Here is a 72,089-nt window from a genome sequence, read left to right as displayed (position 1 = left end):
CTGCACCCTTCATTCATACCCCTGTCAGATTTAAACCCAAGAAAGATTTAGACACTGTCCACCATACGAGTCTATAGTATAACTCATACGCTGTTTTACAGATCATAGTAAGCCACTCATACTCAGATCCAACCTAATAACTAAGTCTAAGAATAAGTTAAAGAATCAAATGGTCTGTAACCACCAATATGACTCATACCCCTGAGTCATATCCATTCCAGTAACTAAAATCTATCCCACCAACCAACACTAGTCAGCATACGACTGGACCTTACCATTTATACCCCATTATACAATTTTTACCTATGAGTCGTATTGGGTCTAAAGACCAAAATTCTAAGAAACTTTTTAAGGGTCAAAACCCAAGGTGTTTCACAATCAATAATAAGTATATTATTCCTAGAATTGATGACTTGTTCGACCAAGTTCAAGGTGTCAAGTGCTTGTTTAAGATAGACCTTAGATCCTGCTATCATCAGTTTAGAGTCAAAGAATATGACATTCTAAAGATAAACTTCTAAACTCGATATGGTTACTTTGAATTTATTGTTATGTATTTTGGACTAAAGAATGCTTCTGCAGCTTTTGTGGACTTGATGAATAGGGTGTTCAAGCAGTACTTTAACATATTTGTTATATTCTTCATAAATGACATCCTTATTTATTCTCAAAGTAAAGATTACTTTGTGGACCATTAGAAGATTATCTTCTAGACTCTCAAAGGTTTGACAACTATTCCCTAAGTTTAGAAAGTGTGATTTTTGGTTAAAATTAATAGAATTCTTTGGTCATATCATTTCTGGTGAAGGCATTTGATTTGATCCTCAAAAGATAGAAGCAGTGAAGAGATGGCCTAGACCCATCTCTCTATCAAATATCATGAGTTTCTTAGGTTTACCCAGTTAGTATAGATGGTTTGTTGAAGCATTTTCCTCTACTGATTCTCCCATGTATAGACTAACTAAAAAAAAGTCAAATTTCAGTTGTTCAATTATTGCAAAAAGAGTTTTTAGGAGTTGAAGACGAGACTTACCTCCACTCTAGTTTTTACTCTACTATAGGGTTCAAATGAGTTTGTGATTTGTTGTGATACTTCAAGAGTTGGACTTGATTATGTGTTTATAGAGTAGGGCAAGGTTATAGCATATGCCTCTAGACATCTCAAACCTCATGAGAAGAAATACCCGACTTATGATCTTGAGTTGTCAGTAGTTTTTTTACCTTAAATATTTGGAGTCACTATCTTTATAGGTTTTTATGTTGATATGTTCACTGATCATAAGACCCAGTATGTGTTTAGCCATAAATATCTAAATCTTCTTGATAGAAGGTGGCTAAAGTTATTAAAGGATTATGATATGGGTATTTTGTACTATCTAGGTAAAGCCAAAGTTGTGGATGACGCTCTTAGTAGATTGTCTATAGGGAGTATGGCTTAAATTGAGGATGGGAACAAAGAATTAGTTTATGAGGTTCACCAGCTTGCTAGATTAGGAGTTAGGTTAGTTGATTCAATCGAAGGTAATATCTTTGTTCAGAATCGTTCAGAATCTTCTTTCATAGTAGAGGTGAAATAAAATCAATATAAAGATCCAATTTTGCTTTAGTGTCTGTCTATCAGATTGTGACGAATCGAGTGATGGACCGTCACACCAGCGATGGCCCTTCAGGACAAACTATCATTATTAAGTAGTAAGACCAAAATTTGGTCATTTTTGATGGTTTTAGTGATGGTTAGTCAAGGATTGATGGTCCATCGCCCAAATCATCAATCGAACTATTCTGCACTATTATAACATTTTCAAAGGCATTTTTTGGTCTTTCCTACTCTTTTAATACTAAAACTACATCGTTTAAGTTGTCCTAAGTCTAGAATATAAGGCTAAAACTCACTAGATTCCCCATGAACTCAAAATTAAGTTACCACATAGAGAGAAAATAAAGAAATAATTTTTTTCCTCCAAGGCAAAATTAGGGTTCTTCAACTTCAAACTTCAAACCCAAAGATTTCATCAAGGTTTTCAACCTCAGGTGTGTGGCATTTCATCAATGGGATTCCTTTCTCCCAATGAGTCCCAAATTTAACTTAATTTCTTAACTTACCCTTCCACGTAATCTGTGAATTCCTTTAGTTTTCAGTTTATTATTTTGACTAAATGATGAATACATATTTTTCCCATAAATTTGAGCATATTTCCATACTCATGACAATGAAATATTATTGTATTGATAAATTCTTGATTTTGCGCTTGTTTTATGAAATTTCTTATTACGTTTAGATTGTAGTATTGCCATGATTAGTTGTAGTCTTTAGAGCTTGCAGGTTATGAACACTTGATGACCTAAGATTTCCGGCATACACTTATGGGTTCTACATCCTCTAGTTTACATGTTCTTGAATACTTTCATATTATTCATTTATTTTTAGTTTTAAAAATATTACTGTTATTAAGCATTTTCAATTATTACTGCCATTCAGTTGGAAGTAGTACATAGCACCGATCGGATGCAAGGATGAATACATGCTAAGTGTTTGATGCAAGACCTTGTTGAATGGAGTATGAGCCAATAGCATGTATCCCTATACTATCACATGTTTATGATTTCTAACTAATTGAAGAGATTCTTTAGTAATTGTGAAGGTGAATGAATGTCCATGGTCTTGATAATTCAAGAATGGTTGTGCTTTACTTTTATGTTATCAAGTGCCGGGGGTATTTATACCTGACAATTTAGCTGTAGTCTAGAGCCCGTGTTAGTTTTTATGATAATCTCATTCAAGCCACAATTCTCAGAACTCATTGAGTTATAGAACTCTGTACTCTCAAATAGATACAGAACTTAAGAAATCTCAGTAATCTCCTTAATCTCAATATCGCTAGTAATCTAGCCTCAGTTTTGTACTCAGCTCAGATCTAGTAGTATTCAAGTGTTCAGTTCAGACCTCAGTAGTAATCGAGTAATCTATTCAAAGCTCTATATCGTTCAGTCAGATAACAAGATTCAGTAATATTTTGTTAGATACGAAACCAAGTGAATTTAGCAAAACTCAGTCAGATCAGTTGAGAAACATGATTAGTATCAGATTTGGCTCAGTTTAAGTTTAGTTGAGAATTAGTTCAGAGTCTTTAAGTTGGGAGTAGGAGCTAGCACCGACCGAGTGCAGGGATAGCGGCTCCCTGTTAGAGAGGCAGAGTCGTTAGGAGCAATCCCTGAACTCTAGAACTACGTAGACAACGCAGGATGCTGGAGTCACCCGTTAGAAAAGGCTTGTCTCCTGATAGATAGGCTTGACTATTATACTACCTTAGGCATGACTTCCTATGAGGGTCACCCATTAGAAAGGCTTGACCAGAGAGGTCTTTACTCATGGTACAGTATTGACACCCTTCCAGCTGGAGTTACAAGTTGGACCCCACCAGTTCGGATTTGGGGTATGTTGGTTAATTAAGCACTCCCATAATTACAGTTTTAGTATCAATCTTCAGAAAAAAACTCAGAAATTAAGACTGTCAGATACAGTCATCTATCTCTATGAGAAAGTCAGATAGTTCCAATGATTCATGGGCCACCCTCTAGATTGGCATGGTCCCACATAAAGTTATTCAGTATCAAATTCAGTTGACTAATCTCATTATCAGATCAAGAGATCACCCGCTAGATAGGCTTGATCTCAGTCTCAGATTTAGTTGAGTAAACTCATTATCAGATCCAGAGATCATCCGCCAGATAAGGTTAATCTCAAATTTAGCTAAGCATTATTGTTATTAAATCCTGAGATCACCTGCTAGATAGGCTTAATCTTAGTCTCAGATTTAGTCGAGTAATCTCATTATCAAATCCAAAGATCACCCATCAGATAGGCTTGATCTCATTCTCAGATTTAGTGATTATTCTCATTATCAGATTCAGAGATCTTCTGCTAGATAGGTTTGATCTTAGATAGAATTTTTTCTTATCATTGATAGTATATTCCAGAATTATCTGTTAGAGTGGTTTGATCTCTGATGCAGTCAGTCGAGAGTAGAAAGCTCAGAATTCAATCATTAATATGACTAGATTCAGTTAATCAGTTTCAGTATCATTAATTTTTGAGATCACTCGCTAGATTAGACTGATTTCAACTCCAGTACAAAGTTATCAGTATCAAATGATCTAGTGTTTAGCATCTCAGGCATTAGTAGTGAGCTCAGATTTCAGTAAAGTAGTATCCGAGTTTTAGTACTTCTAGTTGCGATGTTTTCAATTATGGTTTATGCATTCATGCATATGTCCTCATTCAGTATTCTCATGATTATTCAGTTAAGTAATTGTTAACGCATAAGCCCTTGTATTTAGCCTTACCTCATCTTCATACTCGGTGTATTCCCATACTGATGCATTTGCTCTATGGTGTTTTATTTGACACCATAGGTTCAGAGGCACGAGATCTAGAGAACCCTTAGCAGCTCGATCCCAATCAGCAGTAGTAGACATAGTAGTAAGTCCTCTTTAGTTGAGGATGATCCTTATTTTTATTATTATCATATCAGACTTAGTTTAGCTCCAGTAGACGGAGTTAGTTAGGGATATGTCCCATCAAATCCCCAGTTCAAACAGTTTAAAGGCTTTTTGAACAGATGTATCAGTATTTAGTTTTTAATTTTGAGTATTTTTAGATGTTTTGAACCTTATGGCCAGTTTTCACATTTATTATCTATATTATGCAATGTTCAGGTACAGATATCAGTAGAGGGTTAGCTTGTGATCCTTCAGAATCATGAGCACCGTGTGACATTTTGATTCTAAAAAATTGGGTCGTTACATTGCATATACTAATTTGCCACTGATCTGCTTCCATGTTATTCAACCCAAGGTGTACATACTCATATGTGTCCACATCATTTATTTCTGGTTTTGATATTGCATATAAGACCCTTGTTATACCTCCTCATGTTTCTACCCTCATAGGAGGTTCTTTATTAGTGGATTGGGTATATTGATCTTGTAAAGTTACCTTTACGGGGTGTGAGAAATGGTAAGACTTTATTATCCTAGCTATGGTTCATTTTGATGTTATTTTTGTTATGGATTGGTTAGCTTCCTAGCATACTATTCTGTACTATTATGACAAAACTGTATCCATAGCTACATTGGGTATGTCGAGGTTAGCTTGGAAGCGTATGCTTAATTTGGGTTAAAAAAGAGTTATATCTTTTCGATGTGTTTTTCCGATGGTAGAGAGAGGGTTTTTGTCTTATTTGGCCTATTTTTATGATATAAGTATTACCTCACCTCCTTCTATGGATTCTATTTGGGTTGTTTGCAAGTTTATGGATGTGTTTTCTATGAATTTTCAGAGTGTGCCCAGATCATGATTTAATTTTACTATTGATGTAGAGCTGGGTACCAAGCCCATCTTCATTTCTCTCTATATGATAGCCCCAACTGAGTTAAAGGAATTGAAGGAACAATTGCAAGATTTGTTGAGTAAGGGATTTATTAGACCTAGTATATCTCCTTGGGGTGCTCCTATCTTGTTTGTGAAGAAAAGGATGGTTCATGCATACGTATATTGATTATAAGTAGTTTAACAAAGTGACAGCTAAGAACAAGTATTATCTTCCTCGCATTGATGATTTTTTTCCAACTTTAAGGTGCTTTGGTGTTTTGCAAGATTGATTTGAGATTTGGGTATTACCAGTTAAAAAGTGTAGATATATTGATTATAAGTACTTTAACAAAGTGACGGCTAAGAACAAGTATCCTCTTCCTTGCATTGATGATTTTTTTATCAGTTTTAGGGTGTTTTGGTGTTTTCCAAGATTGATTTGAGATTTGGGTATCACCAGTTAAAAATTAGAGCTTCAAATATTCCAAAGATGATTTATTGGACTTGATACGGTCATTATAAGTTCTTGATCGTGTCTTTTGGGTTAATCAATGTCATTGTAGCATTCATAGAGTTGATGAATTAAGTATTTCGACTGTATCTTGACTTCTTTGTGGCTGTATTTATAGACTAAATCTTTGTTTATTCCAAGAATAAGGTCTATCATGTCAAGCATTTAAATATTGTACTTTAGAGTTTGTATGATGAGAAGTTGTATGCTAGTTTTCCAAGTATTAGTTTTGATTAGATCTCATCTCTTTATTGGGTCATGTGGTGACCAGGGATGGTATTATGGTTGATCCAGCCAAGATAGCAATAATTTGTTATTGGGATAGACCTACTTCTCCTACCGATATGGAGTTTCATTAGTTTGGTAGGTAATTATCGATATTTTTAGGTGGTTTCTCATCTATTGCGACTCTTTTTACCAAGTTGACTCAAAAAAGTGGGATTTTAGTGGTCAGATGCTTATGAGAAGAGCTTTTATTTTGAATTTATCCAAGGAGAGTATGGATTTTGTCCTTTTTTGTGATACTTCTAGAGTTGGTTTTTGTGTAGTATTGATACAGGAGGTAAGTTGATCGCTTATGCCTCTCTTTAGTTTAATTCTTATGAGAGAAATTACCTCTCCTGATTAAAATTTGGGTGTTATGGTGTTTGTGTTAAAGTTATGGCATCATTATGGGTATGGAGTTCCTATAAGATTTTCTCAGATCATCATAGACTTTAGTACTTCTTCAACAAGTGAGATCTTAATTTAAGACAGCGGTGATGGCTTAAGTTGATTAAAGACTATGATCTCACTATTCTTTACTATCCAAGCAAGGCTTATATGGTTGTATATGCCTTGAGCTATAAGTTAGATAGTATAGAGAGTTTAGAATGTCTTTTAACCCAGGAGTGGCCTTTTGTCGTGGAGGTTCTGCTTTTGCTAACCAGATAGTTAGGTTTGATATATCAACACCTGGATATGTTTTTGCCTTTGATGATTCTAGATATTTATTGATGGAGTAGATTTGACCTTGTCGGTTTATGGTGATAGTTTAAGGGTAATTAGAGATAAGGTGTTGAGTGGTGAGGCTAAGGCAGTATCTTTTGATTCTTATGCTGTTTTGAGGATTGGTGGTTGTTTTTATGTATTGAGAGTTGGTGTATAATTGAGATTGATTTTAGAGGAGGTGCATTAATCTAAATATTCTATCCATCCAACGGTGACCAAGATGTATCATGATTTGAAGCAGCATTACTGATGGGTGGCATAAAGAAGGATATAGCAGACTTTATAGCTCATTACTTGTGTTGTCAGTAGGTAAAGGCAGAGCATCTGAGACCGAGAGATTTTCTTTAGAGATTACCCATTTCTGAATAGAAGTGGGAGTGGATCAGTGGGTCACTATGGACTTTATTAGTGGGTTGCCTCGTACTTCTTATGGTTTTGACAGTATTTGGGTCATCGTGGATTAATTGACCAAATCGGCATATTTCATACCTATTTAGATTTCCTTCAGTGCTAAGAGGTTGGCTCGTTTCTATGTTTACAAAATAGTTTGTCTTTATAGAGTACCCGTGTCTATTATTTCATATAAGGGCTTCGTGTTTTCTTCTAGCTTCTGGTGGACGTTTTAGGAGGATTTGGGTACTTTGGTTGACCTTAGCACAAGTTTCCACCCCTAGATTAATAAATCAAACTATTCAGGTTTTGGAGAATATGATCCATGCATGTATTATGGACTTCGGAGGTTAGTGGAATGATATTTGGCCTTATCGGAGTTTGCTTATAATAATAGCTACCATTTGTGTATAAAGATGGCACCTTTAGAGGCATTGTACGGTTGCCATTGTCAATATCCTATTGGTTAGTTTATGACTTTAGAGGCTAGACCTATGGTACCAATTTGCTTTGCAAGCCTTTGGATAAAGTTTAGGTAAATTAAGATAGGTTTCGCGTAACCCAAAGTAGGTAAATGAGTTATGCAGACCACAGAATTAGTGCCTTAAAGTTTGGGATTGGTGATCGAGTCTTCCTTTATGTGTCACCCATAAAGGGCGTGATAAGATTTGAAAAGAGGGGCAAGCTTAGCCCTAGGAATATTGGGCCATTTGATATTCTTCAAATAGTTGGAGAGGTTGCTTATGAGTTGGACTTACCTCCAGACTTTTTAGTCATTCATTCAGTCTTTCATGTATTTATGCTTTGGTGCAATATCCCGGATGAGTCTTACGTTCATCATCAGGACTCGATTCAGTTAGAGGAGAGGTTGACCTTTGTAGAGAAGCTAGTGTCCATTTTAGCCAGGGATGTAAACGGTTGAGTTCTAGAGATATTTCTATGGTTAAGATTCAGTGAAGACACTATCCTGTTGAGGAGTCTGCTTGGGAGGTAAAGTCTGACATGCATAGTAGTTACCCTCAACTCTTTACCAATTCAGGTATTTTCTTGCCTTTTAGTTTAAGGATGGACTAGAGTTTTAGTGTTGGATACTATAATGTACTGAATTATGAAATCTTGATTTTTATGTGTTTTGACCATTTTGCAATTTCCTAGTTGCTATATGTTGATTTTGGGGTGTGGGGCTGGTTGGCACAATTTCTAATGTAATCGAAAATAATTTGGGAAGTTTGGCGGGTTTAGAGGCCTTAAAAGCCATATAGTTGAGTTTGATCAATATTTATTGTTTTGGGTGTTGGATGGCCATTTGGATAGTTCTATTAGGTCTAGAATGACAAATTTAGGTTAGTATCGGGGTTGGTTTGGGTTCAAAGCTTTTAGTTTGTATTTCAACCCTCCATTTAAAAAACAAGATAAGTATGCATTAAAAGGCGTTTCGAGAGTTAATTAATTGAAAATGATTTAAAAATTTGACATCGTCATTGAGTTTGAAACATCAAAATTAGCCTGGTAGCATATATGATTCATCTCTTTGGGTTCCGATCAAATTTTGAGGGTTCATTCGAAGCTTAATTGGCTTGCACCAAAATTGATATTTGCTAATATGCAACCACTTAAGCGGCCAAGGTCCGCTTAAGCGGCAACCTCTATGGTGGCCCAAGACTAATTAAGAGGCAACACTCTAGAAGTTAGGCATTGCTTATGCGGTAGACACTTTAGCATCCTGGTACCGCTTTAGCAATAGCCATTTAAGTAATCATTTATATGCTTAAGTGGCAACAGCTATATATGAACCCCCCTTTTCGCAATTTTCATAATTTTTGGACTTTGAGCTTCAGGTTTGTGTGATTATTAGGGATTTCATCACCATTTAAGCTTAGGTAAGCTCTAAAACCTTAATTCCATTACTTTTCATTGATTTATATCATCAAAACACTCTTTAATCTTGGTTTAGATATGATTTTTACTAAAAAAGCTTTAAAATGATTTTTCTTTGATTTGGACCTCTTTTTTAACTCATTTTTGCATGATTTTTCAACTGTATATTCCTTTAACCTTAGGGAATATATTTCTAAATTAAAATTTTTGTTTTATCCCTTTCATTATTTAACTCATTTTTTGAACCCTTTTTAAATTTGGCTCAAATATGGGTAATATAGGTGTTACTAGCTTTTTTAGCATATAGATGTTATATTTGAATGTGGTAGATGATTTTGAGGTCATTCAAAATAGAAAAGCTCTATGTTGAAGCATTTTACGCTTTAATTTCATCGTTTCAAGGAAGTTATGACTTAACTTTCTTCAAACTGGGATGAATAGTTAATGAAAAAGTAAAGCATGCTATGGATTGGGGAAAATAGAAATGGGATATGATTTTTGAGTTATTATATATTGCATGATACCCATATGGAGACTTTTTTATGTTTATGTTGGTTGATGATATATATATATATATATATTGCATGTTTCCCGTGTGTAGACTTTATTTGACATCATTGACTTTATTTGTGCATCTGTTTTCTTATTTCTTAATGTGATGCTTGTACGGGAGCTTAAATAAATATTATAAGCCTTATTTAGCAATAATTGCCTATATCATGATAGAAATTCCAAGTTATGAATTGATGTGATTTTAATGATATCTTACATGAATGTCTATTTCAATGGTGCCCAACTAGAATTGATAGCATGAAATTATGACATATTGAGTTGATTTCTGAGCTCACTTATATATGTATTGAATTGATTGAATGACTCCATACTATTTGATTGTGAGCAATATATTCTTATTGCATACATATACATTCATTAGCTATCAATATAATTAAGGAACAATATTGATTTCTTAAAAAAAATGAGACACTTTTGAAAATGCCTACTCCAAGGAATATGCCAGTTAGGTAGATTGAGATATGAGATTGAGATTATTGAAAATTTGAGATAGTATGGGTTGTGAATCCCCCATGAATTCTATTTTGAGGGCATTGAGGCTCGATAAGTCATGCGATGACTTCCAACTATTCACACATCATTCATGGCATGGCATAGCATAAAATTTGCATCTCTTATGTTGTCTTAATATATTATTTGTCTTGTTTTCAGCTTCCATCTATACTTTCATGTATGTTTGACCTTTTTGATGTTGTATATATATTAGAACTGTCAGTGGAGACGGTGTGCATTTGGAAACTTTTTTACTTTCAGATTGGGTGCTCATAGTATTTTCTTTACTTAAATTATTTTCTACTTTACTCAGTTGGTCTATGATAACTATTAAGTACAAGTGTACCATACTCACTCTTACTGTGCCCTTTTGGTGTAGATCCAAGCACGATTACGACTCACGGAGGTTGCTCGTATGGTTGAGTTGGTGATTCTCAAGGTACTACCCGCTCTAGGATTTTTAGAGTCGACTCTAGACCTCCTCTATCTATTAGTTATCTTTATTTTCTACGTTGGAGACAAACTAAGTATTATTTAGATTTGGTTATGTGTTATATGTTCTTATACTTATGATACCAGGTTTTGGAATGGTTATTGTTTGTTCAAACTTTCGCAATTACATATAGTATGCTCTCACTTCGTTCTAGAAGTCTCTCCTTATTTTTTTTATTATTGTTTTTTATTTTTATTTATCTTTGGGTGATTGGCTTACTTATCAAGGTTAGGCCACGATAAGTGTCATCATGACCTTATTTTTTGGTTGTGACATGTATTTTCCAGAATTCAACAAGATCTTCTAATATAAAACTAGAAGCACAGAAAATAACAGAGTTACATTAATAATGTAAACCCGTCACTCTATAACATGATAGGAAGACTACATTTTATCTCTTTTACAAAGTATAAAAACTTATGTTTATTTATAGATGAGAGAATCAATCAATGTTTTGGCTAAAAATTCAGTAAAAATGAAAGAAGTAATGATAAAAAATGGTAGTACATACATGTAATTTATTTTAATAAAAGGACCTAATCATCATATTCAACGACAAAAATTAATTTTTTTTAGCTCGGTCTCAAAAGGTCCAAACCCAAAAAAAATTAGACAACTAAAAAAAGGAAATTAAACAACACAAAAGATCTACTACAAGCTAAGAAAAAATAAATCGCAAAAGTGAGGAGAGTTCTTGAATCCTAAATCTCTCATCGTCTTCCTTAATGTCAGTTAGTCATCTTCTCCATTTGCTCGGCCAGATTGTTGATGTTGTTGGTAAATATCATGATAATAAATCAATTGTCGATCCTCAATTTTCAGCTGACCAACTATGTACAAAAAAGAGGTTGAACATTTTTCACAAAAGATGTTCTAAATCTCACGAGTTTCATGAAATCGCACCCATTGAAGACTTTTTCACTCTATATCAACCCAACAAAATAACTTAAAGAGGTATTCACATTTTAATTTCTCATCTAGTATCTTCTAAAAATTGAAACGGATTTACTCATGTTCTTTATTTTCTCACAGAATAAACCTCAATAGAGGTTAATACCATTGCAAAGGTCTAATAAAGTAAAAAAGTTGCCCTTGACAATCAAATTAACTACATATCTACTTTGATACCAGCAACTTTGTTTAGATCTATGACCAACTTCAGGTATTAAACATTGCTTCAAATTCAACTTTCTATATGTGCACTTTCATATGCCATGTATCGTATATTTTGATAATTTGTGAAGCGTTGACAATTAATTTTTTTCATGTTGAGTATTACTCTTTCCTTTGATGGTATTTCTTGAATTGTGTCGTATTTTTTTTATTTTTGTACCTATAAAATTAAAAAATTCATTAGCAAAAATATTCATCAGGTTGTTTTTGTATATGTGTTGCACCTCCATCGGCCTATGTGCTCTCAATTGATTAATCATCTCAATCTCCAACACAATGCTTCAAGGTACTTCTCATATGTCATCCAATACCTTTTTTAATGTTAAAGAATTTATCTTTAGTGTGACTGGCAGAAGATTGTTTAAAATGCAGTACTCCAAACAAAATCTTATATCTTTAGCCTCTACAATTAGTATAGAATCATAAGATGCTTTTCAAGTCTTTGCATACACAAAATCTCCATTTTCATTTCTAATACAAAATACACTGGAGCTAGGATTGGATTTTCTTTAGTAGAGCCATCGTTGTTGCATTTATAATTTCTTCCCCAGGCAGTTTTTAGTAGATAACTTTATAATCAAGTCTCGTAGTATATCCCTCAAAGTAATTAATCATCATTGACCAAGAAGTAGGTATCCCTTTTAACTAAGGATACCTACTAAGTACTAATAAATGCAAATTCCTATTTATTTCTAGCATCATGAGATGAGATGACAATTTTTATCCATGCAAAATTCTATTCCTTTTTTTCATATTTTTCATATAACAAGGGCAAGCATAGCCTAAAGGCTTCAATTTATTTACACAATCAACCTCCTACCATTTAAAAATAATTCATTTGAGTTGCAAAAATGATCCTTGCAAATCAACTGAATCTGCAAAAGTCTTTCAAGTATTGTTAGCATCAGGGCATCGGATGAATAGATGTTATATAGTCTCATGACTATTTGTATCAAAACAACAACACTTAATCTCATCTGCAACTTCAATCTTGACCAGAAATTTATCACTAGAATTTTTTTTCCACGACCTCCAAAATAGAAATGATATTTTGAAATGAAACCCTTTTATCCAAATATCTCTTTTTAATTCATGGTACTTACCTTTATGTCTCATAAGCTCCCTAGAATTACTTACTGAGAATTTTTTATTATTGTTTAGAATACATCATGATCTGTCCTACACGTTTGTCTCCTCAACAACAATTATTTCATTAGTAACATGATGACAGATATCTTCAGTAAATATTATTGTAGCATTGATTCATTCCATCTTCCTTGTAACATAAGTTGTTGCATATCCTCAATGTTATACGAATTAAAATTATCAATAAGCATGTGATAATATAAATTTCCTAGTTTGGTCTAATTATCCAATCAAATGCTTGAATGACCACATCTAGGCTCCCACAAAATCTCCCGATTCACGTAGTCTCTAGAATCTATCATAAACTTTTAGATTTAAGACCTTTCTCTCCATTCTACTACTTTATTTCAATGCCTTTTATAATATTTATTTCACATGAAGTAGGTCAACAGAGATTTCTTAGTCCTAAAAATTTACCAAAACTTAGCAAAAAGAGCTTTGAAGTCATCAAAAAGTAACATAAAGCCCAGACCTCCTTATTCTTTAGGAAGATACACCTCCTCTGAAGAAATCCAATTTTTGTTCCTTCTTTCTTCATTAAAAATCATAGTAAGTTTGCAAATATTCTATGGAGATCTAAAAGCACACATTTAGGAGAAACAATGGCAGACAACAAGTAAATACGCTTACTTTGTAAAACATTATTTATGAAGACAGTCTTACCTCTAAAATATAACAACCTATCCTTACATACTTTCAGTTTATTATGAACCTTTTTTATGATCTCCATAAAATGTACGTTCTATTTTTTTGCATGCCTAAATTGGACATCCCAAATAAATAAGGAAAAATTACCTTTTTGAAAGTCAGTAATAGATTCAACTTTCTGCCTAGGTGCCTTATTGTGCATGTAAAAGAAATCTTTTCTTTATTAATCAATTATCCTGACTATTTTTCATATTCCTGAAGAGTATCCATCACCAATTGTAGATACTTCTTTTCAGCAACAACAAAACTGATAATGTCATATGTATAAGAGAGATAGTTAATATTATCACTCTATTTGGGTAATGTAAAGCCCTTGAACTCCTTGATATTGAACAAGTTATTCAGAACCTTAGATAGCACCTCTGCGGAGAGTAAATAAAGAAGGAGATAGAGGAACCCCTTGCTTAACCCCTCTAGATGAATGAAAGAAAATATGTGTTTGTCCATTAATAAGCACTGAATACCAGTTGTTATCAACCAATCTCCATATCTTGTCAATCATCAAATTATCAAAACTCATCTTTTTTAGAATCTTTATCAAGTGTTTTTAATTTATCATGTCATAGGTCTTAGCCATATCAAGCTTTATCACGGGATCAGTAAGCTTTCCTCTTTTCCTAATATCTATAATAATCTCTTAAGTCAATAGAACATTTTCAGTAATGCTCTTTTTTTTGACAAAATCAGACTGATTCTGAGAAATAATCCTAGGCAAATAACCTTCTAATCTGTCATGTAAAATTCTGAAAATTACCTTATTGACAAAGTTACTTGGACTAATTGACCTTAAGTTAGAAAAAATTTGAATCACATTCTTTTTAGGCAATAAAATCAGATGTGTGTAAGTAATTGACTTGGAAAAGTTACTCCATCAAAAAAAGCATGAACTACAACAACAATATCACCTCCTAAATATTTCATCAATGTCGATAAAATTTGCATATGAGACCATCGTGCTCATTTTCATTGTCATCATTAAGTTCAAAAATTGCCCTTTTAGTTTCTTTTTCAAAATGATAAATATTAAGAACAGTATTATCAACCTCAGAAATAGCTTCAGAAATCTAATTTATTAGAAAAAAATTACCATCTAATGAGACCCTTGTAAATTGCTCATTATAAAAGAAAATAACTTCTTCGACCAATTGATCTTCTCCTACAGTCCAACTATCATCCTTTTTCATCATTCTTATAAGTGAAAGTCTCTTCCTTCTACCATTCACCAAGCTATGATAAAACCTAGTGGTACATATATGTAATTAATGGATACATAATAATCATAAATTGGTCAAAACTAGAATAGAAATAAAGGCACATTTGTATGATATATTATGATACAATAACTCTTGGTGGATGAATAAAGACCCCTACAATCGTAGTTGTTGACATAATAATTTTTTGGCTAAAAATTATAGCAGTGAGCTAGCACTCTCTAAATAGAGATCTTGACATACATGTATGACATACATACAACATACACTTAACATTATCATTCACATTCAATTTGGTCTCTCATACAATCGGTCCGTACATATGGTTTAAAAGCACATAATATATTGAATTTAATTGATGTCTTCATGTACATGCGTATACATATAACTTCTACTTTGAAAATACACACATACACATACAATTAAAATAAAATATTTATTTTTTTGTAATTTCTATTAGGATTAGATATTACATGGACATGAATACAATATGTTTTGCTATGGTTTGAAAAGAAAATGTTGGCATTTAGGAAAAAATAAAATCTCAATATATATTGCAAAAATAAACATTTAATAGTGTTACTCATGAAATTTTTCCTAGTTTATATGCAGTTTACAGACAATTACTTAATGAAAAAAGGACACAGACTGGCTCATGTCAAAATAAACGATCATGTTTGGGTCATTAGATATGGAACGGTCAGTCGACTCAAGTAATTTCAATAAATTATTATTTCAATTTTGTGGCTACTTTTGGCCCCTTTTAATGTTGCTATTGTTGCTATTGTTTCCTCTCTCTTTTTTTTTACTCCAATATTTTTTTTGGTTAAAAATTCAGCTTTTAAAAAAAAAATTACAATTATACAGATATAATTGTTATATAGATTATGTATGTATATAGGATATATGTATAGAGACTAGATAAGATGTGTACAGAAACTGTATCATTGTTGTAAAAATATGTATCCTCCTAAAATATATTTAAAAAAAAAGTATAGTAGTTATATATAATACACTCTCAAAAATTATTGCAACCAAATGTTATAAAACGTATATAAATTGTATAATTATTGTATAGAATGTGCATAGAAACTATATAATTATTGTATCGAATGTGCATAGGAACTGTATAATTGTTGTATAGAATATTTTTTTTAATATAATCTATATAAAAATTGTAGCACTGTTGTATAAAATATGTATATGTATAGGATGTACATAGAAATTGTATCATTATTATATAAAAATATAAATATATTATTGACTTCTTAAAAAAAATCTAATCTTCAATTGTTGCTCTTTTTTGTGCTGCTTTTTAAAAAAGAAAAAGAAAAATGCAAATATGCATTGATACATACTTTCTTTTTATTGTGTTTGAAAAAACACTTTTTTTAATATTTAGTTGTTAAAAAGAGCAACAATTAAAAAGAATAGATTTAAAAAAAAATAAAGGAGCCATAAAAATAAGTTAAAAAAATACTGTAAAAAGAAATTGGAAGAAAGTAGCAGTTTAAACATAGCAATAGAAAATTTAAAAAAAAAAAGAACTAAACAAAAAATAAAAATGAAAAGGCAATAAAAGTAGCGGGAAAAAAGGAAAAGAAAAGACAAAACTACTAATTGGGCAATTGAATTCAAAAGCCATTCGGGTGTCATTTATTTGAGCCGAATGCTCATTTATGTCCTTTTACCTTACTTAATCTATGTATATTATTTGCATACACGAATCCAACAATCTAAATATATTATGTAGATGAAAACTTTCTACACATACTACTACTTTGTGATAGTATAGGCCTGCAAAATTTACTAACAAAAGCTTGGGCCAGCATGAAAATACAATATATTTTGGAACTCATATATGTCGATACTGGAGACCTTATTTAGGTATCCCAAAAAAGAAAATTAAAGTTTTTTTTCTTTTTGGTAATAATAGAGATTTATATTAGCATATGTTAAACAAGGGAATTGGTACAGAAGTGCAACCCAAGACTAGACTGAGGAACAAATCTATCGCTACTAGTTAAGATATAATTAGAGTTGTCCATAGTACTAAGCATAGACTGCCTTATATTACATGCATCATTAGATATATTACACATAAAAGAAGTTCGTCTTTGTCTGCTTTCAACTGCTTCCAAACAAACATAGGTGAAACTGCCCATTCTTTCCATCTACAGTCATCAACTAACTTATTTACCTCTTTGGCTAGTAAGTCCGCAACTGCATTCGTACTTCATGGCTCATGGATCACCATCGTGCTCCCCACCTGCAGCAGCAGAAGATCCCTACAAATACATATTAAGTTAGTATCCATTGAAGGTATATTTAGAAAAGCATTATATAGTTGTAATGAGTCAGTTGCCACAGTGATGTTAAATTGTAATTTCAGAACCAGTCGAAGAGCCAAGATGAGTGTCGTTGACTCCGTTTCAAACGCTGAAGAGATGTTGATGGAGACACTAAATCCTATCAACCAAGGTCCTTCTGTGTTTCTTAGCAAGCCCCCAGCACCACCCATTTTTTTTATGGAAGGATCCATCTATATTGAGCTTCATACCCGTCTGCGGAGGTTTCAAATTGCGTTTGGAACAACAATTTTGTCTTGACCACAATTTTCTTTGGTAGTTAAAAGGGCGGATTCAATGGCATGAGCAAAGGGAAGCTTCGTGGAGATATCCCTATTAGAGTTGTTAAAAAGATGATAGTTTCTATTAAGCCATACATGCCATAATATAAAAGGAAATAGGTTTTGCCAAGAGATGTGTTTGTTAGGTAGTATGATGTTCAGTTTTCTGAAGTTTTCCAACCAGTGAATTTTCGCAAGAGGTAACAATGTTGCAGCTTGAGTTCCCATATTGATACTATGCCAAAATTTTCTAACCAAACTATATTCTAAGAAGATATGTCTTATGGTTTCCGGGCACTGGCAAGTAGCGCAGAGAGGGTCATTAGTAATTCTTAAATGGTGAAGGTACAATTTGGTGGGTATCCTTCGATGGTAGCATAACCAAATGAAGAATTTGATCTTATTTGGGCATTTTAAGTCCCAAATCCACTTGAAATTCCCAACCGTTTAAACATTACTTTCCATACGAGAGGCTACATGTTCATACGCAGATTTCGTAGAGCATCCTCATTATAAGTGGTGGCCCAAATAAACCTATCTTTAGTGGCATTATTGGAGGGTATCAAAGTTTTTCTGATCAATAATTTGATATCCCAGGGGAGATCGTAGCTTATGCGATTGAAATTTCAGTCATTGTTATGGATTATATCTTTAACCGTGATTTATTTATCCTTTTTTGAGAGAGGTGTGTGGAGAGTCTCGTCAAGGGAGTTGCAATTAGGCACCCATCTATCTTTTCAAAACCTAATTTTTCTACCATCGCCAATCTCTCATCTCGAGTTTTCTCTACATAATTTTCACCCTACCATAATATTTCTCCAAGTGTTGCTGCTAAAAGCAGTAGGAGTACCCCATTTATCCACACTATGATTTCTATCATATTTATTACGAAGGACCTTCGACCAAAGAGATTAGTTTCCATTAAAAGTCCTCCAAGCCAGCTTAGTCAGGAGAGCAAGATTTTTTAGATTGCTACGTTGGATTCCCAACCCTCCTAGGTTTTTGGGTAGTGTCATGGTTTTCCAGTTAACTATGTGGAGCTTTTTCTTCTCCGAAGTAGTTCCCCAAATAAAGTTTCGTTGGATTTGGTCAATTTTTTTTGTGATTTCTTTAAGGAGCTTAATAAAGATCATAACATGAGTCGGGATGCTGTGAAGGCAGGATTTCGCTAGGGTAGTTCTCCCTACTAAATTAAGACAGTGTATTTTCCAACCCGATAACTTTTTATTCAAATTATCTAATATAAAGTTAAAATCTCGGTTTAAAGGCTTGCCTTCAAAGATAGGGAAGCCCAAGTATTTTCCAACATTTTGACTTTTTATGTTGAAAAAAGCAGAGGTTTTGATAATTGAGCCAGAGGAGCAGTTATTGGAGAAAATTATTTTTGATTTTAGCTTATTAATGGATTGCCCCGACTAGTTACAGAAGTTATTCAAGGTATCATCAATATAAACACAACTTTTGCTTTCCATTTTGGATACTGTATGTAGCCGACAAGGCTTATCCATAAATAACAGCATTGATTTTTGTAAAATTTACATAAATCTCTACTAGTTACCCCTAATTATATCCTATCTCAATTTTGATCAAAATTTTATAAAATTTCATTTTTTTTGTTTTTTTGATATATTCAATTATAAAGATACATCACTGGTGATATATCTAGTGAAGCAATTAATTCACGCTAATTAAGAAAAATAATAGAAATTAACTTAATTAAGAAGTAAATCACTCTTCATATCTTCAAATTAAGAATCTAATTACCATGTCAAAACAAAACAATTCTTTCTTGCTCAAACTTTTCTCAATTATGTTTACAAACACTTAAAACATAGAACATCTTTTACCATGTCTTTTTAGCATAATTTCTTAGATAATCAAATGAAGAACTAACATAAAAAGTGGATTGTTATTAATTTTAAATAGTTTTCAAATAAAAAGGAAAATTATAAATTTAGACATATGTTACACCACATTAAAATTTATTTATGTAATACTGAGTGCTTAAATAAACTCAATAAATACATAATATATATTTGATTATATATAACTAAGGGAAGTGCTAAATGACCACGATTTTTTGGCTCAAATTTGGCCACAATTGAGAAAAGATTTTCATAACTTTGTTTTAGATTTTACGATATTTTCTCAAATAAATTTCCTCCAAATCTTCTTCATAAATGTAGTAACTTTTTCCTTTTTTCTAAACTTATTGAACAACTAAAATTGATTTATACAAGAATAATTAATGAATTTAATGTACATTTATTATTTATTAAAAGAATATAAATAAATATATATTTTTAATTAATTTAAAAATAATTACTACATATTATTCAATAAATTTTCACGTAACTTAATTAAATATAATTCAAAAGACAAGAAAATATGAGTCTATAATCTCATTCAACAATGTAATCTATTTTAATTCAAAAATTAAAATAGTAATGCAGTTAATCAGTTTTGCTAAATGAATAAAAAAACAAGCAAATAAAAAATAAAAATACGAGCTTACATAAAATTACAAGAAGTAAATATCGAGACATAAAAAGATAGGAAATGGATGATATCAAGTTAATTAAAAAGCGAATTTCATCTGAATTTTGCTAAATCATATCAAAAATATAATAGAGATCCAAAATAAATTAATTACACTAGTGTAACCGCATGTGTCTTGCACATATAACATTTGTTTATTTAAAATTAAATAGTTTTATCTATTGCAGAATTTTTAATAAAGTGTAAAAATTTAAATCATTTTTCAGAGATACTTCATACTTTAATATATTAATGTAATATAAACTTATACTTTAGTATAGGCACATAAATATTTTATCACCCACAATTTCCAATGATTGATAGACCATCACGTTTGCGTTTTCCACGCAGTACCTCTTCCTTTGCTGTCAAAGGGTAAAAAAGACGCATCAATTTGAACCATATTTGTCGTACGATTATTTTTCTTTTTTTTTTCTATATTTAAAATTTTTTCTTATTTTTAAAATCAAATCTGTACAAATCATTGATTATATTCTTATTGAGTACATAAAACTTTTAAAATTTTGGTACTTCTTAAATTTTTCTTATTCTAACGCTTTTATATTTATTTCTAGATTTTTCAAATCTTCTGAAAACCAAATTTAGTTGATTTAGAATTCTTAAACTAATATCAGTTGTCATTAATTCTGATGACTTCTATATAAGGAAATGGTTTATCATAAATATATTTAATTAATTTTCAACTCTTAAATATTAGAAAAAAATAGTAAAAATACGATTTTGTCTAAATCAAAGACTTTTAATGAAGGACAAAAAATTCAAAAAATATTTATAAGACACTTCACACGTTTAATATATTATAAATATAGATTCAGGATGATATTAGAAACATCTCTAATGTTTTACTTCTTAACACAACTTGTTGGGGATACACAATATTATACTTGCTTTCCTTAATTTGATTTCTTTATAATAATTTTAATTTAATATTATTAATTTTGAAGAAAATGTATTTGATTATTTTCTGCACCACTATATGTAGTTGAATAGTAAATTTTGTAAACATCTTTTAAACAAATAAATAAAATAATTTTTATGTACTAAATTTTAAAGATAGAATATTTTTATGTCATAAATATATTATATTTTAAAGTTAAATGATGTTTACGTTTTAAAAAAAATTGAAACCAATTTTTTTTGAGATAGGATCAATGTTAGGTAATAGCAGATAAATCTTACCTATCTTTGATTTCAGTTATTCAATTTTTCAATTCTTTTAATCTTCACCTGCAACATACTTAGTGTAGTTCCACAATTATTAATACCTCAATTATTTTTTAAAAAATTATGAAAATAAAAATGAGAATTAATTACTCATCAAAAATTTTGGTTCAATTTCATAATAATTTTTTTAATAAAAGACATAAGAGGAATAAAAGTGGTATAGAAAAATTAGACATATTAATCATTAACTGTTTGAAAGTGAAATCTACTCTTATTCTTTATTAGTAAAAGAATGCTCTCGCAAAAGTATAACTTGACATGTCTCTGTCATAATAAAATTACAACAACAAGACTAACATTTTAGTTACAACATATTTACCTCAAGCAAAATAATGTAACTAAATAAGTATTTTTGTTTCAAGTTCTAAATAATTTTGCTTCAATTTCATTACTATTTGTTATTGTGAAATGATTTTTGATAAAATTTTATAGCTAATAATTACATTTTATCTTGAGTAGAAATTTGTTGTAGCAACACTAAAAACTAAAAAAGATCACATTTAAGAGCGAGATATTTTATCTATATAGTGATTGAACAATTTTTATTATAAAATCAACACCATTGATCTAAGATAATTAAATGTGTTAATCATTTAATTTGACTCGATCTTATCGAATTTTACTAGTACAGTTGAAGAATATTTCTTGTAAAATAAATATTTCGTTATTGTTACAGTCTAGAACATATTAAATTTCATAGCAATGAGTATAAATTCTGAATCATAGTCCATGAAAAAATGGTAAATAAATTTTAGCCACATCTATTTCTACGAATACTATGAAAACAAAAAATTATTGTTAAATTATTATCAAAATAATTTTATACATTTAGCTACAACGTATTTTGTTAGTATATCTATCTATAAAAAATGCAAAGTAACAAAATTCTAAGCATGCCAAAATATTTTATTATTAAAACTCTACATTCATACACTAATTTTCATATTCATTAAAAAAATCATAAAATTAAACTAGCGTGATAAAACTTCAATCGAAAAATAATCTCATATGTATACATATAAGTGAATTTTCTTAACACAAAGTTAATAAGTTTGGCCTAAATGATTGACTTGTACCAAATATATAACTTCAATCAACTCTAGACCTGCCATTGCGATAAATAATCTCATATGTATATTTACACTTTGAGTGATAAAAAAGAATTTACAAGGATCTCATATATTTACTTTAGAAATTATAAATTAATGACTAATAAATAAATTTGTATTGATTAATTTTTATTTTCTTAATTACACACTACTATATTTGACAATTATTTAATTATGTAATTGTTAACTAAAAACTTAAATAATTAAAAAAGAATACATAAATTGTCCATTCCCATATATTGAAATAGTTTTCATTGTATTGAAAAATGCTAATAAATAAAATAGTCTTAAAAATTTAAATTTAGAAAGAAAGGAGAAAAATATTTAAAAATTAACTAGTTTATAGTGTGAACATATCTTTTTATTATTGTGGCCAAATTTAGACCAAATTTCTACGGCCAAAAAGATTCTTCCTATAACTGTTATTTGATCATTGATTAATCAATGTATATTTTTAATATTTCATAAATCATTTAATCATGATAAACTAATTTGATGTAAATATCATATATAGTAAGTATTTACCGTTGGTTACTTATAAACTCTTATGTGTCGGATCTAGTCTGATTTTTCATTTACTACTTATTTTTATATCTAATAATGAAATTAAGAAAGAAAAAAATAAATATGTTTAAATCCGAAACTTGCCACGCAAGTACATAACAAATTTATATTTTTTTATTCTATTTTCTACTGGAGATTCTATTTTCCAATTAGTTACCAAAATTATAGAAAGTTTGACGTACCATAAATCTTTCATTTCCTATTTAGAAAAAGCACGTCATAAATACGTTATATCATAGATACAAAATATGTATTTGTATCAAATATAGAGAGCTAAGATATATTATGTATCTTCAGTACATAATTATATATCTCAGTGTAAATACATTATTTTATATTTTTTATATAAAAAAAAATATAAATATAAGAGATACAACATATGCATTTGTATCATACATAGAGAATTAAGATATATTATCTATCTTCAATGCATAATTATGTATTTTACATTATAATTTTTCTAAAAAAAACACAAATATAAGAGATAAAAAATAGGCATGTAAGAGATACATACTATATTATAACAATCTTATATGTGTTTCTCACTGTACTGATATGTATGCTTCTTATACATATTACACTGAAGTTATCTAATGAGAGATATATAAAGTAGATATGTAATATACACAGAGATGCAAGATGACAAAATGTATCTGATATATTGAAATATATAATACTTCAACTGAAATATTTCTTATAGATAATTAATATGTACAATACTTGTAATACTTCTTAACAGAACACGTGGAATATTTAACTGCAATACTTATAATCAATAATCATATGTATTGCAATTGAAATACTTCTTAAAAGGAAGCAATTGGAATACTTCTTAAAATAATATAATATTTTAACAAAAGACTTCAACTTTAATTCAACACAAAACAACATCCATAAAGTTTTTTGGTTAGAGATTGGCCACTACACAAGAGTAATCCTAACATCCTCTTATATGTGCACAATTTCACTTGTTTGGAATTGAAATAGAAGAAAAAACAATGAAATCATTGACATTGTTTGAAGTTGAAATAGAAGAAAAAATAATGAAATTCTTGATATTGTTTGAGATTGAAATAGAAGAAAAAATAATTAAATTCTTGACATTGTTTGAGGTTGAAATAGAAGAAAAACAATAAAACACATGTACATCACATGTACATTTATACAAGAAAAACTAACAAAAGAACTATAAAAAACGTTAAGGAAGAGGAAAAAGTGTAAACTATGGAAAAAGGGGAGATAGAGAAAGTGGGAGGATAAGGGGGGGGGGGGGGGGGAGAGAGAGAGAGAGAGTGGAAGGATAGGGAGGAAAATTTTTTCTAAAAAATACTTTGAAGGAGGAGAATATTAGATATTAATGATATTAAATTGATGAAAAAAAATATTAAGACAAATGTTTAGAGGGACAATAAATGCATCCTAATTTTTAGGACGAAAGTTATGTATTTGAAAAGTTAAAGAGAAAATATAACTAAGAAATATTTATAATTTTTAGTAAGTGAAATTTTTTTTTAATAATTTAAATATCTTAAACTATGACTTTGTGAATTTTTTCCTTGATTTTTCTCACTTGGTTGGTTTCTTAGCTTGTTAATAATTTCGTTGTATGCTTTAAGAGAGAGAATCCATAAATGGTTTTGTTCCTCATTCTTTAATTCTAGTGTCATAGAGCAGACTTATTTTCTACTTATACAATATGACGGTCACATACATATATTGCGGATAATGCATATAATAATATACGGGTAAATTTTCGGAATAAATTTAAATTGAGGTTGCTTTCAAATTTTAGCTTTAAATAAAAAAACTTTCTTCAAATAGTCTTTATCTATTAACTAATATTTTTTGGGATGAAATTACCCTTGACCAATGGAGTAAATTTCATAAATGATCCTCATAATAGATAACAACTCCATATTTATATCTTTGAACTTTTATTTTTTTTTCTCTTTTTTATTTTACTTTGATTTTTTTTTGTCAACCCTTACTTTTTTTTTTTTTTTTTTTCCTCTTTTTTTTTTTTCTTTTTTTCTTTTTCTTTGATTTTTTACTTTTTCTTTCCTCTTTTTTTTTTTTTTTCCTTTTAGTTTTTTCTCAACCCTTATTTTTTTTCCTTTATACCTCTCAACATCTACTTTTACAAGAAAAAAACTTTTTTTTATTTTTCTTTGATCTTTTATTTTTCTTTTTTTCTTTTTAAATTTTCTTGACCATTATTTTTATTTAATCTTTTTTTATCAACCTTTATTTTTTTCCATTCTCTCTCAACTTCTACATTTTCTTTGATTTTTATTTTTCTTCATTTTCTTATTTTTTCACAATTTTATTATTTTGTTCTTTTCTTCGATTTCTTCCATTCAAGTTACATCTGATAAGCAAGAGTTGATAATGTCACATTATAAAGGGAAGACTTATGACTTTCAAACAACAAGCTACGTTTCATGGGCAAGAGTTGACACTACCACATTGTAGAGGTAAGACATGACTTTCAAACAACAAGTTATGTTTCATAAGCAAGAATTGATACTAACACATTGTATTTTGATTTCTCAGATATTTTATAACTCTTACCTCAGAGGCAAGACTTAGCTCACGGACTTTCAAACAACAAACTATGCTCCATGGGTAAGAGTTAACTCTATCACGTTATGTTTTAATTTATGAGATGTTCTACAACTATTGCTTTAGAGGCAAGACTTAGCTCAAGAATTTTTAAACAACAAATTATGCCCTACAGGTAAGAGTTGACTCTATCACGTTATATTTTCATTAATAAGATATTTTACAACTATTGCCTTGAAGGCACGACTTAGCTCAAGGACTTTCAAACTACAAATTATGTCTCATAGGCAAGAGTTGACTCTACCACGTTATGTTTTCATTTATGAGATGTTCTACAACTATTTCCTTAGAGACAAGACTTAGTTCAAGGACTTTCAAACTATAAATGATGCCCCACGGGCAAGAGTAGACTCTGCCACGTTATATTTTTATTTATCGATGCTCTACAACTATTGCCTTGGAGGCAAGACTTAGCTTAAGAACTTTCAAACTACAAATTATGCCCCACAGGCAAGAGTTAACTTTACCACGTTCTGTTTTCATTTATGAGATATTCTACAACTATTGTATTAGAGACAAAATTTAGCTCAAGGACTTTCAAACTACAAATTATGCCCTACGGGCAAGAGTCGACACTACCACGTTATGTCTTTATTTATGAGATGTTCTACAACTCTTGTCTTAGAGGTAAGACTTAGCTCAAGGACTTTCAAATAATAAATTATTCCCCACAGGTAAGAGTTGACACTACCACGTTATGCCTTTATTTATGAGATGTTCTACAACTCTCGCCTTAAAGACACGATTTATCCCAAGAATTTTCTAACCAGTTACGTACATTGGGCAAGAGTCATCACTAACACATTGTGTTTTTTACTTATGAAATATTCTATAACTCTTGTCTTAGAGGTAAGACTCAGCCTAAGGACTATCAAACAATAAGTTATGCCCCACGGGTAAGAGTTGACACCACCACATTGTGTATTGATTTATTAGATGTTTTATAACTCTTCCCTTAGAGGCAAAACTTAGACCAAAGACTTTCAAGTAATAAGTTGTGCCCTATGGGCAAGAGTTGACATTACCACATTGTGTTTTAATTTATGAGATATTCTATAACTCCTGCCTTAAAGGCAAGACTTAACCCAAGGACTTTTAAATAACAAGTTATGTCCCATGGGTAAGAGTTGACACTATCACATTATATTTTGATTTATGAGATGCTCTATAACTTTTTCTTTAGAGACAAGACTTAGTCCAAGGACTTTTAAACAACAAGTTGCATTCCACGGATAAGATTTAATACTACTATATTGTGTCTTGATTTATGAGATATTTTATAAATCAAGAACTTTTAAAAAACAAGTTATGCCTCATGGGTAAGAGTTGACACTACCACATTATGTCTTGATTTGTGAGATGCTCTATAACTCTTGCATTAGAGGCTCGAATTAGTCCAAGGACTTTCAAACAACAAGTTATGCCCTATGGGCTAGAGTTGATACTACCACATCGTGTCTTGATTTATGAGATATTCTATAAATCTTGCCTTAGAGGCAATATTTAATTGACAAGTTACGCCCTATGAACAAGAGTTGACATTATCATATTGTGTCTTGATTTATGTGATGCTCTATCAGTCTTGCCTCTAAGACAAAAATTAGCCCATGAACCTCCCAAAAGAACAAGTTACGTTCAATGAACAAGTGTTGACACTCCCATGATGTTTTTTGATTTATGAGATGTTCTATAACTCTGGACTTATAAGCAAGACTTAACTTAAGGATTTTCCAACAACAAGTCATGCTCCACAAGCAAGACTTGACACTACCACATTATGTCTTGATTTATGAGTTGTTCTATAATTTTTGTCTTAGAGGCAAAACTTATCCCAAAGAACTTCCTAACAATAATTCATGCTCTTAAATTTGCTTTGCTATCAAAAAAAAAAATGCCTTTGCGGATTATCCAATTTTTTATTTATTAGAAAATATAATAGAAGTTGAGAAAAAGGAAAAAACGATAAAAAAAAAATAGAGAAATAAAAAAAAGAGATTGAGAAAAAAAGGTAAGAAAAAAATAAAGATTAAGAAAAAAGCGAAGAATTAAAAAAATTGAGAAAAATAAAAAAGAGAGGAAAAAATAAAAATAAAGTTTGAGAAAAATGAGGAAAAAAAGAAAAGAAATGATAAAAATAAAAAATAAAAGAAAAATAAAGGTTGAGACAAATGAATTAAAAAAAGAAAAAAATTAAGAAACAGATAATGTTTGAGAACAAAGAAAAAAGAGAAAAAAAATAAAGGTTGAGACAAATGAATTAAAACATAAAAATAAAATTAAAGGAAAAATAAAAAAAATAAAAAAAATATAAATAAAATAGAATTTGAAAGACAAATGAGTATGAAAAATTTTAAAATATTTGAGGTGTAGAAGGCAAAATTGTACTTTTACTATACTAAAAAGGGAAGGAAGACTAGTCTTTAAAGACTTTTCTTATTGGGGTCAAAAATCCAAAGCACCCACTATTGGGGCTATAGCATGTAATTTCTTGATAATATACTACTCTAATTGCCCTTACATAACATCTGAAGCCATATAAAATATTTCATATACGGATCCGACTCCTCTCTATTTTCACTCTCTTTATTTTTTTCAACTTTTCATTTTGATTGATGACACATGGCCTAATTAAATTGAATGGTTAAAATTTAATTTATTTCAAATTAAATCTCTAATCATGATTAATATAATAAATATATTATATCAACTAAAAATAGGTTGTTTGTTTCTTTTCTTTCTCAATATTTCCTTCAAGACTGATTATTTCTCTAAATTTTCTCCCATTCCCTCCAAAATCTATTAGTTCTAATATGACAATACCTAAAAATATACCTTTCTTATACACATTTTTAATTAGATTACTTATAATGAGGATGACTCTGAAGGATTACTTCAATTCTATTTTAAAAGTTGTAATAGACAAGACAATTTTTCCATCCTCATTATAGATTTTATTTTTCCTGTAATTTTTTCGTTACACTTTAGCTGAAATCAAGAAGCAAGTGGAAAAAAATTGACTAGTGAAAAAAAGAAATGAAGAAGTTGAAATTCGTCTTTAGGATTTATTATGTGAAATATTTTTTAGAAGATAAAAATGCTTTTATGGCATATTTTCTGTTTATTTTTTCACCTCATCGATCCCTTCTTGAAACATATGTTATATAAGTAATAAGTAATCAATTAAAAATGTGTATAAGAAAGGTATATTTTTAGGTGTTGTCAAATTAGAATTAATAAATTTTAGAGGGAATGAGAGAAAATTTAGAGAAATAATTGGTCTATGAGGAAATATTGAGAAAGAAAAAAAATAAACAACCTATTTTTAGTTGATATACTAATATATTTATTATATTAACCATGATTAGAGATTTAGTTTGAAATAAATTAAGTCTTAGCCATTATATTTAATTAGGCCATATATCATCAATCAAGATGGAAACTTGATGAAAATAGAGAGTGTGAAAAAGGAGAGGAGCCGGATCCGTTCATATACCTCTTACTTTTCATGCTACTAATATTTTGCTTTATTTTTCGGTGAAAAAGGTGACTCCAGCTATTTTTCGTTGATTATTATCATTTTTTCTTCTTGGTCCCTTTATTCTGTCTGCTTTATAGACGAATGAATAAAGCTTCAAAGAGATGGAAAACTAGTCCCACAAAAATGGAATTCTTTTTCTTTGTTTTCTTTTCCAAACGGGAAATCCTCATTTCTCATAATCAGATAGGAACAGAAAAAGGGTCCAACAAACTGTGCCGTAAAATTTAATAAACTTCAAGCACATACATGTGCACAAAACTAGTGGAGTTCGAATTTGAAATCCAAGTGTAATATTCTACAGTACTGAGCACACTTGAAGAGTGTTCTATTTAAAATCTCTCTTTATTTGATTGAAGAGGCCCAGAAATATCGTTTATGTTATCTTGGAGGCTGGAGCTAGAGGTTTAATTACATTATTCATTTAGAATTAGTTAATAAATAGTGAACCTTGCACGTCTGCGTATAGTAAACACGCGAGCAATTAGAACACGCGCTCCATTCAATTATATTTGATTTGAATTTTCACCTAAATTTCCAATAAGTATATAGAGTGTAAGGTCCAAAACAAGGTGGATTCGGATGGACAACTGCAAGAGAGGAGAAAGTAAGCAAATTGGATGCAGAGTAAAACCGCATGAATGTGATGTCGCTTTCTTATAAATCTAGAAACAAATATATAACAATTTTCAGTTTCGAGAAACAATTCCTCAAGCAAGGTAGCCAACAAGTTGAGGTAATTTCAATGAGAAATAATCTGTATCATGTCAAAGTTAATTCAAAGAGCTCCCACCACTAAATCATAGACCAGAAGATTAAACTACACTACGATGTCTTGGATACTGGAATTGACATATCCTGTAGTTGTTCCACTGATTCTTTCAGGTTCTGTATGTTCTTCCGAACAAATTTACAAATATAAATAGAAAGACGACTTTCAGAATTTAACCCATGCAAGAATAAAAACTAAACTGATCATGGTGTGCTATTGCAACAATTCTTGGAGATAGCAAAAGGGAGAATATTCATGAACTGAAGCGATAAAATAAGAGAGGGGAGACAACTCATAGAAAATAATTGGAGTCTGTAGTACCATGATTTCTTAGAATATACAGGTGTTGAAATAGGTGGATATATTTTAAAATGACAATTAGAACTAGCACACCAAACAGACAGAATTAGTTTAACTACTAATACAAAGTATGATAAGCAGACAAAGTGAGCATCTGGAAATCAGAAGCTTCATTTTAGTGATTCTACTTACTAATGATGAGATTTCATTCCTTGCCATGCACAAACAATTCCCTCAAGAGCTGGTCTGACATGTTTTGGTACTCAATCGCATCCCCACATGACCATTTAAGCTCAACAAAGCAATAAGATTCAGTAATTTCAAATATACATGCATCAATGCACAGAGTTCCGTATCTGCTCTCATTTAATCCCTCTAAATCTAAAAAATCCACCCTCTTGCTTCTGTAAGTCTAGGCTCAAGTTCCTGCCAACTTTCTCGAGCTTGGATATGATGACTGGGGCAGGCCTCGCTGATATGAATTGCAGTTCCTCCTTTTGATTTTTTCTTACAAATAAACCAAACAAGTCAAACCCGCTTGAAAGAGAGATAATAGCAAATGCATTAATGTTTCCAGGTTTTGCCAACTCTAGCTTGGTGTCGGAGGAGGAATAATTCTCCAAATTTGAACTGGAAACAACATTGCCATCTATAATAATATTTTGGTTCACTAGTTGTTTGGTTCTTATGTGTCTGGATTCCGATCCCTTCTTAAACCAGGAGCTTTTCTTAATATTCGCTATCAAAATTCTTGTATGGGGGTTTGGGTCGAGGATCCTAGAGAGAAGTTTATGCACTTCTAGTGGGAACCAGTTAGGGCATTTATACTCTGCCCTGCTTATCTTCCTATACATATTCATAAGATTTGTCATGGAATGGAATATAACCCAACAAGACAAATAAGATCACCCATAAGACCAGATGTCAGCTTTGGCACCATCATATCCTTTTCTACCAATCACCTCAGGAGTAACATATGCTGGTGTACCGTAGGTTGTACGGAGTAACCCATCTGCCGCTTAGACTCAGCCAATGCACTCAGTCTAAAGTCTGAGACCTTTAGGTTTCCATTCTCATCCAGCAGGAGATTTTCTGGTTTGCGACCTCGATGATAAACATTTCGGCTGTGGCAAAATTCAACGGCACTGATCAGTTGCTAAAATAACTTTCTAGCAGCATCTTCCTTGAGCCTCCCATTTGCCAAGCTTGTTGAAAAACTCACCGCCTTTGGCATGTTCGGTCACAAAGAAAATCTTAAGTCTTAGTTACCATGATATCGCAAAGCTGCACAACATGTGGGTGTTTGACCAGTGCCATATCAGATATCTCTCATTTGGTCTGTTCTATTAGTCCAGCCTTCTGAACTTTCTCTTTCTCAATTACCTTAATGACTACACTCTATCCGCTTTTCAGATTCCTTCCATTATAAACCCTACCAAAGTTGCCTTGATCTAATAATCTCCCTAAATCATATTTTTTCCTCAAAACATTTCCTTTCTTCTCTACTTTCAACCAACAAACCTACTTTATGTTGGGTTCAATATGTATGAAAAAAGGTGCGAATGGAAAATGGAGAGAAAAATGGTGGAAGAAAGGAGACATCAATTTAGAAGGTGTACTCCCAAAATTGGAAAGTTCACTAATTCTCCCACATTGGTGGGAGAAGGGAACTATGGAGTGTTTTTAATAGAAAACACTTACTCCACATGATAAGTGAGGCAAGAAATAAGAAATGCTTTGCGCCGTCGTCGTCGCTTGCTTGGCTTCGGCTTTGGATTTGTCGATAATGAGATTTATCTTTTTGGACAAAGTTTATTTCACGTAAAGTTAATCCGAATGTCAAAAGGAAAGCACACCAGTAATCCTCCATTTATATATGTATACAGATTTTGAAGCAGTATTTTCTGAAATGATACACTGCTTCGAACTGATGCAATTGTTCAATAAAATGATATGTCTGTTCAATGAACTGATGTACTATTTCGTGAACTGGTATGTTTGTTTGGAGAAGGACACGTTCTTTGGGTAAAAGACATGAATTTCCTGAAATATCACACCATTTAGGTACGTCAAACCCCTTTTTTGACTCCAAAAGATTCGATTTTTAGTTTCGAAAGGGTTTTTGTTATTAAGTGACAAAATGAAGAATTTTTGTTTCGAAAAAGGATTATTTACATTTTTTATTTAGCGTCGCCACTTGACATAAATTAGGTGTGCCAAGTCACCTTTGGAAATCCTTTTTCAAAACAGTTTGACTCTAAAACTGATCTGCGAACAGAGATTCTAGCTAAGGAATTCTGTTGACCGAGGGGAAGGTGTTAGGCACCCCTCGATCCCGTGGTTCGACCACGGTCGCTTGGTGAAGTTTATCGGCTAATTTGACATTACGAAGGTATAAACCACACAAAACACATAAAATAATCAATCAAACACACAAAACAAAACAAATACAAAATATAATGTCCAATCCAATTATACAGTCCAAAATAGAAAAATGCAAAAATAAATCCTATCTAACCTACACTAATACTAACTACGCTCCCGTGCTTTACCCAACGCCTCGGGCCTTCCTCACGAATGTCTTCGCCAACATGATACGTCGGGGCATTCCCCGGTGAATAAATACATCAATCTTCGGGGCATTCCCCGGCCAAATGAATACATTCCAATCCGAAAACATAAATCAACACATTTTGACAAAACACTTTTATCATTCAACGATTTCAAGTCCTACTTTTGCCTACCCGAACCTACTCTTTACCTATCCAATTTGACCTATCATGACCCTATCACGATCAACGAAGTCAATGAATCAAAGTAAATTAACATTAGCTTTTTATCAATTTCAATTCCAACCCCCCGCTAGCTTTTATTTTTCATCAATCGCACCTACAATTACTCCTCTTCGTTTCACATATCATCAAAAACACATCATGAAGCACATAATCATGACATCATAACATCAACAAAAATCCACCAACCATGATCACATCACACATAATCACGACAATTCAATAAATCGAGATAAAGAAAAAAGAGTGGGTTAAGAGAATGGACCTCGATAAAATATCTTTGTCGATAATAAAGAGAAATTCAAAGACCAAAATCATCGAATGGGAACCTCAACGACGACCAACCTTCTTGGTAACCCGGGATTCTCAATCAGACAGATTTCAAACGGGGGTAAACCTCGATATGAGAATCGAATTCCGAATCTTGACACGACTTGGTCACGTCAGAACCCCAAAAAATAACCTCGACAATGAATCCCACAATAGATAACCCCCAAAATCTAATAGAAAACTAAAAATCCACATGATACGAACTTTGGGGAGCTAGCAGTGGTCACGAGATTGACGGGAAGAAGTTGGATTCTGGTGAACGCGTTGTTTCCCGTCCAAATCTATCCGAAAATCGTCCTGACTGTTTCTCACCGAATTTTTATCACATGAGCTCCATCAAACTCCTTTTCCTCACTGTGTGCGCGAATTAGTGTGTATATGTGTACGTTTTGGAAGAGGAAGGAGAAACAAGCCTAAAAAATGGAATTTGTCCTCTCTCCCATCTCTCGATCCCACTGTGTGTGCGTGTTCTATTTCTTCTCTGGTAGGCTGTGCAAATTCTGTTGATCTCTCCCTTATTCTACGGAAAAAATGATTATCTCATAGGTGTAGTGTGAAGGTTCATACATAGTTTCTTTTCCAGTGAATTCTCTTGAATGGAATTCGGAGTATGCATATGTGAATTGTATATATGGCTTGTATTGTTATTCCCTTTTTTGCTCCTCTTTCACTGTATCCGTAGGTGGGTATGTTTATTGTGAGAAAAAAAATATGAGTGGGGTGAGGTTAGGTAGGGTAGGGGTATAGGGTGATTTGTCATTTTCTTATTGGAGAGGGTTGTTAGGATGTTAAAAAGAATAAAAGTTTGTTTGAGATTTTGTTGAGAGTTACTTTTTTTGATTTTTTGTGGGATGTAATCACGTGGGTGAGGGTAAATGATATGATAAGGTAAAAATGAATAAAATCAAACTTTTGAGGGGGACAAAATTACGTGTCTACATCATGCCCCCTTTGAATGTAAACACGCAGTGTTTTCAGATAAAGAAGTAGACAACGAGATAGAATTTTATCCCGACCATTATTCAAAGGAAGAAACAGAAGGAAGAAGGACTACTGGGTCTTGAATTAGGACAACCTACCTACCCAAGTTATGAGGGAACCAAGTCACGAGTATTTCAAAGGACTGGAAAGAGAAGGACTATACCGAGTTGGAGAGTCGAGTGAGGTTCCATCGAGGTTCCGGTCCGCGGCTCTATTATTACATCAAAAATAAAAATTACAAGTTAAAACATAAATGAAATCACAAAATCCTATCTATGCAGCTTCTTTTGGACTCTTGACTTGAGTTTCATCACCCTATTCTTCAGGCGGGCTCCTAACTTGCTATTTCTTTAACTTGTTGCTTGCCTTTCAATTTCTTCACCCTATTCTCCAGGCGGGTTCCTGACTTGCTATTTCATCAAATTGTTGCTATGCTTTCAACTTCTTCACCCTATTCTGCAGGCGGGCTCCTGACTTGATATTTTTTAAGCTGCTTAACTTTCAATTTCTTCACCTTGTTGCTTGGTTTTCCATTTATTCGCCCTGTGCTTCGGGCAGGCTCCTGAAATCACATCAAAACTAAAAAGAAAATTATCCCAAACAAATATTATTATAAAGAGGTTTTATTTGCCAAAAAAGTAGAGTTTCAAAAACAAAAATTGAATTTTTGCCCCAGTTTATCATCAGAAGACTTTTGGAAAAGTCACATCATACCTACTTGCATGTTGCAATGATGAATCAAGACTCTGACTAAGAAATGCATCTCTTAAGAGTAAAATTAAATAACCAAGACTAGGAAGTCCATCTCCTAAGAATTAAAGTGAGGGATTCTAACTAGAAAGTGTGTCTTCTAGAGATACAAGTTTAAGCTAAAAAGTGTGCCACCTGACAAATGAAAACTAGCAAGGAAGTGCGTCTCCTTAGGGTTAAGTGCGATAACTCAACTAGAAAGTGCATATTCTAGGAATCAAGACTTACATTAGGAAGTGCATCACCTAAAAAGCAAAATTTGAATTACCCAATCAAGGAAATGCATCTCTTTATCAATGTTGCTTGAATTATCAAAACAAGGAAGTGCATTTCCTTACCAATGCCGCTTAAATTACCAAAACAAGGAAGTGCGTCTCCTTACCAATGCCGCTTGAATTACTCAAATAAGGAAGTGCATCTCCTCACAAATGTCTCTTGAATTACTCAAACAAGGAAGTGCGTCTCCTTACAAATGTTTCTTGAATTGCCCAAACCAGGAAGTGCGTCTCCTTACAAATATTGCTTGAATTACCCCAAACAAGGAAGTGAGTCTCCTTATCAAATACCGATTGAATTACCCAAATAAGGAAGTGAGTCTCCTTACAAATACCGCTTGAATTATCCAAACAACGAAGTGTGTCTCCTAACAAGTGTTACTTGAATTAATCGAACAAGGAAGTGCGTCTCCTTACAAATGGTGCTTAAATTACCCAGACAAGGAAGTGCATCTCCTTATAGATGTCACTTGAATTACCCAAACAAGGAAGTGCGTCTCCTCATAAATGTCACTTGAATTGCCCAAACAAGGAAGTGCATCTCCTTACAAATGTTGCTTGAATTAACAAAAAAAGGAAGTGCATCTCCTGCATTTATGGAAGTGAGGCATTGCAACTTTTGATGTTTAGGCTTTGAAATCCTAGATTCGAAGGTAACATGTGTTCCTATTTCATACAAAGAAAACTTGTTAGTTTAAAAATATGGTGGTTGGTTTGTGGCTTTGGCTTTTGTGGAAATTGCTCTTGCCGCGGTCACATTTAACCTCGCTTCCAACCATTAGAATATGTCATTAACTTGCTGCATCATTGACCCAAACTTCGATTATTAAGAGTTCTTATGAAACAAACACAATATCTTTGCTTTGCCATGCTTCTCAGATAAACTCTTTGAACCTTGGTATTTTTATGAATTCCCAGAATTTTCTGTTGACACAACTTTCTGCATGCCTTATTTTGGATCACAATCATGTATCTTTCATATGCTGGCCTTTTGTCTTGCTTTGTGCAATTGAAGAAGCTAGTAGCCAGTTTTGAAATCTTTTCTTACTTGTTTCGACATAGACTTGACTCACTAACAAGAGAAAAATGACAATGATTTTTATTTGGATAACTGACTCAAGAAAGATAAACAAAAATAAAGAGAAGAAATAAAAGATAATGAATATCCCCATTTGAAACAAAGAAATAAAATTTATCTAAAAATGATAGTCAACTCTAAAAATTATGTCATGCATTTTGGGTCAGGCTTCCTGATCTTTCCATCCAAAACTTTCTACCAATTGTTGTTGAGTTAATGGCCTTGAAACTGAGTTATTTCCTTAGGTCAATTGCATTTAGGACCTCATTCAGCTAGTGACACCTTGAATGGTTTTTTTCAACAAGCCTCTCTCATTTTCTCTCAGCTCACTATCGCCTTATGGTGCCTGTGAGGGTTTTCACCAATAAGACTCTCTCATTTTTTATTTCTCTCCTGATTTCTTATGCTGAGGAAGACAAGTAGTTCCCAAATACATCATCATATCCCTTACATGCTTTTTCTTAACATCCTCAAAGATCGATCTGAAGGTCTTTCTTTGGTTGTAACTTGGCTTTTGGATAGGGTTAGAAAGAAAGGATGGAATGAGGTCCAAATGACACTTAAAGTGGGTTAGGACTTACAACTTTTGGAATCGACTTAGATAATGAGGATTAACTTATGCCCCAGTTTCTTTTGACTAGGTGATTCTAAATTATTTATTTGGTTGGACCGAGCCCTTAGTAGGGCAGCCTACGTATCTCACCCCCGAGAGAAGAGAATCAGGTCGTGCGTAGTTCTGGCAGCTTGTTCTTTTGCTTTGATCTGATTTTTCTTTTTTTATCTTCTATTCGCTCTTTTCACTTTGCGATTCTTTTTTCTAACTCTATTTTTCTTGACACTCTTTTTTGGAAACATTTTGTCTCTTTTTTGTAGCGTTTTGACTTTATCTTTTTACTCAACACTATTCTTTAAACTTTGCTTACTCTATCTTGATTCCAAAAGAGGGGTATGAAAGAAAATAACACTAAGGTTCAAATAGGGTAAACAAAGGATGACACAATGTTTGGATAGCAGAATGAAATACCTTCATCATATCAATCCTTGAGAATGCAAGTATATAATATGCAATTGGAAGTGAGAGATGAAGATCATTTGTGACATCTTTTTAAGCAGATTGAGTCTGTGAGTCACTACTTCTTCTGTAAACTCCACCTTTGCTGTACATTTCTCACATCAAATGACTCATGCTTTCGTGGAGCTGCTTATCTTCTTGTTTCTCTTGATATAGGGATCACACGTCTACTATTTGACCTGATTGGGACTTGCCTTTCGATCAATGACTAAGTTGTTCTTGTGATTCTCAAAATAATTCCCTTAACTTGTCACCAAATGTCTCAGCACTCTATCTATTTTCTCATATGCTCTCCTTTTCTAACTTTAACCCTCTGATTCAATGTTCATGCTTAAATTGGATTTTAAGATCTGGTTGAAAATTTCACTAGCATGTCATATCACTAGAGTCAACATAAAATTACTATGTAAAGAAAACAAACAAACAACACATATTTAAAACACAAAGGAAAATGAGACACTTCATTTAGTCAAAACAAAAGATAGAAGGGTTTGAACATAAACAACAAAAGGACAAAACAAGACAGATCCCGAACTACAACTCTGAAATAATTTAGAGAATAGAAAATAAAACAAAACAAGCTGCCAAACCCCTTCCTAGTAAGGAGAGGGGTGACTTCTCAATTGCTCAGCCTGACATCTTAGCCACTGGTTTGCATATCAGCATGACTGAAGCTTTCCTCACTGTTAATGTTCTACAAAATAATTGATTTATCTTGAATCATCTTTTCAATTTCTCTTTTCAAAGAACGACAATCTTCAATATTGTGACCCTGAACATCGGAATGATATGCATATTGTACATTAGGATCAAAACTTCTAGAATATGGGTCAGGAGTATACCTAAGGAGAAAAGTGATCATGCCCTGCTGTACCAATCTCTGGAATAAACTTGCATATGACTCTCCAATAGGTGTGAAGCTATCTCTCGACTTCTGTCTCATTTTATTATTTGGCTTAAATTGAAAACCAGGCCTAGAAAGGCTTTGGTATGTATGTGGAGTTGGAGGATAACTCGGCAGAGTTGGCGTACGCCAGTGTGGGTAAGATAGGGGTTGAACATATGGTTGCGCATTATACACTTGATATGGAGATGGAGGAATAAAATATAATGGATTTTGGGAAGGATTTTGTGGAACTTGTCCATAAACTTGGGTTTGAGCCCGGGGGTAACGATGGTATGGTCCTCTTGCCCGTGCCTGTTGTCCAACTATAATAGCAGATGCATCTTCCTCATTCTTCTTTCCTCCAACACTTCCCAAACCTTTTTGAATTGCTTGAGTAGTCGCTTTCAATGTTGCAAAACTCACAATACGACCAGTCTTAATTCCATCCTCTATCATCTCCCCCATTTTGAGGACCTCAATAAATGGCTTGCCTAATGTAGGTAACAAGTGTTGATAATATGTTTCATCTTGCGCTGTCCACTATCTTGCTTTTTTTCATTGGCGGTTTTACTCTAGCAGCTTGTTCGCGCTATCTGATCGCATACTCCCTGAAACTCTCAGTATTCTTCTTTTTTATGCCAGTTAGGGATTTTTCATTAGGTATCAACTCCACATTGTATTAAAATTATTGCACAAATCTATTAGCTAGGTCATCCCAACTAATCCACTTGTCAATGTCTTGATCAACAAACCATTCCGAAGCTAGGCCTAGGAGACTCTCCCCGAAATAAGCCATGAGTAGTTCTTCCTTCCCTCTAGTGCCCCTTAGCTGGTTGCAATAGCGTCTCAAATGTGCTACAGGATCACCATGTCTATCATACTTCTCAAACTTCGACATTTTAAAATCAAAAGAAAGATGTACACCTGGAAACATGCACAGATCTTTGTATGAGACACTTTTGTACCCCCCAAGTCCTTGCAAGTTTTTCATAGTCAGTTCCAAACTTCTCAATTTTCTAGCCATTTTCTCTTGTTCTTCTGTCATAACAGGATTCTCAATATTTGGAGAAAATTCAGGCAGTTGAGGGCAGTCGTAAGGACCAGTATACTTAAATGTGGGCTCGAGAGCATAATGTTGATCACTAAAAATATTCAATGCAGGCTCTCTTGTTGAGTAGGGAGGCACAACTTGTGGATGGACATCAAAAGTAGGAGCTTCAGGTGGGGGTGGCGCCGCAAAAGTATGAACAACATCTTGAGTCGAGTATGTGGTAGTCTTGGATTGGGGAGTGAGGAAATGAACATTGGAAGTGGTTGAATATTATTTCCCCAGAGTCGATCCTGATGCATGTTGCGGCATATCAACAAAAATGGGAAACTGTGCATGTGAACGGGAGGCAAGCTAGAAAGATATTCCAGACTATCAGTGGGAACTAGAGGAGGCGGCAACCCATTAGCCCAAGCTCGATGCATTTCTATTATTTGCCACCTTAATTTCTGAATCTCTTTATTATCTTCTACATTCTCATTTCTCAAACTCCCTATCTGATTAGTGACAACTAACTCGGTATCCTTGTTGGCTATAACTTCCTCTGTGACTTGGAGAAATATGGAGGACCATCCAAAATGCCACAAACCAACCACCTTAATTAACTGGACAAGAGATAGCAAATGGTTAGAGTTCAACAGTTTTTCAAAACCTCTTTTTTTTAAAAGATCACCGAACCCAAGAAGGGCACCTACGTATCTCACTCCTGAAAGAGGAGAATCAGGTGTGCGTAGTTCATGAAATCTTTCCAAAATGGCCGATTAAACTCTTTTTCTTTCTTTTTTCTTTTTCTTGAAACTTTAAAAAGAAAAGAAAAATAAAAATTTGTCAAAAGAAATGACGAAAATATTTTTGAATTCTACGGCTTTAACATCCCTATACAAAATGAAACCTATGATTACCAAAGAAAATCTTTTCGGATTTTTGATTTTGAATTTCATATGAAAACGAAACTTGAACCTATTAAATGAAAAATCTTTTTTGTAGTTTTCTTTTAAATACGTATATGAAACGCCTACTCTAAATGGAGAGTGAAGAAATATTTTTGAATTTTTTAAATAAGATCCCCGAACCAACAATAGGCTGCCTATGTATCTCACTCCCGAAAGAGGAGAATCAGGGGTGTGTCGTTCATCCAGATTGAACAATTAATGATTAAATAACAGGCTAGACCCTGACTTAAGAGATACAACCAAAGACAGACGATGAACCATGTTGATAAAATGTTTTGAGTTTTCATTTTGATACTTCACAGAAAAATGACATCAACAACTATGAAAGAAAAATCTTTTTGGTATTTTTGTTATACGAAATGTAAAAAATTTCTAACATCTTTTTTTTTTGCATTTTTCTTTTATAAACACCTCCTATGAATGAAAAATCTTTTTGAAGTTTTCGAATTGTGAATGCATGCTAAACGAGACAAAGGAAAATCTTTTTGATGCTTTTGAGAAAATGATGCAAAAGGTAAAAAAAGTCCTTTTGAATTTTGGAATTGTGAAAAATAAAAGCCATAAAAAACTCTAAAAACTACGAAACTTTTTTTTTCTTATTTTTTCATTACCCACACACTTTACTTATAACACATGTTTTTCCCAAATCAGTCCGTCAAATGACCATGTTATCCTCAAAGATGCAACATTTAGCATGTAGGGATGCTTTAGAGTTGAGTCTCCTACAAAGGACCAAGTGGGACCCGCTAGGTCTCAATATGATGCACATAAGCATAACCTAAAGGCGACCTACGTTGGGGTTCACTAACAAGGCTGTTCGGGGGAGCGTATGGTCGATAGTGGCTACGATAGATTTCCACCTACTCTATAACACTGACGGCTCCCTCCCTTAAAATAAGGGTGACTCAACTAGAGGTCGTGTACAACACGTGTAATACAGACTTGTTGCAGAAAGAAGGCCGGGGTAGACACATGATGCCAGATATAAAAGAGGCAACACATAGGATAAATACTGTACACAAAGAGCACGAAAACATTCCATAATGATAAAACAGTAACACAAAACAACACACAAATTTTTTTTATACAACTATAGTGCCAAACAAAGCCGATACGAATCCAAAATAAGCTCGAATTCTAAACTCGTTTTCCCTAGCAAAGTCGCCAGAGCTGCCACACCCCTTTTTTGACTCCAAAAGATTCAATTTTTAGTTTCGAAAGGGTTTTTGTTATTAAGTGACAAAATGAAGAATTTTTCTTTTGAAAAAGGATTATTTACATTTTTTATTCAGAGTCGCCACTTGACATAAATTAGGTGTACCAAGTCACCTTTGGAAATCCTTTTTCAAAATAGTTTGACTCTAAAACTGATCCGCGAATAGAGATTCCAGCTAAGAAATTTTGTTGACTGAGGGGAAGGTGTTAGTCACCCCTCGATCCCGTGGTTCGACCACGGTCTCTTGGTGAAGCATATTGGCTAATTTGACATTATGAAGGTATAAACCACACAAAACACATAAAACAATCAATCAAACACACAAAACAAAACAAATCCAAAATATAATGTCCAGTCCAATTATACAGTCCAAAACAAAAAAATGTAAAAATAAATCCTATCTAACCTACACTAATAATAACTACGCTCCCGTGCTTTACCCGACTCCTCGGGCCTTCCTCACGAACGTCTTCACCAACATGATACATCGAGGCATTTCCTGGTGAATAAATACATCAATCTTCGGGGCATTCCCGAGCCAAATGAATACATTCCAATTCGAAAACATAAATCAATACATTTCAACAAAACACTTTTATCATTCAACGATTGCAAGTCCTACTTTTGCCTACCCGAACCTAATCTTTACCTATCCAATTCGACCTATCATGACCCTATCACGATCAACGAAGTCAATGAATCAAAGTAAATTAACATTATCTTTTTATCAATTTTAATTCCAACCCCCCGCTAGCTTTCATTTTTCATCAATCGTACTAACAATTACTCCTCTTTGTTTCACATATCATCAAAAACACCAACCATGATCACATCACACATAATCATGACATCAATAAAAATCCACCAACCATGATCACATCACACATAATCATGACAATTCAATAAATCGTGATAAAGAAAAAAGAGTGGGTTAAGAGAATGGACCTCGATAAAATGTCTTTGTCGATAATAAAGAGAAATTCAAAGACCAAAATCAGTGAATGGAAACCTCAACAACGACCAACCTTCTCGGTAACCTAGGATTCTCAACCAGACAGATTTCAAATAGGAGTAAACCTCGATATGAGAATCGAATTCCGAATCTTGACATGACTTGGTTACGTCAGAACCCCAAAAAATGACCTCGACAATGAATCCCACAATAGATGACCCCAAAAATCTAATATAAAACTAAAAATCCACACGATACAAACTTTGGGGAGCTAACAGTGGTCACGAGATTGACGGGAAAAAGTTGGATTCCGGTGAACGCGTTGTTTCACATCTAAATCTATCCGAAAATCATCCTGACTGTTTCTCACCGAATTTTCATCACATGAGCTCCATAAAACTTATTTTTCTCATTGTGTGCGTGGATTAGTATGTAGATGTGTACGTTTTTGAAGAGGAAGGAGAAACAAACCTAAAAAATAGAATCTGTCCTCTCTCTCGTCTCTCGATCCCACTGTGTGTGCGTGTTCTATTTCTTCTCCGGTAGGCTGTACGAATTCTGGTGATCTCTCACTTATTCCATGGAAAAAATGATTATCTGATGGGTATAGTGTGAAGGTTATTACATAGTTTCTTTTCCAGTGAATTCTCTTGAATGGAATTTGAAGTATGCGTATGTGAATTATATATATGGCTTGTATTGTTGTTCCCCTTTTTGCTCCTCTTTCACTGTATCCGTAGGTGGGTATGTATATTGTGAGAAAAAAATATGAGTGGGGTGAGGTTAGGTAGGGTAGGGGTATAGGGTGATTTGTCATTTTCTTATTGGAGAGGGTTGTTAGGATGTTAAAAAGAATAAAAGTTTGTTAGGGATTTTGTTGAGAGTTACTTTTTTTGTATTTTTGTTGGATGTAATCACGTGGGTGAGGGTACATGATATGATAAGGTAAAAATGAATAAAATCAAACTTTTGAGGGGGACAAAATTACGTGTCTACAAAGTGAACCAATGTCACCTTTTCGAAGAAGCATCTCACAGGCTATACAAACCTGCTTTCATTCACAGGTTTTGATATGAATTTTTCTGCAATAAACTCTCTTCTTGTCTTTACAAATACTCTGTGTGATCAGTCAATCCGTTAAGTGAGTTCGACGATATTCTAATTGTTTGAGGTACCGCTACAGTTGGTCTGTCTGGCCATTTTATCCTGGGAGGAAAATTTTGCAACCTCGGGTATAATAAGGGGAATTATTTCCAAAATAAAAGTCCGTGAATTCGGGGATCTTGGCCATTTCTGTTTCATCTTGACTTCTAAAAATAAAATACACTTCTAAGAAAGTTCACTTTGATCTTGTGTTGAGGGTATTTTTTGTACTTCATTGAGTTTTTATTTAAAACTTGAACTAGTTAAAGTTGTTGTTCTACATATATAGATTTTGCGTACCCGTAGAAGGAAATAACAATCTTAAGGAAATAACTTTCAGAATTTGTATAGCTTGTTTTTGGAGATTAAAGTTTTAACTCTCTACTCCGCCTGAACTTAACTAGTGATTTGAAGTCATAAAAACTTCATTGTCAACTAGAAACAAGAAGAAAAGTTTAAAGTTGCTTAACTTTATAAGTAGTATTCTGAAAATACTAAGTCCAAATACTTGAGGAAAAATGACAAGTGATAGTCAAATGCAAGATACGACAACGTCTGTAGGGGAAACTAATATTGCCACATCAAGTCTCACAAATGCTCCGCCTACAATGGCACCGGAGGAGAAGCCATAAAAATTTACGGGCATTGACTTTAAATGATGGCAGCAAAAGATGTTCTTTTACCTTACCACTTTGTGTCTGCAAAGGTTCACTAGCGAAGACGCTCCTGAGGTGCCCGAGGAAACCTCGGACAAAGAGCGTTTCATAATTGTAGAAGCTTGGAAACATTCAGACTTCCTTTGTAAGAATTATATTCTGAGTGGTCTCCAAGACGACCTCTACAATATTTACAGTGGAACTAAGACATCGAAGAAATTATGGGGGGCACTTGAACGAAAATATAAAATAGAGGATGCGAGAATTAAGAAATTCCTTGTTGCACGGTTCCTGGACTTTAAAATTATAGATAGCAAATTGGTTGTCTCTCAAGTGTAGGAGTTACAAGTCATCATACATGATCTCCTAGCAGAAGGTATATCTTTGAAAAATACCTTAGTTGAACAAATTAAAAAGGTTCTTGATACTCATATAAAGTATTTTGTAGGTTTGATTGTGAATGATGCATTTCAAGTAGCAGCGATAGTTGAGAAGCTACCACCTTTGTGGAAAGACTTCAAAAACTACTTGAAGCATAAATACAAGGAAATGACTGTTGAAGATCTTATTGTCTGACTACAAATTGAAGAGGATAATAAAGCTGCCGAGAGAAGGTCAAAAGAGAATTCTACAATTAATAGAGCACATATTGTAGAAGATGATCAAAACAATTCTAAGAAAAGGAAGAAAGTTGAACAAGGAAGCAATCAAACTAAGAAGAAATTCAAGGGAAAATGCTTCAATCGTGGTAAGATTGGCCACAAGTCCACGGATTGTCGTGCTCCTAAGAAAGGCAAGAAAAAGGACCAAGCTAATATGGTTGATTCCAATAAAGAATGCGATGATCTGTGTGCTATATTCTCAGAATGCAACTTGGTGGGGAATCCTTGCGAATGGTGGATGAATTCTGGTGCCACCCGCCATGTATGTTCCAACAAAGAGTTGTTTTCATCATTTGCTCTGGCTCAAGTAGAAGAAATGATCTACATGGCTAACTTCGCTACTGCTAAGGTAGAAGGAACAAGAAAAATATGCTTGAAAATGACTTCAGGAAAGGTCTTGACACTTAACAATGTCTTATATGTTCTGGAGTTACGTAGGAATTTAATTTCTGTTTCACTTCTAGAAAAGAATGGATTCAAATGTGTAACCATTTCTGGAAAAATTGTAATTAGCAAAGGAGAAATGTATGTAGGAAAAGGCTATCTGATGGAAGACCTTTATAAGATGAATGTAATGACTGTTGAAATAAATAAAAGTTCAAATTCTACTTATTTTCTTGAGTCTTATGATTTATGGCATGAACATTTAGGCTATATTAATTACAAAACATTACAAAAACTGATTAATTTAGTTTTGCCAAACTTTGAGTGCAATAAATCAAAGTGTCAAACATGTGTGGAATCGAAGTATGCAAGACATCCTTATAAGTCAGTTGAAAGGAATTCCAATCCCTTAGATTTAATACACACTGATATTTATGATATGAAGCCAACACCATTACGTGGTGGGAAAAAGTATTTCATAACTTTTATTGACGATTGTACGAGGTATTGTTATGTCTATCTGCTAAATAGTAAGGATGAAGCAATAGATATATTTAGGCAATATAAAACTGAAGTTGAAAATTAGTTAGATAAAAAGATAAAAATGATAAGAAGTGATAGGGGTGGAGAATATGAATCTCCCTTCGTCGAAATATGTGTAGAGAATGGAATCGTCCATCAAACTATGACCCCGTATTCACCTCAATATAATGGAATTGTGGAAAGAAAAAACCAAACTGTGAAGGAAATGATGAATTCCTTACTTATAAGTTCTGGTTTACCACAAAACTTATGGGGGGAGGCTATCCTTACAGCCAATTGTACACTCAACAGAGTTTCCCATAGTAAGACGCAATCAATTCTTTATGAAAAATAGAAAGGAAGAAAACCCAACTTGAAATATTTAAAAGCGTGGGGGTATCTAGCAAAGGTCCAAATTCCTATGCCTAAAATGGTTAAGATAGGACCTAAGACGGTGGACTGCGTGTTCATAGGATATGCTAAAAGTAGTAAAGCATGTCGATTTTTGGTTCATAAATCCGAACATCTGGATATTAATGAAAATATGGTAATTGAATCAGACAATACTGAATTCTTAGAAAATATTTACCTGTATAAAATTAGACATAAACAGTCTAGTGAAGGATTTGAACGACCTCGAATGAACCAAGTGAGAATGTACATAATGAAGAAAATCTAAGACGTAGTATACATCAAAGAATGTCTACTTCATTTGGATCAGATTTTGTAACATTTCTCTTAAAAAGTAAGCCTCAAATATTTAGGGAAGCGATGACATCTTCAGACTTATCCTTTTGGAAAGAGGTAGTCAATAGTTAGATTGATTTAATCTTAAGCAACCATACATGAGAATTGGTTGATCTTTCTTCCGGAAATAAACCTTTAGGTTCTAAATGGATCTTCAAATAGAATATGAAAACAGATGGTACTATTGACAAATATAAGGAAAGACTTGTAGTAAAGGGCTTCAAACAAAAAAAAGGCCTTGATTACTTTGATACATACTCACAAGAAATAAGGATAACATCGATTCGAATGTTAATTGCCTTAGCGCCGGTATATGATCTTCCAATCCAGTAAATGGATATGAAAACCGCTTTTCTAAATAGAGAATTGGAGGAAGAAATATTCATGGAATAGCCTAAGGTTTTTGTGGTTCTCAGAAAAAAAACAAGGTGCGTAAACTTATCAAGTCATTATATGGACTAAAGCAAGAACCAAAACAATGGCATGCGAAGTTTGACCAAACCATGTTAGCAAACAAATTCAAAATAAATGAATAAGTCATTGTATGTTTATATGTGGATGATATGTTGATCATCAGTAGAGACATTTCTAACATAAATGCAATAAAATGAATGCTCGAGAGCAAGTTTTATACTAAAGACCTTGGAGTTGCAGATGTAATCTTAGGTATAAGAATCCATCGAACTCCACAAGGGTTGGCATTGTCACAGTCTCATTATATCAAAAAGATACTTGACAAGTTCAAGTATATGTAATTCAGTATTTCTAAGACTTCATTGGATGCGAGCTTTGCACTTCGAAAGAATGAAGGTGAAAGTGACTTGCTATTGGAGTACGCAAGAGTATTGGGATGTTTAATGTATATAATGAACTATAAATGACTAGACATAGCATGCATTATCAGTAAATTGAGTCGGTACATGAGTAATCCCAACAAAACTCACTGGATGGCAATGAAAAGAGTTTTGGGGTATCTTAAATACACTCAAGATTATGCTTTGCATTATAATAAATATCTTGTGGTACTTGAAGGATATAGTGATGAAAATTAGATCACCGGATCAAACGAAGTAAAATCCACAAGTAGATATGTATTTACTATCGGTGAAGGAGTAGTCTCTTAGAAATCATCCAAACAGACTTGTATTGCTCGCTCTAATATGGAATCTGAATTTATCGCATTGGATAAAGCCGGTGAAGAAGCAGAATGAATCCAAAATTTCTTAGAATATATTTCTTATTGGCCCAAGCCAGTGGCACTAGTATGTATACACTGTGATATCCAAGAGGTAATAGGTAGGACAAGGAGCATGATGTACAACGGTAAATCTCATCACATACAATGGAGACATAATATTGTTAGGGAACTTCTCACTAGTGGAATTATCATTGTTGACTATGTAAAGTTAAAGGATAATGTGTCGGATCCACTTATAAAAGGCCTATCTAGAGAAGGAGTGGAAATGACATCTAAGAAAATGGGTTTAAGGCCTAGGACAAGTCAGTATGGCGGTAACTTTACCTAGCAGGCTGGAGATCCCAAGAGCTAGGTTCAAGGAGATAAAATAATATTTTGTCTGACAGGTTCAACATTGTCAATTACCCAACCCATTCTCATGATATAGACTATGTATAGTAATCAAGGATAAGACTTAAAGTGAAAAGTCTTTTAATGATTATCTAAATTTGGTATTTGACCAAATAGTTTAATCTATAGGATTAAACATTTAGAAATCACCGATGTGAGCAAGAAATGGAAGACACTTCAAGGAGAATGTTAGTAATGAACTGTTCTCTAAGCTCTCACAAAACTAGGATGTGTTCATGGCTGAAAAAAACAAAATCGTGAGAACTATAAATGGTAAAAGGCTAGTTGTGTGACATGTGTTGTCTAGGTGTACATTAAAGCTCGACGGGTCAAAGATATCAAATCTAATGATTGACCGAGTGCATCTGATACATATTCACTATGAAAAGTTCAAAGGAAAACCCACTTATCCAAATGCAATCAGTCTTTGCTTGATGATCACATACTTTTTCGTAAAACTTTTACAAAAAATAGCCATTCCCCATTCATGTAGGGGATTGTTGGGCTCAATATGTATGAAAAAGGTGTGCATGGAAAATGGAGAGAAAAATGGTGGAAGAAAGGAGACACCAATTTAGAAGGTGTACTCTCAAAATTAGAAAGTTCACTAATTCTCCCACATTGGTGGGAGAAGGGAACTATGAAGTGTTTTTAATAGAAAGCACTTTCTCCACATACTAAGTGAGGCAAGAAATAAGAAATACCTTGTACCGTCATTGCTCGCTCACCCGGCTTGGCTTTGGATTTGGATTTGGATTTGTCAAATGATCTATCGATGAGATCTATATTTTTGGACAAAGTTTATTTCACGTAAATTTAATCTGAATGCCAAAAGAAAAGCGCACTAGTAATCCTCCATTTATATATGTATATAGATTTTGAAACAGTATTTTCTAAAATGATACACTGCTTCGAACTGATGCAATTGATCAATAAAATGATATGTCTGTTTAATGAACTGATGTACTATTTCATGAACTGGTATGTTTTTTTGGAGAAGGACACGTTCTTTGGGTAAACAGACATGAATTTCCTGAAATATTACACCATTTAAGTGAACCAATGTCACCTTTTCAAAGAAGCATCTCACAGGCTATACAAACCTGCTTTCATTCACAGGTTTTGATATGAATTTTTCTACAATAAACTCTCTTCTTGTCTTTACAAATACTCTGTGTGATCAGTCAATGCGTTAAGTGAGTTCGACGATATTCTAATTGTTTGAGGTACCACTATAGTTGTTCTATTTGGCCATTTTAACCAGGGAGAAAAATTCTGTAACCTCGGGTACAGTGAGGGGGATTATTTCCTTAAGGAAAGTTCTTGAATTTGGGCGACTTGGCAATTTCTGTTTCATCTTGATTTCTAAAAATAAAATACACTTCTAAGAAAGATCACTTTGATCTTGTGTTGAGGGTATTTTTTATACTTCATTGAGTTCTTGTTTTAAACTTGAACTAGTTGAAGTTGTTGTTTTGCATATACAGATTCTACGTACAAGTAGAAGGAAATGATAATTCTATTTTTTATACTTCACCTGTTGATATGATAATTCTCCTTTTTACGGTAATACGGGCACGACCACGAAGATGGAAGCATGTGAGAGTGTATTAAACTCGCGACTTAGAGTGTGAAAGTGAAGTGTGAAGAAGGGCTTGGAATGCACCCAAGCTGTCCCTATGTTGTACTCCAAGGGCGCGTATTTGGCACTCTTAATTAAAGGGTGTTTTTGGTCATTTTAACTTTTATTTGTAATATACTATAAATAGAACATTTTAGGGTTTCAGTAGTTATATTTTGATGATATTGTGAGTTTGTAACACTTGAAAAAATCCTCTCTAGTGGAGAGAAGACCACCAAACCTGAAACTAGGACAACTTGAGTGTGGATTCAGTTTTGTTGTGTTCTTGGCTTGGAAACATAGGTTCTTGGGGAGATTGACATCTCTCTTGTGTCCACATAAGAGTGTTGGTGTTGCTAGTACATGTATTAAGGGTTTTGGTGTTTGATACACACCTTAGTTCTTAGTTCTTGTGGTAGTTTATGTCACACTATCTATCTTTACTTTTTTGTAATCGTGTAGTGTTTGTTTCTTGTAATCTTAAACCTGTTGATTGTTGTTCTTTTCATATTGTTGTTATCACATATTGTTGCTGTTTTGGTGTAATATACACCTTGTTATATTATTCTTATTGTGTTGTTATTGCTTCCGAGACTTGGTCTAATTAGTCCTCAGGTTCCACTTGAATTATGGACTATTTTGAGCCATTTTTGTGTATTCTATTGATAATTCGTTATCATTTGGTATCAGAGCATGCTTGATTTTATTCCCACAAGATCAATCTTGGGCTTGCTTTCTTGAAAATTAAAAAAAAAAGTTGAAAACTGAAAAATCCAAAAGAAGCAAATCTATCCTGTTTTTGTGTTTGGACAGAAAGAACTTAGATCTAGGAGTCCTTTTGTGTGTTTTGTTATTTTTAGTGTTATATTTTTCATCACTAACACTAAAGGAGTCTAAATCTAAGTTTGAGCTTTAATTGTTGATGTTGTTATTGTGAACCTAAGTGTGGCCAGGTATTGGTGACCTTGTTGTTGTTGTAGAGTTGGACGTTGGATGTTTTTGTTATTTTAATCTTGTCCATGTGATTTTGTTGTAAATTGGTGGCCTAAGTAACATTTCCTTAAAGTTTTATAGCCTTGGTTATGTGTTGGTGGCTTTGCTGTTGTGGAATTGCAGTGGCCGTGTGGTTGTTGTTGTTGTCTTGGTGATTGTTGTTGTTCTTATTGATGAATGTTGTTGTAGTTCTTGATGTTCTTCACCCCCTTCATATTTTTTTGAAGATAAAGTGAATCTTAGATCTAAAAAGTGATGGTAGAAGGTGTCGGACATGTTAGTTTTGAAAGACTCTACAACCACCCAAAAACTTTTCAATCACTTCTCAACCACTTTCTATGATTTAAGGACCATGTTTTAAGGAAAAGGTACAAGTAAAGTCAAGCCTTGTTTTGAATTTGAAAAAGGGATTCAAGACTTGTATTTCCATCCTTAAAACAAATTCTACCAATTCCAAATTGTGAAGTGGTCAAGACTTGAAATTGGAGAATAAAAACTTAATAAAAAAATCGCAACCAATAGTGGACTGCCACATCACCTATTCACTGTTCATGCATCAAATTTAAACTCAAATTTCAGATTTCTTAGTTTTTTTTCTTGTTCCTTAGTTTCGTTTGTTGATTCTAGTACTAATTGACAAGCTATTACTCATCTATTAGATTGTAAGTTAGTTTTGAGTCCATTTGTTCGTGTTTGCATTATTTGTGTGCCTTTTGTCGTTTTGAATCGTTGTAACTTCTTGGCTCAAGTCCAATAAAATTTGTTTGAGTTTCAAACCAAAATCTATTCTGGATAAGAGTAGACTTCACTCCTTAATCTCCTTATGGGTTCTTAGCTGGCTTACAACACTTGTGAAGCTACGTGTGAGGCAATCAAAGTGTGTGAGTGTGGTGAGGCTATTTTGAGCTAACTAGCTTGTTGTTTTGTTTGTTGTTGTCTTGTCTTAGGAAATCATTGTAGAAGTGCATGATTATTTTGAACATAGTGTGTGATGAAAGATTGGCTATTAGCTTTGTTCCTAGAGATCATGTAACTAGAAATGATGAGAATATTGACATATGTCTTTTTGAGGATGGACATTTTGGCCGTAACTCCTTCCCCTTGAAATGTAGTCCTCTCTTAAAGATAAATGTCTTGTGTGATTGTGAGAATGGCACTATAGTGAAAGGAAAGAGTAGCCTCGGCCTGTTTCCTTGGTTACTTCTACTATTTGATCCCGGTTCCATCTTAGGGTGTGGAAGGAGTAGTCTCGACTTTTGTTCCTTATTTTTTGATGTTTATACTAGCCACTTCCTTTGTGATGTTGTACCAAAGATTTTCATTATTAACACAAAGGATTCTTGGTTGTACTTCAAGTGTGTACCACCGTGGCATGATGATGTTATTTATTTATTTTGCTAACTCTAACCCTCATGCCATGAGGACGTGTGCTTCTTTGTCTTCTCTTTGATTTTGCAAGGTATGGATTCGAGGCCGAATCCTTTTTTAAGAAGGGGAGGATGATACGACCATAAAGATGGACGCATGTGAGAATGTATTGAACCCGACACTTCGAGTGTGCAAGTGAAGTGTGAAGAAGGGCTTAGAACACACCCAAGCCGTCCCTATGTTGCACTCCAAGGGCGCCTATTTGGCACTCTTCATTAAAGGGTCCCTTTGGTCATTTTAACTTTTATTTGAAATACACTATAAATAGAACATTTTAGGGTTTTAGTAGTTAGATTTTGATGATATTGTGAGTTTGTAACACTTGAAAAAATCCTCTCTAGTGGAGATAATACCACTAAACCCAAAACTAGGACAACTTGAGTGTGGATTCACTTTTATTGTGTTCTTGGCTTGGAAACGTAGGTGCTTCGGGAGATTAACGTCCCTCTTGTGTCCACACAAGAGTTAGTGTTGCTAGTAGATGTATTAAGGATTTTGGTGTTTGATACATACCTTAGTTCTTAGTTCTTGTAGCAGTTTATGTCACACTATCTATCTTTACTTTCTTGTAATCGTGTAGTATTTGTTTCTTGTAATCTTAAACCCGTTGATTGTTGTTCTTTCCATATTATTGTTCATCACATATTTTTGCTATTTTGGTGTAATATACACCTTGTTATCTTGTTCTTATTGTGGTATTATTTCTGCCGAGACTTGGTCTCAATTGTTCCTCGGGTTCTATTTGAATTGTGTAATGTTTTGAGCCATTTTCGTGTGTTTCGAAGATTATTTGTTATCATACAGGCAAGAGGCCTTGTTTCAATATTCAACCCTCTGCAATGAGGTTGTGATTTAACATAACAAGATTCTTAAGTATTGTTGATTTACTATGCATATTTGTAACGCCCCGGAAAACGGGTCCCGAAGCGTCACACGGTGCTTGAGGCTACGAGTAGCCCCAAGCGAACCATTTGAGCCACTTTCATTCAGTTCAACACAAATCAACAAGGTTTTCATAAATAACCCTCAAATATCAACAGAGTAATCATCATCCAAGAATAAAAGAATTTAAGAAAGATAACAAAATACGACTTATTAGTCAACTCCCAACATCTATACTAGTCTGACATGCCTCGAAGAAAATCAATAAAACCAGCGAGCCATTGAGACATGTCCCAACTGACTCATACACAGTTATCAAATGTAAACAATTCCATGAAAACAACATCAGACATCACGTCCTCGAAATATGAGGACTCACCACAACAGAGGATGTAGAACAGCGTGCCCAAAGAATTACTGTCGAACCTGGAACTGAGCACCTGAACCTACATTCTGAGAAAATGCAGCCCACATCCGAAGATATGGGTTAGTACCATGGAAAGGAACCGAGTATATGGGGGTGTATGCAGTTGTATAAACATCATCATCATAAATATTTATAAGAAATATACAGGATGTATGAAAGACTCACATAGCCCGAAGAAAATCATCATAGTCATGAAAGGATGAAATAAGTATAATAACACATGTGAGTCATCATATAATTTGTCAATCACTTTTAGTTCATAAAGAATATCAATTCTCATAATGTAAATATCATTTAAATCTTTCTAAAGAATAACTTTCACAATTCCATTTTCAAATCACTTCACCATTCACCATAGACACAAGGAAACACACACACACTGGGAGATCCTATAACCGACATAAACCATGTGAGCTACATGGACGTACAACCCATGTTGGGGAGAGCCGTCCTATCCTTGCCATCAGAGTAGGACTATTGATATCAAAATCCACACAAACTAGCGATTACTATATAAATCAGCCTCAGGCTCACTCCTATGGGGGTACGTAGTTCTACGGAAGTAAAGTCGCTTTATACCTCCCACTCGGTGCTAAAGATTTCTCCCGGACTTAGCTTAGATCATTTCAAAGACAATCCACAACAAAACAATTTTAGTAATATATAAATATACATCGGGAGCCATCATGCTTCCCATCTATCAAAATCAACCACGTTGTGGATTTCTTTCACACTCGAGTTCAAAACAACTCCATTAAGATCAAAAGGTCAAATCATTCAAAATATCTCAAATATTCAACATCAACATGCTTATAACACATACTTTCTAAAAAAAACACAATTTCCAATGGGGATTCACGACCCAAATATCAAAATCATGATAAATATCATTTAAGATTCATGCTTTATATCTCCACACATGTAAATTCATCTTTCAAAATCATAAACATAAAGATTTCATAATAATCATCATAAGATATGGGTTCATGCTTCAAATTCGTAAAAATCAAATAAAAATCATGCCTTTGTAAAGATAATTACTTTTGGGCACAAGAACGAAAGAGAGTTCTTGTTGAAAAACCCCACATACCTTAAATGATGAACTTTAGATCAATACTCATTTTTGAGATGTTAATCATGCCTTTGAATGATGGTTCTTGGAGTTCTTGAACTAGGAACTTGGAATCTTGAATAAATTTGCAGAATTAATGGTGAACTTTGGAGGTACTTGAAGTTGGATGTAGGAGCTTAGGGTTTTCTTTTTGAGGGAATTTGATGAAATATAACATATAATGCTTCTAATAGGCATTAATATAGGGTTTGGATGGATTTTGGGTGAGGGGAAATGACCAAAACGCCCCTAAAAATTAAATAATTCTTGAATCTGTCCTTTGATGGACTGTTTTGATAGTCTAAAGTAGATCAACCATAACGTTTTACTCTGATATCCAAAATGGATAAAACCAATTTCATTAGAAAGAGCACTCTCATATCTTTCCGTTGATGTATAGTATCTCATCCAGATCATTGTGTACAAGGAGTTATGATAGTTTGAAGTTAATCCAAAAATTTGCTTTCGATAGGCTGAAGTAGATAGATCATAACTTTTTGCTCCGATAGACAAATTGGATAAAACCAATTTCATTGGAAAGAGGACTCGCAGAGCTTTTTATTGATATATAGTATATCACCCATATCATTATGTACAAAGAGTTATGATCATTTAAAGTTGGAGCAAAAATACGCCAGGCCTCAGTACTTTTTCCTGCACGTTTTACTGTTCACTACTATTCACAGTTCGATCGGAATGTTCATAACTCGTCGCTCGGGTGTTCGTTTTAGATGATACACATATCATTGGAAAGAGTATTCGATACTATACACAATGATAGGTCATAATATAAGACATTCCGCATGGAAAATTTATAATTCATTCTAGAAGAACCCAACATGTTTACGCATAAAATTTCAATGAAAAATTTCCCAGGGTATTACATCATCCCCCCTTGAAAACATTCATCCTCGAATGATGCTAGACATGCCAAGATTAGATAGGGAATAGAGCATACATCTGAAACCATTCGTTAGACTCATCAGCACATCGTTTCTCACTCTGAATGGAACATAGAATGCATAAATTCAAGAAACTACAGCTAAACACATAATAAATGACAGCTGAACTGTTGCAACTTTTATCAAAAGTACATGATTTAGGAAATAACGGTACCTTCGGCTTGATTGGATTTCGTGGAAAATAGGTGTGGGTACTTGGATCGCATATCCTCCTCAGCTTCCCAAGTTGCACCGTCAACAGATTGGTTTCGCCACAACACCTTGACCAAGGGAACTTCTTTGTTCCTTAGTCTTCGAACACTGAATTCAAGAATCTCAACAGGAATCTCATCAAAAGAACGATTTTCTTGAATGTCAGCACTCACAGAGGAAACCACTACCACAACATCGCTAATATGCTTTCTAAGCATAGAGACATGGAATATTGGATGAACAGAGGACAATTCGGAAGGCAACTCGACCTCATAAGCTACCTTACCAACACGGCTAAGAATTTTGTAAGGACCAACGTAACGGGCACTAAGCTTCCCCTTCTTTCCAAATTTCTTCACCCTCCTCTTGGGTGAAATTTTCAGATACACTAGGTCACCAACTTCAAACTCAAGGTCTCTCCTTCTAACATCCGCATATGACTTCTGATGACTTTGCATAGTTTTCAACCTTTCCCTAATCAACTTAACTTTTTCCATAGCCTCAAATGCCGAATCAAGACCACTCACATCCACTTCACCACCTCGAACCAACCTATGGGTGATCTACACTTCCTTCCATATAAGGCTTCAAACGGAGCCATGCCAATACTAGAGTGGAAACTGTTATTGTAAGTAAACTCTATCAACGGTAAGTGATCATCCCAACTTTCCTTAAAGTCAAGTTCACAAGCTCTCAACATATCCTCTAAGATCTGGATGGTCCGCTCAGCCTGACCATCAATCTGCGGATGAAAAGCAGAACTCAAAAGCACTTGGGTACTAAGACCTTTCTGAAAAGCTTTTCAAAATTACGAAGTAAACTGTGTACCCCTATCCGAAATGATAGACAAGGGAACTCCATGCAGTCTGTCTAGCTCTCAGATATACAATCTAGCGTAATCCTCAGCAGTATATGAAGTATGAACAGGCAAGAAATGATCATACTTAGTCAACCTATCAACCACAACCCAAATGGAATAATGATGGCATCGGGAAGGAGGTAAACCAATCACGAAGTCCATATTTATCTCTTTCCACTTCCACGTGGGAATACTAAACTGTTGCATCATACCACCAGGTATTTATGTTCAACCTTAACCTATTGGGATGTTGCACACTTAGCTACAAAAGCTGTTATATCTTTCTTTATGCCACTCCACCAATAGATTTCCCAAAAGTCTCGGTACATCTTGGTGGCACCAGGATGAATAGAATATCGCGCCCCGTGCACTTCAGCCATAATCCTCTGTCTTAGATCATCAACATTCGGGACACACAATCTACCCGACAATCTCAACACACCATCTCTCCCTTGGGAGAAAACCTCTACTTTTTGGTCCTTGACTAACTCCTTCAGTCTGACCAAACTAGCATCTAAGTATTGCTTTTCCTTCACTTTCGAAACCAAGGAGGATTCGAAACTACTCTGAACCCCTATACTACCTTCAGCAGAGTCAGAAAACCTAACCCCCAATCTAGCCAAACGATGTACATCACGAGCCAACTCTTTCTTACCGTTTACCACATGCAAAACACTACCCATGGACACTCTACTTAGGGCATCCGCCACAATATTGGCCTTGCTCGGATGGTATAACACACTCATATCATAGTCCTTTAACAATTCTAACCATCGTCTCTGCCTAAGATTCAATTCTCTCTGGGTAAACACATACTGCAGACTCTTATGATCAGTGAAAACATCAACATAGACACCATACAAATAGTGTCTCCAGATTTTCAAAGCAAACACAACAACAACCAACTCAAGGTCATGGGTGGGGTAATTTTTCTTATGGGGTTTCAACTGTCTAGAAGCATAAGCTATCACCTTACCCTTCTGCATCAATACGCAACCCGACCCAACTCTCAAAGCATCATAGTACACAACAAAACCATCAACACATCAAGCAAAGTCAAAATAGGGGCTGAAGTGAGTCGAGTCTTCAACTCCTGAAAACTCTTCTCACAAGATTCGGACCACAAGAACTTCACTTTCTTTTGGGTGAACCGAGTCATAGGAGACACTATAGAGGAGAAACCCTCAACAAAACGATGGTAATAGCTAGCTAAACCCAAGAAACTTCAAATATCAGTCGGAGAAATAGGTCTAGGCTAATTTCTAATAGCTTCGGTCTTTTGGGGATCAACTCTAATACCCTCGGAAGAAATGATATGACCCAGAAAAGCAACTGACCTTAGCCAAAACTCAGACGTACTGAACTTGGAAAATAACTTATGATCTCTGAGGGTTTACAAGACAGTTCAGAGATGATCAGAATGTTCATCCTCACTACGGGAGTACAGTAGTATATCATCGATGAACACTATGACAAACATATCCAGATATAGTCCGAACACTCAATTCATGAGGTCCATGAAAGCTTCTGGGGAATTAGTTAACCCGAGAGACATAACAAGAAACTCAAAATGGCCATAATGAGTTCAGAAAGTGGTTTTTGAGATGTCACACTCCCTAACTTTGAGTTGATGATAGCTGGAACAAAGGTCTATCTTTGAGAGATAACTTGCACCTTGCAATTGGTCAAACAAATCATCTATTCTCGGAAGGGGGTACTTATTTTTGATGGTGACTTTATTCAGTTGGCGGTAATCAATGCACATACGCAAAGAGCGATCTCTCTTTCTCACAAACAATACAGGAGCACCCCAATGAGAAACACTGGGTCTTATGAAACCCTTATCTAGTAGATCTTTGAGTTTCTCTTTCAACTCCTTAAGTTTTGTAGTGGCCATACGGTAAGAAGGAATAGAAATAGGCTGAGTATCAGGAAGAAGATCAATCCCAAACTCTATCTCTCTATCAGGAGGTATCCCTGGGAGATCATCTGTAAAGACATTACAAAAATCATTGATGATGTTAACATACTGGAGAGTTAGAGTCTCAAACTTAGTGTCTTTGACTCTAACCAAATGGTAAATATACCCCTTGGAAATAAGCTTTCTAGCTTTGAGGTAAGAGATAAAATGACTCTTGGGTGACACAGAATTCCCAGACCACTCAAACACGGATGCACCCAAAAACTAAAATTTGACCACTCAGGTCCGACAATCAATAGAGGCATAAGAAGAATATAGCCAGTCCATACCCAGAATCACATCAAAATTTACCATGTCTAACTTAATCAGATCAGCCAACAAGACTCTATGAAAAACGGTAATAGGACACTTTTTATACACTTTCTGGGCAATAATAGAATCACCCACTAGGGTAGAAACTAGGATAGGCTCAGGAATAATCTAAGGACTCATTTCAAAATTCACAGCAATCAAAGGTGTAACATATGAGAAACTGGATCCAGGATCCAACAAAGCATACACATCAAACTGAAATATACGAGCATACCAGTAACAACATCGGGAGAGTCCTCCTATTTCTGGTGAGACGGTAAAGCATAGAATCTATTCTGGCACTACCCGCCAGCATTGCTAGAAGAGGCACCCTGAGCTGGGGCTGGACGTGTCGTTGGAACTGGAGCACTAACAGTCTGAGTCTGGGTCTGAGGGCAATAGTCATGATGCCCTTGTCCATCCTATGGAAAATCTCTAACTCTGTGACCCATGTTACCACACCAGAAACAACCTCTCTTCTCACCCAAACACTCATCCAAATGAGCCCTACCACACTTAGGACACAGGGGACAATTTGGCTTACTTCCAGCACTATACTGGGACCTGGATGCATATGACCTGCTACCTTGCGCCTGCCTACCTCTAGGAATGGGAGAACTAACAGATGATGGTGCTGGCATAGACTAATGATCCTGATACTGAGGGCGACTCCCTCCCTACGATTTAGTCTGACCCTATCCGTATTGCTTGGACCTAGCTCTCTTATTCCCTCTCATTCTATCTTTCTCCTTAATCTTGTCTGCCTTAATCTGTTGGGCATGATTTATCAGCCTAGAAAGATATATCTCACTATTCAGCATAGCATACCTATACTCCTTAACCACATAATTAGACACTCCAGTCATAAACTTACTCAAACTAGCCCGATTATCAGCGACTAAGTCAGGAGAATACTTGGCTAACTGATTGAACTTTAGACAATACTCCCTAATAGTCATAGAGCCCTGTCGCAGGTTCATAAACTCTTCCACCTTTGCCTCCCTCATCTCCAAAGGGAAAAACTTATCCAGGAATGTATCCTGGAACTCTTGCCAAGTTGTAGGGACAACTCCCTCACCTTTACCTTTCCTTCAAGAAACAACCCAGTCATAAGCAAGGTCTTTCAACCTATACGCAGCCAACTCTACTCTATGTTCTTCAGATACATGCATCACCTGAGTAATCTTCTACACCTCCTCTAAAAACAACCGTGGATCCTCATCAGACTTAGATCCATATAATTCCGACGGATTCAACTGCATGAAGTCACGAATCCTGGTAGCAGCTGAATCACCTCCCTACTACTGTAGAGCTGGGGCCTGGTTGGCCTAAAAATTTATAGTAATAGCTTGGGCCAGCGCCTGAAAGGCTGCTCAAAATTCAGTATGAGACATACTTTCATTCAATGGGTCAGTAGGTTGAGGTTGCTGACCATCATTATTTCTTCTCACTAGATGTGGAGGTATATTTTTGAAAGAGGAGAGCACGAATCAATAGCAGAGAGAGACACTTTAAGCACGATAGACTTCTGAAAGAAAGAATCACACTTTTTCCCAAAAGATCTTGTAGCCTCTTGCTCATAGATATGGCATGCTATACACCGATGATTAAGACTCTACTTAATGCGGCTTGTCAGACTCCCTAGGATACCTTAAAACCTTTGGCTCTGATACCAAGTTTGTAATGCCCTGAAAAATGGGTCCCAGAGCATCACATGGTGCTTGAGGCTACGAGTAGCCCCAAGCTAATCCTTTGAGCCATTTTCATTCAGTTCAATACAAATCAACGGGGTTTCCATAAATAAACCTCAAATATCAATAGAGTAATCATCATCCAAGAATAAAAGAATTTCAGAATGATAACAAAATACGACTTATTAGTCAACTCCCAACATCTATACTAGTCTGACAAACCTCTAAGAAAATCAATAAAACCAGCGAGCCATTGAGACATGCCCTAACTGACTCATACTCAGTTATTAAATAAAAATAATTTCGTGAAACCAGCATCAGACATCACGTCCTCAGAATATGAGGACTCACCACAACAGAGGATGTAGAATAGCGTGCCCAAAGAATCACTATCGAACCTGAAACTGAGCACCTGAACCTACATTCTGAGAAAATGCAGCCCACACCCGAAGATGTGAATCAGTACCATGGAAAGGAACCGAGTATATAGGGGTGTATGCAGTTGTATAAATATCATCATCATAAATATTTATAAAAAATATGCAGGATGTATGAAAGACTCACATAGCCTGAAGAAAATCATCATAATCATGAGAGGATAAAATAAGTACAATAACATATGTGAGTCATCATATAATTTGTCAATCACTTTCAGTTCATCAAGAATATCAATTCTCATAATGTAAATATTGTTTAAATCTTTCGAAAGAATAACTTTCACAATTTCACTTTTAAATCACTTCACCATTCACCATATACACAAGGAAACACACACACTGGGAGATCCTATAACCGACATAAACCATGTGAGCTGCATGGAGTCCAACGTACAACCTATGTTGGGGAGATCCGTCCTATCCTTGCCATCGGAGTAGGACTATCAATATCAAAATCCACACAAACTAGCAATTACTATATAAATCAGCCTTAGGCTCACTCCTATGGGGGCATGTAGTTCTAGGGAAGTAAGGTCGCTTTATACCTCCCACTCGATGCTAAAGATTTCTCCCAGGCTTAGCTCAGATTATTTCAAAGACAATCCACAGGAAAACAATTTTAGTAATATATAAATATACATCGGGAGCCATCATGCTTCCCATCTATCAAAATCAACCACGTTGTGGATTTCTTTCACACTTCAGTTCAAAACAACTCCGTTAAGACCAAAAGGTCGAATCATTCAAAATATCTCAAATATTCAACATCAACGTGCTTATAACACACACTTTCTAAAAAAATATAATTTCCAATGGGGATTCACGATCCAAATATCAAAATCATAATAAATATCATTCAAGATTCATGCTTTATATCTCCACATATGTAAAGTCATCTTTCAAAATCATAAACATCAAGATTTCATAATAATCATCATAAGATATGGGTTCATGCTTCAAATTCATAAAAATCAAATAAAAATCATGCCTTTGTAAAGAAAATTACTTTTTGGCATAAGAATGAAAGAGAGTTCTTGTTGAAAAATCCCACATACCTTGAATGATGAACTTTAGATCGATACTCATTTTTGAGATGTTAATCGTGCCTTTGAATGATGGTTCTTGGAGTTCTTGAACTAGGAACTTGGAATCTTGAATAAATTTGCAGAATTAATGGTGAACTTTGGAGGTTCTTGAAGTTGGGTATAGGAGCTTAGGGTTTTCTTTTTGAGGGAATTTGATGAAATATAACATATAATGCTTCTAATAGGCTTTAATATAGGGTTTGGACGGATTTTATGTGAGGGGAAATGACCAAAATGCCCCTAAAAATAAAATAATTCTCGAATCTGTCCTTTGGTGGACTGTTTTGATAGTCTGAAGTAGATCAATTATAACGTTTTACTCCGATATCCAAATTGGATGAAACTAATTTCATTAGAAAGAGGAATCTCATGTCTTTTCGTTCATATATAGTATCTCACCCAGATCATTGTGTAGGAGGAGTTATGATCATTTGAAGTTGACCCAAAAATTCACTTTTGGTAGGCTGAAGTAGATCGACCATAACTTTTTGGTCCGATAGAAAAATTGGATAAAATTAATTTCATTGGAAAGAGGACTCACAGAGCTTTCCATTGATATATATTAGATCACCTAGATCATTATGTACAAGGAGTTATGATCATTTAAAGTTGGAGAAAGAATACGCCAGGCCTCAGTACTTTTTCCTGCACGTTTTACTGTTCACTACTATTCACGGTTCGATCGGAATGTTCATAACTCGTCGCTCGGGTGTCCGTTTTGGATGATACACATATCATTGGAAATATTATTCGATACTCTACGCAATGGTGGGTCATAATCTAAGACATTCTGTATGGAAAATTTATAATTCATTCTAGAAGATACAATCGAACACGTTTACGCACAAAATTTCAACAAAAAATTTCCCGGGGTATTACAGATCATCTCTTACTTAACCATCCTAGAACTAGGTAAAATCAATCAAGCAAGTTCTAGATTCCAGCACCACCGAGAACTCAGTAAACCTGACACACACTTGCACAGGGCTACACTACTAGGTACTAGTTATCCAACTATGCAATTATTTTGTCCTAAACTGTATTATCCTTAATCCTAATGCCATTATTAGATACTTGAAAGTTTCATACAAATATACAAATCACGCAATTACTAAAACAAAATTTTTAAGAGGGTTCAAAATTTGCAACATTTTTTATTCTTTTCAGCATAAAGTTAACACCACTTTTCATAATAGCATTTCAAAAATCAGCAGTGCTTCATCAATCACAAAGTAAAAATAGAAACAGAATCAAAATCTTTTAATACATCAAAAAATTTTCAAAATCTATTAATGATAATCAAAAATCAAAAATCCGCTGCCATAGGTGCACTGATCTACTCCCTATCTCAGCTGCCCACATCAACCCGCAAGTCATAACAGACTTTTAGTCTTAGCTACATCTAAAAATTTTCAAATTGCTCCCCAAAGTATTCAGAATAATCCCGCCCCCAACTAAAGAATGTTTCATTTTCCCTACTGTTACAAAAATAAAATAGAGTAAGGATAAGAGTCATATCTAGGCGCTCAAGATGCCGGAGCATCAACATCAGAACATGGGCCATCAAGTCAGGTCCCACTCTTGTCAGCTACCATCCTAATAACTGGGACTGAATCAACAGTAGTAGGGAAAAAATAGCAACCCTCTTAGTATCAGTAACTAGAGCTCTCGACCCACCAACTTCTATGCCATCTTCTTGGCTCACCTCATCCTAGATACTCTCGAGTCTGGCTTTCTTCTCAGCTATTTTATCTTCTATCTTCTTTCTTTTTTTTCTCTTCTTTAGTCTCTTTAACTTGTACAGCCATCGGATCTACCCAAATGCAAGGCACCTCGATTGTGGGAATTCGAGTCTCCACAACTATCTCAACAACAATCAGCCTCTCATACAACTCAGTGACCATATTTTTTATCTCAGCAATCTTTGCTCGGACATCAACAATATTGGTCGCCTGCCTAGTACCTAGCTGTCGAGTAATCCTTGACTCAAGTATATCTAGGCACCCTTGGACTCGTTTATTATGTGCCTTAAACTATCGATCCATCCAACTTCATAATCCGCCCTTCATATGGCCTACCTTTGCAGTGAGCGTACCTAGTTGGGTCATAACCTCTGTCCAAGCAGCCTAAGAAATTATCAAAACACCAAGAGGAATGCCCCGTGGCCTAGGTGGAATAGAATAGACTGGCACTGAATGTGCCCGCTATATCTGTGGGTTTTTCCTCAGTCTATGTACCTATATTAATAGCCTCAGCTAGAATAGGGGTATCTGTCTGGTTTTCTTGCAGAAATACTCCTGCCATAGCATCTACACCCTATCATATAATTTTGGCCAGAGGGTTTACCACATCACGAATTAGCCCGATATTAAATTTTATTTGGGCCTCAATCATCTCATCAATCCTGGGTATCTCTACAACTCTCGCTGCCAAGCAGATCTGAGTAATTATACAGGGGTAGGCCAATAATGCCTTCTAACCCCCAATAACCCTATCTCTTATCTCTCAGGCTAGGAACTCGCCAACATCAAATGCATAGCCAGCTGTGAAACTGGTTATCATGGCTACCCAAATTAGGATCAAGACATCATCTCCAGTAGTCGGACATAGCCTGTGTCGCGATAGTGTCTACCAAGCTTTGCCCTCAAAGTTGAGGGTACCCTTCTTTATCTACTGTGAATCTATGAAACCACGTTCTACCTAAATAATATACATGTTATTTGAAGCTATACACTTTGCCATCTATCTAAACATCACCAACTTATCATTGGTACCCAGCGACCATTTAGTTATATTTTTTATCTCCACCATTCAATAGTCCATCTCAGTTGTGTTGGCCGGGGCTTAATATTCTAGCCCATATAGAAATCTCCCTATAGTTATGAGAGAGATATCAACTCAAACTCCTTTAACCACGAGGGATGTGATAGGCTCACCTCCTTTCTATTGTTGGCGCTGTGGATATTGCCACTGAAGTTCTCCTTTATATTCGACATAGAACTCACAAACCAGTATCTCACTGTATCTACCCGATGCTTTTATTATCCAGTCAAAACCATAGTTACGGAACCATTCTTCAAACTAGGGATTCATCCATCCCTATAGTGGTCATTTTTCTCTCCAGATATAGCACCCTTTTTATTTTACCGCTTGATAGACAAAAAAGCCCTGTGTTAAATATTTCCTACATGCTGGGGTACCCCCATTATTCAATGATGGGAACCAGAGAAGAGGCCAATGTGAGTGGAGGCCATGTTTATCTATCGGGATAGCATCTACCTTAAGCCCCTGAGCATCATTTAAACTCTCTTCTGTTGAACTAGATTCAGCCTTGTCATCATCATCATTAATAGGAAGAGATGTATGTGGAGGAGACACAATTGCATTTTTTCTCCTTGGTCCCTTTGGTGGTGGTGTTTTAGACTCTTGGGGAACGACCTTCTTCCCATTTGACTTAGAAGCTTCCTTTTCTTTCTAAACAACTTTTGTTGATGTGGTTCTATCATATTCTTCTCCAAAGCTTTCAAACAGCTTTCGAAGAAGCTGGTTTCCTTACTTTTGATTGGTGTTTAATTGGTCACTTTCTTAGCACTAGTTTTGGAGGATGAAGTTCTTTAGAAGCATTGTACCTGCAAATTCACTATTATTATAACTAAGAAAAGAAAAAAATAAAAAAATAAAACACAAGTTCAATGTGATTGGTTTGAGTTGGGTACAAGTGGTGGGTACTGATCGTACCTATTAGATACGACTTGTATAACTATTCTGCTTACGAATCCTCCTTACCAGTAATTTTGGATAGGTATGACTCATGAACAATAGTCATAAGCAAGTCAAAAACATTAATTCTATTTTAATTCTTCTTGGAGGGGGTACGACTAGTGTACACAGGTTGTATGGTTTGGATACAGTTCGTATGGTTGAGTCGTATCTATTCCAGAACATTGAATTTGTTAGACTTCCATATTGTCAATGGGTATGAGTCTCATTATGACTCTCATATCGGTGGGTACGAGTATTAAGGAGTCTCGTATCCACTAAACATAGAAGTCCAGCTTCAATGTTTGACTCCAACAAAAATTCCTAAAGTACCCACGACAAAGTTTTTGCTATATCCAGCACTTAAACACACCTAGACATCAAAATCCTTTCCTAAACCCTAAGTCTACCCCCATTTCCAAATTTCATCACAAATAACACAACTAGGGTACCAACAAATCAATAAATGTAGAAATTCTACTTACATGGCATTTACAATAACACATACTCTCATTTCAACTTGAAAAATAGTAAAGAATAAGTTGAGAAACTTACTTGATTAGTGGAGTAGTAGATTTCAATTTTGATCTTTTTTTGCCTCAAATTCGAGTTAATCCCATATCAATTGACAATTTTAAGGTTGTTGGTAGTTAATTCAAGCTGAAAATAAGTTGATTTTATGGATTGAAAGTTCAACATTGGGGTGAATTTTATGCGGGTACGAGTTATAAGCATTGGTCACCTTTTTCAAAAACCCTCTTCTCAATCTTGCGGTCATGATGCAACTTCATCTTCTCTTTATAAATGATTGAACTTTCATATGCCCGGAGCCAGAATTCATCCAACTTATTGATGTTATTGAACCTCAACTTGGCTGAATCCTTCTACTCTAAATTCAGCTTCTTCAACGCCCATAGTGCCTTATGCTCAAGCTCAATAGGTAAATGGCAAGCCTTGCTATACATTAGCTGATAAGGTAAAGCACCTATGGGGGTTTTGTAAGCTGTGCGAAGGCCCATAATACATCATCTAACTTTCTTGCCCAATCAGTTCTATTGGCATTCATAATCTTCGCCAATGTGGACTTGATTTCTTTATTGGATACTTTAACTTGTCTACTAGTCTGCGGAGATAAGGTGTTTTCACTTTGCGATTGACTCCATATTTATCAAGAAGACTCTTGAATAGATGATTGCAAAAATGTGACCCTCCGTCACTAATAATGGTACGTAGTATGTCAAACTAAGAGAAGATGTCCTTCCTAAAAAATGTGGTGACACTCCCTGCTTTATTATTAGGAAGCGCAATTGCTTTCACCCACTTCAAAACATAGTCAACAGCCACAAGTATGAACTTAATGCCACATGAACTTACGAAAGGTCCAATAAACTCTATGCCCTATACATCAAACACTTCTAATTCCAAAATAGGGGTCATAGGTAATTCATGTCTTCTAGAAATAGTACCTTATCACTATATTGATCACAGGCAGCAACATAGTCATGAGCATCTTTGTATATGGTCAGCCAATAGTATCCGCATTATAGGATCTTATTAGCTTTGTGGGCCCCTCTATGTTGACCTCCAAATGGCGATGAATGACAAGCTTCAAGTATGCTCATCATCTCCACTTCATGTATGCATATGTGAATGATTCCATCTGCACAAATTTTGAAAAAATAAGGGTCATCCCAAAAAAATTTTCTTACCTCGTGCATGAACTTCTTTCTTTGCTGATATGAAAGATCTTTTGGGACTAGATCACTTTCTAAGTAATTTGCATAATCTGCAAACCATGGAATTAAATCTTGGGAAGCTACCAATATCTGTTCATCTGGAAAATTTTCATCAATCTCCAATCCCTTAGCAACATTTTCCATAACTTCTTCTTCTATTCTAGACAAGTGATATACAACTTGATTTTCTATGCCTTTTCTGTATTTCACCTTGAAATCAAATTCTTGCAACAACAACACCCAACGGATAATCCTCAGCTTTGCACCCTTCTTAGCCATTAAGTACCGCAATGCTACATGGTTTGTGTGCACAATCACCTTTTTCCCGATTAAGTAAGATCTAAACTTTTCAAAGTTAAAAACCACTGCCAATAACTCTTGGTCCATCACGATATAGTTTTTTTGAGTAGGATTTAGTGTCTTACTACCATAGTAGATGGGATAAAGGATCTTTTCTTTGGCCTAGTACAACCCCTAAGGCCAATCCGCTAGCATGACACATAATTTTAAAAGGTTAAGACCAATTAGGAGATACAATAATTTGAGCAGATACCAACTTCTCTTTTAGGCTTTCAAAAGCCTTTTTGCATACATCAACAAAATCAAATTTTACCTTTTTCTTGAGAAGCTTGTAAAGTGGACTAGCAATCTTCGAGAAGTCCTTGATATATTTCCTATAAAAACCTACATTCCTTAGAAAACTCCAAATTCCTTTTATAGAAATTAGGTAAGGTAATTTTTCAGTTACCTCAATCTTTTCTCGATCAACCACTATACCCCTCTTTGAAATTTTATGCTTAAGCACAATTCCTTCTTTGACCATGAAATGACACTTCTCCCAATTAAGAACCAAGTTACATTCTTCATGCCTCTGTAGAACTTTTGCCAAGTGAATAAGGCAGTCAACAAAAGAATCACCAACAACAAAAAAATTATCCAAAAAAACTTTAATAGTGTCTTCAACCATATCAGAGAAAATGGACATCATACATCTCTGAAATGTGTTTGGAGCATTGCATAGACCAAATAACATTCGTTTGAATGCAATAGTCCTATAAGGACATGTAAAGGTAGTATTCTCTTGGTCCTCAGGTACAATAGTGATCTGATTATAACCTGAGTATCTATCAAGTAAACAATACCATCCTCTGCCTGCTAATTGGTCTAGCATTTGATCCATCAATGTGTAACACCCCATATTTTTGTGTGTACTTGTTCTATTTATATGGAACTTGATATATCTTTGTGGTGTATATGGAGTTCTAAATAATTCCCATGTGGTTTAATATGACCAAGTATATACAAATTTTAAGTTAGATTAAAGAGTTAAGCACTAAAAATTGAGTATTTTGTTAAGGTGATTTCTTGACTTACTTAAGCTAGTAGGTGGATCACTTACCTGAGCTATTTAGATCAAGTTAATGGGATCAAGACCATGTATCAGATTAGGCCTTATATTAATGTACTCATTTGATCCCAAATTAGTAAAAGAGAAAGAAAATGGGAAAACAGGCCCAATACTCAAAGCTGCCAAATACCAAGTTAAAGAGAAGAAAAGGAGGAAAAATTGGTAGCTAAGGTCCAATAGTTTTTGATCCACAAAGGCCCAATATATTGGGAAAGTGTATACATCAATTAATTGACGAAATATGGCCCAAAAGTAAATAAATTCGTCCAAGAGCAGCTCCTATTTATGGATTGAAATCAGCAATTTTTCTCATTTTAACTTAGACAAAATTTTCAGCTTTCTAGGTTTTTCTCTCTTGTTCTCTCTTGGCTATGAAACAATCCTATAATTCCAAAAGGGTTCTTAGGATTGAACTTCCTTCCAAGCTAAAGTTAAGTGAACAATTCATGAGCTTGTACCATGGAAACTATGTGTTCTTTAAAATTAATTTCCGGACAGCCCTCTCTATAAGTTTGGGCAGTCCATTGTTCTTAGTTATTAAGGGATTTCTCTTTTCTCTTTTGATGTATGTGTGAAGGGATTAATCTATTGAGAAAATACACATTAATACACTAAAATACCAAGGAAATCAAGGTATGGTTTCTGTCCACTTTTGTCCTCTTTCCATATACATGTGTTGATAGAGGATTGCACATATTAGGTTGCTATTAAAGGACGATTGGGTGTTGTTGCAGACTGTTTTGTTTGTTTGTGTTGTGGGCTACCTGGTTGCTATTGGGAAAATGTGTGATTAGTTTGTATTGAATTATAGAAGATGGATGTGGTGATACACCACTGAATTTATGATTGTGTATGTCTATTGCTCATTTCATTTTGTGTATGTTGATTGGAAGGTGAAATGAAACTGAGGTTGTGTCGGGGGATATTATATGAATATGTATGGTATGTGAATGTAATTGGATTATAAGAGGGTTAAAGTGAGACCCTTTGTTGATAAATTAAGGGCTTACTTCCCAGCCATTAGTTTGGTGAAGTTAAATAGCCAAAATGTGATGTTTGGTGACTAATATTAGTTTGCCATATATTTCATTGTAGATAAGCAATCTAAAAGTTCAGGAAGTCGAGTTGGGATGGTATTGGAGTTTTACAACCAGGTATGTAAGGCATACTCTGTTTTGCACTCTTGGCATGAAAACAGATACTTGTTCCATCGAGTAAGCTTCCAAGGTCATCCAAAAACACGTGCTACATAATAGCACCTATGATATCCCATGTTACTAATGAACTTATTACCATTCTATAATGTGTTAAACCACCTCGATACATGCTTTCTACCTATCCTACATGCCTATTTTCACTAATAAATTTCAAAATTTCTTCGGTTACTCAAATAAGACCCATGTGTTATTTTTAGCTCCTAAACACTTCATTAGTGTGCCACAACTCCTTACTTCATTGTTATTGCATTGATATCCTATTTACATGTCTCTTATTTATAGATTATTGTTTCAAGGTATCATAAGGTTATGACCACCAAAGTAACAATCTCAAAAGGCTAATTAAACTAAGTAATAGAAATCTATAAAACGGGTGGCAGCTCAGGGGCATAAGCCTAGCATGGGCCGATCCCGATACTTTATATGTAGGTGGTAGCTTAGGGGCATAAGCCTAGTATGGGCCGATCCTGTTTTATTATTTACCACTGATCAGCTGGTCATTATATCATATGGATTACAAAAGTAACAAGGTAAAAGGAAGAAAGAAATGTAATGTATCCTGTTCCACAAGTAAATGTAAAGGTGGTCTACTAGCACTATTCTTACACTTGTTCCATATTTTTATTGAGCCTTTATGTCATGTATTGTTACTTTTTCGCCTTGCATACTCAGTACATTTTTTTTGTAATGGCTCCCCTTATAGGGGGACTTATATTTCATGCTACAGGCACAGGTGCTTTGGCAAACACGCCTTCTTAGTAGAAGCCCAGGATATCCATCTGCTATTGGTGAGCTCCAGTTTGATTCGGGGCTTTCCGAGTCAGTTTCATATATTTTTGGTATTGTATAAAAGTTAATAGTATGGTGGGGCTTTGTCCTGACCTTAGCTAAATTTTGTGTATCATCTAGAGGCTTTGTAGATCAATGTAAGTTAAGCATGGTAGTGTGTTATCTTGTAGATGTTATGGCCCCAACGGCCAAGTCTATTATGTATATAGTTTTAGGGCTTGTCTTTTATATTTTTTTTCATTAAGTCATTATATCCATATATGGCAAAACCTGTGGTTATTATAGTTGCATGCATGTAAATTGTAAGGTTATAGGTTGGTTCTCTCGGGCCATCACGGCTATGGGTTCCTGTCCGCCCCAATAGGATTTGAGGCGTGACAAAAGTGGTATCAGAGCGAGTCATCCTAGGGAGTCTACATAACCGTGTCTGTGTAGATTCTTGTTTATGGGTATGTTGTGCACCACATCTATAAACATGAGGCTATAGGACATTTAGGGATTGTCTCTTTTCTTCATATCTTAGATCATGCAATAGAGCCCATGCTGTAGATAAAGTCATATTTAACCATTAAATCTTTTTGTTTCTCTTATTATAGTAAGGATACCGGTTACCAGGAGTAAGAGTATAGGAAAGCGAATAGATGTGGATGCCGAAGAAGGAACTAGCAAGACACCACCTATACAAGCTAATCAAAGTGAGGCTCAAGCTGAGTATGTATCAAAAACTTCTTCCACTCCAGAAGAGCTAATAAGGAGAAGAACCACATCCTTAGAGCCACCTATTAATGCTACTGATAAAGGTCTTAGAAATATGGTGCAACTTTTGGCTCGTATAGTTGCTGGACAAGCTCAAGGGCAAGACATTCCTATTATAGGTTCTAGTGGTGTAGATAGGGTAGCTAGCCTTCGGATGCAAGACTTTCTAAAGTTGGATC

General features: G+C 34.3%; 1 pseudogene; it reads right to left on the bottom strand.

Moving 5' to 3' along the window:
- Positions 1 to 30,280: 30,280 nt before the first annotated feature.
- LOC107874239 lies at positions 30,281 to 68,127 on the bottom strand (annotated as a pseudogene).
- Positions 68,128 to 72,089: the final 3,962 nt, after the last annotated feature.

Source organism: Capsicum annuum, chromosome 6, assembly GCF_002878395.1.
Source record: "Capsicum annuum cultivar UCD-10X-F1 chromosome 6, UCD10Xv1.1, whole genome shotgun sequence".
Classification (NCBI taxonomy): domain Eukaryota; kingdom Viridiplantae; phylum Streptophyta; class Magnoliopsida; order Solanales; family Solanaceae; genus Capsicum; species Capsicum annuum.
This window is presented reverse-complemented; position numbering and strand designations above follow the sequence as displayed.